Source organism: Nothoprocta perdicaria, unplaced genomic scaffold (genome assembly GCF_003342845.1).
Source record: "Nothoprocta perdicaria isolate Ctin4 unplaced genomic scaffold, notPer1 scaffold_28, whole genome shotgun sequence".
NCBI lineage: Eukaryota > Metazoa > Chordata > Aves > Tinamiformes > Tinamidae > Nothoprocta > Nothoprocta perdicaria.
In genome coordinates, this window is record NW_020455510.1 from 4359447 (window position 1) to 4431535 (window position 72089).

Below are 72089 nucleotides of genomic sequence, written 5' to 3' on the forward strand. Positions count from 1 at the left end.
CTCAGCAAACTATGCAGGCTTCAATGTGCAGCAGGATTAAATGGATGTGCTAGAAAAAGCTGTAAGTGTTTCTACAGCATGCGTTGGTTTTTAGTGAAGGAGAAAGAAAGCCTTAGACTAGATGAGTAGAAGGCCTGGCAGGTCTTGTGCAAACTTGTTCTGAAGGAAACCTTATAGGTGTATTTTTTTTTTTTTTATGGTCATTTTAAAAGCTGGGGAAATAGTCTTGAAGCCCTTTAAAGCTTTAAATTTTAAATAGTTCATTAAACTGGAGAAATAATCTTTCTGTAGAACTACTGCTCAACTTTTTTAGCCTATTCTGACTTCTATAAAGAATTAAGGCAGCTTTTAAGGCCAGCTGACCTGCTTTAACTAATGGCATAAACACTGTTGCAGTTCATAAAGCTAAGGGAGGGACTCTGGACAGGTCCAGCATAAGCTCAAGAAGCTGAAAATCTTAAGACAGCTAACTGGTAGGTTATGTTTTATGTATCAGGTCCTCTCTCTTTATTTTTTCCTTCCCCAGGAAAAGTTCAGCTGCATGGTTGAGAAATTCTTGGAAGCGAAGTGGGGGAGACCAGGACTACCATTATGTCTGCTGCTAAAGAAGAGGATGTCTGCAGTCATGTGAAGGTGGTGGTCCGTGTCCGTCCAGAGTCCCAGAAGGAAAGAGATGGCAATTTTACCAAAGTGGTTCATGTTGTAGACCAGAATCTTTTGGTCTTTGATCCAAAAGAGGAAGAAGTCAGCTTCTTTCATGGGAAAAGACTAGCCCATAGGGATATCAATAAACGTAAACAGAAAGATCTTAAGTTTGTGTTTGATGCAGTTTTTGCTGAAAGTTCATCCCAGTTAGAAGTTTTTGAACATACTACAAAAAGTGTCCTGGATGGTTTCTTAAATGGATATAACTGCACAGGTAACTCTATTTTTTTTTTTCTATTTTTCTCTTTTACTTTTAAAAGGCTGGTACTTATATAGAATATTTTAATGTATCTAAAAGGGAGATCAACTTTTTTTTTATCATATCTCATAGAAAATTGAATAGCTGTATTTTATTTTAAAAATGAGTTCATGGTTAAAATACATGGTTTAGCTTTATCAAAAATATAATGTATAATTAATACAAAGGAATTATTCAACTAGAAGTAGTTTTTGCACTGAGTGTGGTAACCTCTTATGAGCTTCGCTCTTTAAGAGCTTATTTAATTTGCATGTAGAAGCTTGTGAGGAAATGCATTACTTTCCTGCGAAAAAAAAGATGGCTTAGAGCTGTGAGAAAGAAGGAACTTTTTTTCCTTTTGTGTAAGTTGAATGAGTTTTAAGCTAGAAATTTGAGTATAAATATGGTTCAGAAATAGCTTTCTGATTATGTTATTAAAAGAAAAAACCTTAAGAAACTTGATCATCTTATGAAGCAGCTATGCAATATGCTAGAGGTAGATGAATGTACATTTAAATTTTGTATTCCTGATTGGCTTGCTGGAATAATAACATATGTGTTCATTTTTTAATGAAAAAACAGTGCTTGCATATGGTGCAACAGGAGCTGGGAAGACTCATACAATGCTAGGCTCCCCTCAAGATCCTGGAGTGATGTACTTAACCATGATGGCACTTTATAACTGCATGGATCAAATAAAAGAGGATAAAATCTGTAACATTGCTGTTTCTTATTTAGAGGTAAGACTCTGCATTTAGTGAGGTTTTTGTTGTTTGTTTTTCATTAAAATACACTATAAACACAAGCAAGCTTTTTTCTCTTTCCTCTAGTCACCCATTCTGGACATTACAAAACAGGTTCTTGAAAGGAATGGAACAGAACTGTGCTCTGCAGGTTTAATTTATAGATACTTGTTACTGACATACAGTCAGGTGCTTCAAAACAATAATTTTTTATAACAGTTTTTATTAAGTACTCATGTTTTGTTTATCAGTTATATCCTACTGAATGTCTGTGAGTGCATACAAGGAAATATCCTGTTTCGGGACTTAGCAACAAAAGCTTGTAAATATTCCGCAATCTCTGAAATGCGTATCTGCTTCCTTTTAAATTAAACTTATTTTTCAAATATTCATGTTAGTATAACTGCTTTTTAGATTTGAAAAGCAAAGCAGTAGAACTGTTATGCCAAGTTAGTTGTCTACAAATATTCCTTCATTCTTTGTCTGCATTTCTTCTTTTTCCTTTATGTTTTTGTATCAAAGTTCTGGTTTTGCACGCAAACGTGTTGCGCTCATGCAAAAGTAGCAAAAATAAATTATAGTTAACATTCATCTCCCACTAAGTTGTACGGGAGGAGTAGCAGTTATTTGGCAGTGATGGGAAAGTGATGAAGAAAAGGTATGTTTTGCCCTAAGCTGTTTTAAGTGTATTTTGAGTCCATAAATAAAATATGATAGTTAAGAATATAAGCAGAAGTGTATCTGGTTTAAAAAATTTTACTGTAGTATCTATAATGAAGTTTAGTAAAAGATAATATTCACTCTTGCTTCAGAAATTAACTGCTTCTGTTTATTAGAAAGAATGCTTCTAGTTTCAATGCCTAAAATGTATATGTACAGTGAACAAAATAAATATTTTCTCAAAATCAGTGAAGGAAGCCCATCTGGCAAAAATTATACACAATTAGTTTGTTATCTTAAATAAGTCTAAAATGCGTAATGATTTGTGTTTAGTTAAGTTTATCCTGTCAAGTGCAGTAAAATGTTTGTTACAGTTATGTCTTCCTTTCCGAAGGTCTATAACGAACAGATTCGTGATCTGCTGGTAAACTCGGGACCTCTGGCTGTTCGTGAAGATGCTCAGAAAGGGGTAGTAGTTCAAGGGCTAACGCTGCACCAGGTATGTAAGCAGACTTTGGAGCTTTGTAAGCTGCATACCAAATAGTTTCCTAAGTGTTTTTTTTGTGGCAATCATCACCAATATCTAAGTAACTTAGAAGCTTAATGCATTCATTATTCAGAAGCAGATTGTAGAAGAGCTTTGCTATTCAAATGTGTATATTTCTAAAAACATCTAGCCTTTTATCCAAAGGGTACTGTTGATTTGATKCTTGTCTTTGGGATTGGGAAGATAAGTTTTTAACTAACACATTGTAGCAGTTAATCTTCTGCCTGTGCTTCCAGTGAGCTTTCAATAGCCTTGCAGATATCTTACATGCATCTCAGTTATTTGTTTGTAACTTTTCTAAGTAGTTATACCCAGAAATCTGCCTTTAAAGTGAATTTGCTAGACTAGCATAGCAATTCTATTGCAAAATTGGCAGAGTTAAGTCAGATTTCAAATCCAGAGACTATGGTCTTCAAGATTCTGACTTTCTTGCAACCTCCTAGTGCATGTTACATGCTACATTGCTTTCAGCTTCTGTGAGCAAGGCATAATGGTTCTACAATCAGCAGTTCGGTTCAGTCTTTGAACATAACGCTTTCCAAAGCCTGGGTCTTTTGAGGTGAAAGAATAGGATATTGTTTAATGCATGCTGTGCTTGTAATTGCGTCCAATACAAATAATGTTTCATACAGAAAAAAGGACGTTCTTCAGGCTTCCTTGAACTGGGGAGAGCCCTTGTGGAAGATAAGCTATTACTAAAAATCTTTTAAGTTTATGCCTTTGAGAGTTTTCTCTTTGAACCGTATTATTTTTCACTAAGTTTGTTTGAAGTGCCTCAGTTTCGAAATAGAAAACTTTTCCTTATGTATTTTGGAATCAGTATGAAATCTGCTCTATTTGATGAAAACTTAAGATAAATGTTTTTTTCTTTTTCTTATTTCCTCCTTCAACTATAAAGCCTAAATCTGCAGAGGAAATCCTTCAAATGCTGGATTATGGGAATAAAAACCGAACTCAACATCCCACAGATATAAATGCCTCCTCTTCCAGGTCCCATGCTGTCTTTCAGGTAAAACGACATAGCAGATGGTCACTTACATGAATTTTGTTGTGTAATCTTGTATACTATCAAAAGATGGGTGGTGGCTTTTTTTTGTTTGTTTTGGTCTCTAATTTTTATTTGAATGAGAGGAGATTGTTCTTTGCTGTTGTTCGTGTTTGTGTAAATGTTCACGGTGGTTATACCTGACAAAGTGAAATCAATGACAAATTTTTCAGCTTTCTGAGCTTATGTTTGTTCCAATTTTGAGACAATATTCCTCAGATGAAATATCTTGTTCCGTGAAATTATTGTTTTCAATTTAGAAGGCACTTGTATAAACCGAAAGGCTTCTTGTACATTCCTTTTGTTTTAAAGATCATACAGCAGTTTTCTAGGAAAGGTGTTTTACAGGGCATAATTGCACCTAAATTGCACATTTAGGTGTAAACTGAGTACCTCAAGTGGTACTTTGCCACTGTGCTTATTCAGATTTGTTAGTGTTTGGGCATGATCTGTGTTGACATGCAATGTAAAAATCTCCTGAAATTTGACACTTAAGAGATTATTGTTGTTTGCAATCACTATATCTTTCTGATTCTCATTAAGTACAGCCTGTGGTATTAAAAAAAGGAAAAAAAGGATTCTGTTACCTAAAACTTGATTATCCATTTGCTAGTACAATACTGCAAAGCACACTATTTGTCATTTATAAGTTGCTATTCTGAATTGCAAAGTATTAAAAATAATAAAAAAATACAGCTCAATTACTTCTGTTGGATAGTTATCAACTCTATTCACAGACATAGGCAATGCTTAGTAACCCTATCCAAAGCTAATATTTTGACCTAGGTGACATGAATGCGACTGTAAATTAAGTACTTCATAGCTTTACAGATGATAGTAAGAAAAAAAATGAATAGTAYGCAGTACATTTTCTACGTACTCAAATGTATATGGGAACAAAATCATTCCATGTTGCCTCTCTCACAGCAGACTTCTATTTGGAACTTTTATTTCATTTCCTCCATGATCTTGTCCTCATCTGTATCAGCTGTTACAGATCATCCTTGTTGGATGTTTAAGGCCAAGACTGGCACAAGGTTTTTTGGTTTGAGAACCTCATTGTTGTGTGACATCGTTAAGATGAAAGGAATGGTGCCGTGGTATAGAATGAGACCAGCACAAGAAAGGGAGGAAAAAGAAATCAACTCTGTTCACTTGCTGAACTATCTTACTCATCCTCCTCATCTTGGCAGCAGAAAGCTTTGGGTTGTTTTGCCTGACAGGTTTGACGCTCTTGATTTTGTTCATGAAAGTGTCAAGAAATTAAATGGGATGGACATTGTTGTTTAATATCCTTAAAAAGAAAAATATGTGAACAGAGATGCTGAGGAGTTGTACATATTTAATTTGCAAATTGATCTTTGTGTAAATATATTTACTTACTAGGAAATTTAATCACAAATAGATGAGAAAATATTTTATGGCAATCTTGGTTGAATGTGTCGTTAAATTTATCATTAGCATATTTTTAAATCTGAAATGACCAGTGAGGTCATATTTACACTATTCTAAATATCCCCAGCATACAGAGTGTAAACCCCACTGTATTATATTTGAATGCTTACAGGTGAAAGCATTGTTTTCTTTCTAGCAATTGTTAGTAAAAACAGAAAACTGAGGATTCTGTGGTATTAAAATATCATATGAATAGCAAATATGTTGTGTTTATACATAATGTGTATTCAGGAAGCAGCTTATTTGCAATGCATTGAAGTAAACAAAACCAGTAGGTTTTGGTTTTGTACATGTCATTCATATTATAACCTGAAAGGAACAGGTTTTATTTTTATATGAATGCATACTTTAAGTAGGTTTGATTCTTTCAATGGCTAATAAGTTAGAAGGTAGGAATAACAATCCTTTGAATGTTTGCAAAATACGGTTAAAGTAAGTGTCTACCTTGAAAAAGCAGAAAAGTTTCTTACACAACTTGGTGATATATTAAACTTCTGATGATTCCTTTCTGCTCCATAGATACAAGTTTGCCCAATTAAGTGACACCATTAATGTTAAATACACAGTTCTAAAATTAAGTGGTTTTTCTCTCTGAGCTTGAGATAAATGACCATGTAAACAGTTTCATCCGGAGATTTCTGGACTAATCTATGGGACTCCTGGTTTCTCTGTGCCACTGTAGTACCCAGCAGAGAAGTGCTGATCGCATGAACTGCCCATCCCTTAACCACCCTTCACATGCAGCTGTGGTCAGTTAAATGGCAAGCCTAGCTGAACTTAATTATCAGGGACAAATGCTTTGGTAATAGAACTTCCTTAGGAAGGAAAAGACTTTTCAGCATAAAGATTAGGTTTTGGCCTGTTCTGCTTTGTACCCAGTATTCTGTCCTAAAACACAGTTAATTCATACTGTCAGACCAATTCCTGTTGAAGATGATGTCAGCAGATTATTGTAGCTAGCAGAAATTTTCTTTGGCATTCTCTGCAGTATTTCCAATCCCTTGAGTCCTTGCAAGGAGGTAATGCTGACTAGATTTTTATTTAGTCTTTGAGATAGTCTGTTAATTAAAGTATTTAATTGATTCATCTTAAATGCATTTTTCTGTTAAATGCATAAATTATTGCTAAAAGCTATAAGACCTCTTGTCAGAAAAATAGAATGCTTTTCTTGACTGTGTCCTATATAAATCCTTATTAATATGATGTGTTGTCAAAAGATTCAGTGAAGCCTTTGAATACGACTACTTTAAGTGAGGAATGTTTTTGCTGTTTTCGCTCTTATTTTGGGGAGAGAAAGAGTCCTTATAAGATAGTGTATGTAAGTAATTGCTTGCTGTTAGATATATCTGAAGTACCATGTATAAATTTAATAATTGATTTGCAATTTATTGGGCTAGTCCAAGTTCATATTCCTGGAGAGTTAAGAATTTATTAAGTATTAGTAGGTGGCTTACTACTACTATTACTATTGTAGTAATATTGAGACAAGTTGACTTCTTATAAGACATGACTTAATAGCAGCATGTATAAGTAATGTGAATTGCTTTGCGATCTGAGCTAAATGTATGTGCCTTTGATGCCCTTGTCTCCAGGGTCAGGTTTGTTTGGCTCTTGCTTTTTGGCTTATACTTTTTTGCCTCTGCTTGTGATATTTTTGTATTTGTTTTCTATTGTTAGATAACACTGTCAATATACCCACTAGTATTTATAGAATATCATTCATAGAACTGCACAGTCTGCTGATATTTTAACAATTAAAACAGCTTAAACTATGGGAATATTTAACCATGCAGTTTGGAGAAGTAGAGGCACAGGTGTTTTTTACTATTTGGGGCAAGCCTATTGGCATCAGTAAGAAGTAACTGAGAATCCCTTATTGCCTGTTTGGTTCCACAGATGCAAATGCATGGAGATCCTTTACTGCCGGGTTGGTTCTTTGCTTTTCTTGGGTGGAGGGAGGGATCAACTGTCTATTTTTGGAGAGGGGTTATGTCTCTTTCCATTTTCCGTTACTCTAAAGGTGAACTCAAGCAGCCAAGTCTTACCCAGCTTCAGTCCAGATATTTTGAGTAATTTTATAGATGCAAATTTTGCCTTATTGTACTGTCTCTTAGATTTGAAGTCTCTATGTAGGTCAGGCAATTACTGCATCTGAAAGTAAAATTCTGAATTGCCTCTCTGTTCAGTTAAGTGTTCTGCTGATGGACAAAGAAATAGAAAAATTTCCCTTTGGGGCACTCCCTGTATCTTTTGAACTTATTATAGAAGCTTGAATCATATGATACAAGTCTGGCTGTCATATCAACTTTCCTTATTGTAGTACTGGTAGTTACTGCATTGTGGTAGAGTACTGCCAGCTTGAGATATCTGCTATACTACAGTAAGTGCAGGGAATATGTGTGGACTTTTGTTTGTTTTGTTTTTTACACTTGGCATAAGAACTTCACTACAAATACTTTAACAGGACATTTTTGGCTCATTTGATATGGAAATATATTTTGGTGTGTCATAAGACTATTAAGCTTTGAAGACTCTTCTTATAGACTATCTTACTAGCACAAAAACTTCTTCCTAATTCTGCCATAAACACATAGCCTTGCAAGTGGCAAGGTGCTGAACAGAAAGAAGAGAGGGATGAAAAGATAGCAATGAAAAAGTAAATGCTAAGTAAAAGCAAAGATAACTAATTCTTATTGACTTTATGATTAAGTGTTGCCTACTTTCCCAGAAAGCTGGCTTAAGGATACCTTTACTGGCAGAAGGAAGCAGAAAAGGGTGGCTTTTCCTGCTCCCCTCTCCCCTAGATCTCCTGTGTCCTGAAACTTCAGGAAAGAAAGAACAAACAAAAACAAATGGTGACAGGCGTCTTTGCCTCCTAGGAGACTATGGAGAGTATGTGTTTTCACAGGAGTAAACAAGTATTGTGCTGCACTAATACGAGTTGCAGATAATTAATTGCTAAAAGTCCAGCCTTTTCCAATGACTATCTTAAATTCTTGTATTTTATATATATATTTGGCATACTATTAAGGATAACTTAAAAAATTAACTTTTGCACTCAAAATTATAGTAGCACAATATACTTTTCTGTACATCCCAAATATTTCTGGAAGCAAATGGATACAGACGGTAAGTGTTAGAAATGCTCTTGTACATCTCCTTTGACCATCTTCTGTCATCAGATATGCACTGAAATGCATATGGCAAGATTGACTTCTAATGGCCAGATTAACTTCTTAGGATAAGAAGAATTAGGATAAGAAGAAAGGATAAGAAGAAATTAGTGGTTATTTCTAATTTTTTCTCTCTTTTTGTACTTGCAGATTTATTTAAGGCAGCAAGATAAAACAGCTAGCATAAGTCAAAATGTTCGCATTGCCAAAATGTCCCTTATTGATCTGGCAGGATCTGAACGTGCCAGTGCTACAAATGCCAAAGGGGCTCGTTTCAGAGAAGGAACAAATATTAACCGCTCCTTGCTAGCTCTTGGAAATGTCATTAATGCCTTGGCAGATCCAAAGGTATGTGGTGTTTTCCCATGAAGTCTCTACCGTGCAATCATTTAAAAATATATTTAAACAATAAATATCAAATGTGGTGCTCTCAGCATCATTTTTGACTGTTCTAAACCAAAGTTTACCTAGCTACTTATGCTAGTAGTTCTTCTGTGTAAATACTTCTGTGACAAGTATTCTGGGGCTTCTTGGGTGAATAGTCCAGGATAGTCTAGACCAAAACTCTATGAATGCGGCAGAAATTCATTTCTAGATCAAAGTTTGCTGTTGTGTTTCTTTCATACAATATCTTGATTAACAGTTGGTAATGAAAATAGAGCTCTTCRTCCTTAGCTCTACTGTACAAATTTTATCTGGTAATATTGAATGTCTGTTATATAAATCAGGTGTTTTCCAAGCATCTTTTTTAATTTGTTGGAAGGGAGCTTTATTTTGTGTATGGGTGATTGCTTTCAATTGAGATAGTCAAAAAGCACTGTAGAGATCAAAAGCAGAAAAGCCAGATCAGCGTCCTGAAAGCAATTTGGAGAGGGCTTTTCTGTTCTTTTCTCACTATGAACTTCATCTCCCTCATGCATTGCATGATCCATAGTGAGAGAGAAAAGAATGAGTATAGCTGCTTTTCTATTTCTCCTGCAGTTATTCATTTTTGTCTTTTTAAATACTTAATTACTGCAAGCTGCTGCTCATCCTTGTATTTGAATACTACTGATTATGTTCTTGTGTGTCACTAATGTGTATTCTTCTAGTTCTTCTAGTGTTGTCATTTCATCCTTGTGTTACGCCAAACTTGTCCCATCATTGAATCTCTCTTATGACTTACAGTATATACTTTTTACCTTTGTCAGTCAGAAGAGCCATGAATTTCTTTCTTTGGTTACCCAGGGAATGCCAATGCACTTCTCAAGTTCTTGTCTTTGATAGACACACAGTTCATTCTGGCTATAAGCTAAACTTCCTATAAGCTAGGTAGAACCTTCTGTTCCAAATATCAACTATGTCATTCAAGAAATTTCTTGGTCATTGTCTGTCTTAATGTTTTGTTAGACGGGTCTGGGACATAGCAAGTATTTATTTTGAGATCTACTGGAGAATAAGCAATATGCAAAGGAAAWAAGTAAAGGAGGTTAGCTGTTTAATGTGTATTAGCAGTGCTGAGTACCAAAAATAAAGGAATCCAGTCATCAAGGTGTCCTCAAAGAGCTCAACTGAATTAAAATGAAAGTATTTAAGGTGGATGTTAAAATACTGTCTTACGGGCCAAGAAAGCACACATTGGAGCATCTTGCTTTTTTTGTCTTTATTTTTTTGTATGGTTTTTTGTTTGTTTTTTGGGTAGGAGGGAAGCTTTAGTAATACCTGGATGTATTATTGCTAGAGAGGTGGGGAGGAAGGCGTGGAAAGGATGAAGCATATGGATACTACAAAAATTTTGCCAAAAAAGAATCCTGCTACCCTGCCTCTGTTCCCTCTTACCCCACCCCTTTCCACCACCCCCCACATACACCTTGCCCCCAGCTAATATTTTCCTTTCTTGAAAGATTTGCTTAAGTGAATAAACAAGAAAGCTTTTTTTCCCGTTAATCGGAAATAGCTCCCAAAAATATGACTTGGCTTTGTGTACAAAAGGACTTGTAAGTTTATGGAGATGTTTTGTGGGAACATTCCTGCTGAGTTTATTGCTGGCTGGATCTTGTAAATGTGAAGACTGATAGGAGGGGAATCAAGTGTCTTTTTTGGCAGCACTGTATTGTGAAATCACCTTACTTGCAATACTGCCGCCTCCTTTGTTGGAGATTGTGCTTGAATCCAGTCTAAGTGGTGATCCTGCCTTCTTCATGCCTTCAGCTACTTAATTCTGCCCTTGTACTCACGTTAGTTAATATTTCTATAGCTATGTAAAGAGCCAAATCAGGCAAATAGTTTGTGTGACAGTTAACTTCAGGGGGAGAGAGTACTGAAAACCTGGACAGGGTTCTAGGTAGCTTGCTCTGGCTGACAGACCCTGATTTGAGTGTGTGTGGGGAGGAAATCTATTAGCCCATCTCCAGAGTTCCTTCCAACCACAATTCTTTTATTTCTTTATAAATTGAAAATAACTTAGTCTGTTCTGTTGGTTCTTCACATAATAAAAWAAATTAATATCCAGACCCTGAAAAATAACTTTACTAACCTGTGTACTATAAATATATAAAAAGGTTCTGAGAAATTTTATAAAGGAGAGAGTTGGTGATTTATGTTTAATTATGGGGAATATTACTTAGATGAGAAATTCTGAGACTGTTCTGTTTAGCATTTCAACAATATCRTAAAACACGTAATTTAAATAGATCAATATTTAAACTATGTTTATGTAATAAAAAAAATGCAATACTTCTCTTCAGAGCAAGAAACAGCATATTCCTTATCGGAACAGCAAGCTTACTCGTTTACTGAAAGATTCGCTGGGAGGAAATTGCCGAACAATAATGATAGCTGCAGTTAGTCCATCCTCGCTGTTCTACGATGATACATATAATACTCTTAGGTATGCAAACCGAGCAAAGGATATTAAGTCTTCTGTGAGTATTTTGATATTTATTAATATATACTGTTATAGTACTAATAATGAGCTATTTCTCTTTTAATTATTTTTCATGTGTAATATTAGCAATATTTTTTTAAAGGAAGAGCATTAGCGGGACTATGCCTTGAAAGGCGATTGCGCAGGTTAAGAGAGCTTGTGTCTGTGAGCCTCGAATTTTGTACTAATAATCCCTTAGCTCTTATAACTCAACCTCAAGAACTTAATGCTATGTTGCCAAAAGGAGATTTGGAAAGTATGTTACCAATGTCAACAGCTGTGCTAGGTTTGTTAAAGGTAGTTCTTGTTTAGAGTGGGTTAGCTCAACTGCTTTGTACTGACAAATGCAACACTGTTGGGCTAGTTTCATGCTATTTCTTTTGCATAACATAGGGTTGGCTGTAGCTTCTTCGCATGTTTTTAATTAAAAATGCCTTTTCATAATGAGATCTGCAAAGCTTGCTTTAAATGATAAAACTAGTTAAAATGTACRATTTCCTTGTGTGTATGTGTGAGTTATTAAATTACATCTGCAGTAGAGTAATACAAAAGCTAAGAAAATTATAGGCTGTACAAGCTGCTCTTTTTCATCTCTTATGGCATATAGGTAATTAATTGGTACTTAATGTAGTGTAAATGTTATGCAAGAAAAAAGTGAAGGAGGCTTTATAAATTACAACTCCTTTATGTTCTTCAACAGTTGAAAAGCAATGTTGTGAGTTTGGACAGCCACATAAGCCAGTACGTTAAAATTTGCAATGATCAAAAGAAAGAGGTATGTCAATATKTTTTTGCTCTAAGTTTGAAAAGTCATGTAATTGAACCCTTAAGTCAAGTACTCTCCTAATTTTCTTGTATAGCTTTGAAAAAGCAAATATGCTTTCTAATTGTCAGCACAGAATTATACTTTAAAAACATTTTGGGCAAAAGCCAAATTTATGCTGCAACTGACAGCTACTTTTTTTTGTTCAAGATCATAATGTTGAAAGAAAAACTGAGAGAATATGAAGAAAAGCAAGCAGCCGTTCCTGAAAATCACAGTACAGCAGTAAAGGAGCAGGAGGAAATAAAAAGGTGAACTGATCACATTCTTGTCTTTAAAAATGGAGTTTGCATAATTTAAAAAAAAAAAAAAGGTTTTTTTCCTTATTGGCTTTGTCATTAATGTTGTCTTATTTGGAATAGATGTGACTTAGCATAATTACTGATTATTTTCAAGGCAACTTGATGGTGGCTTTCAACTGAAATATTGTGTATGTGTGGAAGAATCTTAGTATCAACCTTCTAGGCAAATTATACAGTAAAACTGYCAGAGTAATCATGTGCTCTGGCCAGCAGCTGATGTGATTTACTCTGACACCACAGTTGAGATCGGAAAGATGTTACCAAATTAAATTGATTCTTGATTGTGTCATGTAAAAATCTCAATGCTGTTTCTGCTAATAGTTTGACTTGTTTGTACTGCCACCTTTTTGAGGAAAATGACAAGAATACTAGCTTTTGGCAAAGCCACTTAAAAGGTCATTTTTGTGAGTAGATAGAATTCAGTTTTCATAACTGCCAGTGACTGCTGCAACTGCTGGCAGGTATTTCTTCAACAGTATCCTTTGAGAGGTCTGAGAAAGGCATGAAAGAATATCACAAAGGATTTAAATTACATCTGTATTCTCCTCAGTTTTTATCTTGTTTTATATTTCTCATTCTTTTTTTACTTAGTGGTGTTCCTGTCTGTTTTTCATGTGATGGGCCTTGAACAAACTGTGACACTTTATGTATAAATCCAATGCTAATGGCACTCTTCCATAAGAAGATTGTTTTGGTCTGAAAGTTGTCTTTTGAATCTCTCCTTGAATATTTCATGGCATATATATTTCTGGGAATTATTCAACTACGTTGATTCACTTAACTTTTGGCCCTTTCTATGCATTTTTTTCATCTGAAGTACTTCCTAGAGAGGAAGTAATACTCCATTATTCTGAAGTAATGGATTGCCTAACAAAACAAAAATATTAATTCAATAGTGCACAACATGATTCCCTCCAAAATAAGCGTATCTATCATATATCTGACAATATTATCTGTCATTGCAAACAAATTTGTTTGCTTATCAATAGATTAGAGCCTTTAGTAATTTTTGAGGGAGAATAATCTCTGTTCAACTGCTTTAGCTAAATCGGTCTGCTGCGATGTGTCACTTAAACTTTTGGAGAAAAGAAATTATGTATTTTTTAGAAATAAATTATTTGTAATGTTCATTTGCATTATTGCAATGTCTGGATGAAATCCAAAAAAAATCAAACCTCTGTAAAAGTATGTGCATCTATACGGATACTTTAAGGGATACTTAATTCATCTTAAAGATATGTGTTATTGGGAAGAGGGAGCAAGCTGTCTTCCTTAAAAGGAAAAAGTCAAGTCTGGGGCAAAACTGTTCTTTTTGGGAGGAAGAGAAGGGCAGCTTAGAAATCAACACTTTTTTCTTCCAAAAATGATATTTTATTTATCAGTCATGCTTATTTTTAACAGTTTTCCTCCATTTTTGGGGAGAGGGGAGATGGAGATGTATTAAAGCTTATTTGAATTTGTCTTAACTTGCCTGTCACTTCATTAAGTGTATATCTGAAGAATCAGTCAAGGGCAAGGTCAGTTCAAAATACTGAACATACTCTATGCTAATACTCATTGGTCAGAGAATRTTGCTAATCATTCTGGAGTATCATCCGTAGAAACTTGGATATGTCTAGATCATGTYATGTTCATGTTAATAGTGTGGGTGATGAGCTGATTCCCCGATGTTCATTGGCACATTTTGAGTATACTTTAGCAACTCTTTCCTCCTGTTTGTAACAGGGCAAATCAACTTTATTCTAATGTTTTGTCTCTATTAGATATCAAGAAATTCTTAAAAATGTGTTTGCAAACCGTGAAGAAATCAGAAAAGAATATCTCAAGTTGGAAATGCACCTGAAAGAAAATACACTAAAGACTCATTACCAGAAACAATGTCATGAACAAATTCAGCTGATGTGCTCTGAAGAAAAAATAGAAAAGGTGAGTTGTCAGTAATAGGATATTCCATTTGGCTKTATTTTGCTGTAGAAATTTACAGACTTAGGCTTAAATAGATACGCAATTAGTACTAAATATTTAGATAAAATGGGACACAGTGATTATCACTCAAATATTTTCTATATACACAGGAAATATGGTTTGTCAGGTATGTTAATTATTGCACAGCATGGGCAAGTGTTGATTTTTATATTGCTGCTAATCAGGAAATCTTTACAAATTGTCTTAATTGTCCTAATTACTTTTAATATCGACTAGAAACTTGTGATGCTTTTTTCCAAAGCATATTAATGTACGTATGATGTAGATATTGGAGCCATTGTCAAACTTGAGAAATCTGTGTCCTGAGTAGTACTACATAAGGAAAAATTGGACATTGTGTTAAACAAGAAAGATTGCTGGTGTTTTTGATAGCCTCCCACAGGAGTTGGGCTTGCTTAAGTATAGTCATATGAAATAAAATAAATTTAGTTGTCCTTTATTTTAAGAGAGAACTTTAGGGCCTAGTAAAAATAATTACTCTTGCCCAGCATTGAAGGATCACATTTTTCTGGAAGAGCAGCGTATAGACGAGTAGGCATTTATCTTTATTGACTTTTTTGAGGCAACTTGGTTTAAAATTAATGTGTTTTACGTAGGTATGAAGGTAGCTTTGCTTAGTCACAGTAACAATCTGTATTTGGTCGAAATGATACAGCTAATGATATGTATGTATGGTAGCGGTCTTGTTTTCCCCGCCTTCCTTCCCTAGTGATTCATGTTAAACTTGGTCCTTAGTTAAATGTCAACATGAAAATATGTCATCTCTTTAGGCATATCTTTTTTCTTGTCACTAATGAAGATGTTTCAAATGACTTGCATATTCTAGAATTCTTTTAATGTCATAGAAACTATGAAATGCCATCTCTTATCCTGTGCCACTTAAAAAAAAAGCTGCTTGCATAGCTCTATTTTTAATGTAGAAATATATATTTATAGATTATATCTCATATGAACACTTGTTATGGGCTCATTTAACAGTTATATCAAATGTTGCCACTACTACATCGAGTTGTTATTTTTAGTTAACTTACATGATTTAGTAAAGATCAAGTGTCACTGTCCCRTAAGTACAATGACTTAGTTATTAAAAAGAGTAAGTCTCTGTAATGGTACAGTTAAATGTTCTTTTGAGACTGATTGTGCTGGAACAAATTGGATTTTAATTTGGAATTCAGTCATTTGATTATCAGAGTGACTGCTCACGTTTCCCTTGTGCACTGTAATACTTCTTTCATGTATTTTTTCGACATTTGCTCTTTTCCTAAATGCCTCCGGGTTTTCTCTCTGTAAAATACATTGTGAGATCACAGGGATTTTTCTGAAACTCTGATTTTTAGAGGAAGTTATTTACTTATAAAAGATTTCTTACCTGGCTCTCMTTTTCTCATGCTTGGTAACTGGCTATAATAATCGCCATAGCTATAATTAATGTGAAGCAAAGGTCTTAACTGCACTTGCTCAAGCCCTGTTTGTGAGTTTGAATTCAAAAAAAAAAGGAGGGGAGGGAGATTAATGTATGAACTTGGAGTAGCTACATTTCTTTTCATGATTTCCTCCTTGTTGCAGAAGTTGTATGTCATGTTGTRAAATTTAACCCATTCTGGACCACTGTTAGATCATTTCCTTTTTAAGAGCATGGTTGCTGCCCCAAGTGTTGATGTACGTTGTCTTAAAAGTCTCCTCTTCTAATGTATCAATACTTGCTACTTGTCAATCTTGTTCATTTATTTAGGTTTTTGGGCATGTTGTGCACTGTTGGGGCTGGTTAGTTACGATCCAAGTGAGAAAGGTGTTTAAGTTCTATGATGAGTGCTTAAAATGCAATTTACTAGAGCTAAAGCTATAAGGAGAAAAAGGGTTAGTGTAAATAAGGCTGCACCTTCAAACAGTGGGTGCCCTAAGCTGGGCAGCATTGAGCAGGCTCCAGCTGGGGCACAGAGTTCTTGACAGCTCTTACCGGTGTMTTAAAGAACAGAATAAGAACCCTGTGTAATGCCTGGGAGTGCCTGTCTTGCAGATGTCACCCTGATTCACTGCTATAGCTATCGTGCCTACCTTAGCCTGTCCCTGCGGCACATGACCAGGATATGTCCCTGCTTCCTGGGAAACTCACCAGCTTCCCAGTGGGAGGCTTCCGCAAATAGCAGAACGTGGTCATTGCCTCCCACAGTCCTACTAGGTACCTCTCTGGTGCTGCGTACATGCAAAAACTAAGCCTGCAAAACTGTTTGGGTGTTTCAGTGGTCCTGGAAACTTGACCCTGGTGTCCCCAATTACAGGGGAGCACAAGTTTAGGGGAGTTGTAGTCATACAGCTCCCTGGGAACTTCCAAACAGATTCCTTCATTCTAGGGAAGTGTCAGAGCACCTGCAGATTGTGAGTTTCCCTGCTATACTTGTTTGGTGTTGGGCACGTTGTGTATTGAAGCAAAGACTTTGAAAAATGATCTTAGGAAACACACTGTGCGTCTTCTCTCGTACGGCTCAGGGTTTTGTTCTCTGTTAGCCTTGGAAGAACAGCTGCTAGAGTAATCTGGGCTTCAGCTCAACACAGGAGAGCTATGTGCTGACTTTCCTCCCAATTTGCTTATCGTAGAAGCAGTTGCACTTGCCATTTTAAGTATGTGAATTTATTGCAGTTGCTATTCTTGAAAGTTACTAGAAAATGGCCTATTTAGGTTACATTTTTATATAAAAATATATTGGGTTTTCTACATTCATTTTTGTGTGTAATAAATAGGCTTCAGACATCTATTTGTGCTTTAACTACCTAAGCTTCACACATAATTGAACTGAATGCTCTGTAAATTTAGTGCTTTCTTTGGGCAGTTGAAATCAAGTGACCAGATGTTGAAAGTATATTGTAAATGATAGTTGCTCTCTGAAATGAGAATAAAAGTTTCCTTTGCCTTGTGGAGACACTGCTTCATACCTAGCTGGCTTTTGCTGGGTTTCTGCTTGCTTTTGTTGTCAAGCTTTGGAGAGGTTTTAGGAGAACTTTGATACCTGGCAGTAGAGGTTTTTCCTTTTGCAGAAGGTGTAATTCTTCAGTAGACTTTTCCAAGGTCATATTGCATCAGAAAAACAAAGCAGATTAAAAATTTCTTCAAAGTTATGCTTGAGCTGAAAGAAAATCTTAAGTTTTATGTTGTATCTAAAGGCAAGTGGGGTTGCGTGCATGTGTATGGGTGTTTTTTCCCAGTCTTCCCTSTTCCAGGTAATTTTGATCCAAAACAGAAATTGATCAAAAATGTTGACTTGTCCCTTAAGAATTAAATGACTGTATTTTCTATTGAAAGGACTTCCATGGAAAGAGCATGAAAATACTTAAAGATAATTCAGTAATACCCAAAGGGCATATTTGTATTAAAATGCTTGTTAAGTCCCATTAGATATAAAAGTTTGGGAAAACACTTGTCATAAGGATATTTGTGAAAGCCATTTGAAAGTCTTCTGTTCACTCTTGCCCTTCTAGGCCACTGGTAAGCGGGATCAAAGACTTGCAATGCTAAAAACACACCGTATGCACATGCAGAAAAAGATAGAAGAGGAGGTGAACCACTTGGAGGAAAACACAAACTGGCTGCATCGCGTTGAAAATGAAATGCGCCTGCTGGGCCAAGATGGGTGTATTCCAAAGGTAAAGGGCCTTTCACTTCAGGGGCAGATTTCATGGACTGTATGCAATGTTTGACCTCAGTTAAGAATAGATTTCCTTTATCTCTCCCTTTTTTTAGGTCCCTAAAGAGTAGTTGGTAAAATTCTCTGCTAARTTTTAATAAGTAGCATTATCTCCATTGAGCCACAGACAAACAGTAGAGCTGACTGACAGAAAGAGATCAGTGTGTGCAGGAAGAGAACAGAGGAATAGGGTTAGAAGTTGTTCCTCCTGACTTTGAGATTAAGCTGGAAATGAGCTCCAGATCGTATGGTGTAATGTGTTTCCCTACATGTCTTACACAGCAGAATGTATATTTTAAGGGGGTGGCTAAATTTTTTGATACCTTAGTAGCAAACTTCCGTATGTTTCAAACAAGAAATAGGCATCTCAAGAAAATGAATGTAATGAAGACTTGTCCCTGAAAATGTCACTGAAATGCAGGTAGGGAGCAAGCACGTAGGAAAAGGTAGGCATGTTTTGGGACGTATATGCATAAACACATACTTGTAGCTATTGGGCTCTCAGTGCTAATTGCAGCACAATTCTCTTTCTGCAAAGAAATCTACAAATCAATATTCAAGTATATAAATAATAATCAAGCAATTTTCTGATACCGTAAAACCATATTGTAATAGGTATGAATTCTATCATAGCTTTTCCATCCAGGTTCCAATAACGTGCTTATTTATAGTTTGAATTTCTCACCTTCAGTCTGATGTTCAGCACTTTCTGTTACTAATTTCTCAAGGAACTCTCTAAAGATCTCCAGTGTTGTCATTTAAACCTAGAAGTTAAAGACCTCAAAACCCAGATGAAGCACATGGTGTCTCTGGTGTCCCTTCAAGAGCAGCATCATAGGCAGACAGAAAAGTAAGTACATTCTCATAACAGAGCTAAGATGGTTTTGATATTTGTAACTTGTATCTGCAAATTTTAGGTTTAGTGGAAAGAGAAGCAAGATTTTTCTCAAACTTCTCCCTAGGTTAGGCTTATTATTTTCTTTGCCAAAAAGATGGGGAAAATAATTATCAGTTTGTAACTATTGACCTCCACTCATCATTGTTTATTGGAACCTAAGAACATATTGTAGAGCTTCTCACTTCTACATGACTGTGTTGTAGTTTTTATGGGTTGCTCAAGGTGATTTGCTTTTCAGTTTTGGACAATGGACTATATTTCTGTGTGGGATGTGAAGGACTGAGCAACTTAGTCATTGTAAGAAAAAAACCATAATTGACAGTCATTAATATTTTGTCATGTTAGAGTATTTTTCCAAACRTTAACTCAGCAGCAGAACTACTGAAATTAAACAAAAAGTCCTATTCTTAATAGTTGTTGTTCTAACAAGCTTCRGATTAGTTATGACATAGTAGTGTTCATCTTCCCTTTTGTTTTATAGAGTACTAAATACTTTGCTTCCAGTTCTTCGCAAACAATACCTGATCTTGAAAGAAGCTGGGTTGACAAGTAACTTAATTGAGACTGAATTTGCAGAGGTTGAGCAGCTGATTCAAAGACAAAAATCAGTAGTTTGGGCTGACCAAACAGGAGATGAGGAACAAGATCAAAACCATCCAGAGGCATCAGTTATCTTTGCATTTCCACAGTTGGTGAACAATTCAAACACGCCATGCTGTAAGTACAGCACTGATTTGTTTTCCTTTGAAAATATTTTTAAATGTCTCCCAAATGATCTACTGGATACACACTTCTGCAAATATTAAAGCTAAAAGCAAAATGGAGTAAACCTTCTGCAGGTTATATGCTGTTTTGCATGTGATGTAGAAAATAGCTTCATTTTTTTCCAGTGGTTATACATGGTCTACACACAGATAATGTCCTTCTGTTATCTGCCCCATTAAATGCCCCATACTTGACATTATATGCCCCATATATCTAAGCTGCTAATTTCTATAGCTGTTATTAGGAACAGTAGATCCATTTGAATTTTTCATGAGAGACAGAAAGCATCATAGTGTCAGTAAGTACTATAATACTATTGTAGTGATGTTGAAAAATTAAGCAGTTTTTTTCTCATCACTTGTAGTAACAGCTTTGAGAGGAATGAGCTTTGCTCTTTGTTATAGGTGGACATGGGATGAATGTAATAAAATATTTTAGAAGTTTACTTTTCTAAGGTATCAAAGGATTCAACATTTTTATCATGGAACTGATTATGCTGTTGCGTCCTGGGTGCAAGTGAGTGAAGAATGCTCAGAGCAAGCTTTCTCTGAGGGATGAGAAGCCAAATATGAAGGTGCAGATGCTTTGGGCCAATGCATCTGCTGCATAGTCACAGTGAAGATGCACAACACCAGGGAGTTTCTCAATACCGGCTAATAATCCATAGCAATGGCAGCTAGCTGTGGAAAGGCACACTAATTSTTCAGTTAGTCAGAAGCTCATAAACATGAAAAATTAGTGACCCCTGGAGCAGTGTGCACTTAGCCACCTTCCTCCTTTAGTTAGTATTCTACATGACTATTGCTGGGGTTGGGAGTTACCCTGTAAAAACCTGTTCTTTCTGTGCTCCTGTCAAATGCACATGTGTGCATTGCTGTTGATCAGATAGCAGAGATGATGCCTGCTGTCTGCGCTATAAAGGTTAGATTGTGTTGGGGGTGACTTAGGCTGGAATTTTTACTACTTGGATACAGAGGAAGGAAAGGAAGGTGTTTGTACAACCTGTGCTGCCCATTGCAGTCAGTGGAGGGAGAGATTCAAYCAAGCTGGAAGCTGTTGCTACATTGCCCTGTGTTCTTACCTAGAATATGGGAAATTGTAGAATTCAATTCTTTCTGCTCACTAATAAGCTTCCAGTTCTCTTCCATAATTTATCTATTTCTGTCCTATCTTCCTTAATCCTCTCTTATAAGAGGTCAGGTCTTTGAAAATGAATGCTAAAATTACTGTTGTTAAAATTGTACAGGAACTTTTTAAGGCATAAATATTCCATTTCCTGCAAACTGTTAGATTTAATTTGCAGGGTTGCATTTGAAGTTTTGTGTAGAAGTTTCCCAGTTATTTTGTTTTCAATGTTTTTGAACTACATGTTCACCTAGGTAAACAGATGCCTTTTCAGTTAAAAGGCAATTGATTTTTTTAGGGTTTTTTTTTGGCTTTTGGAGATGGAAGTACAAGACACGAGTTTGACTTGTCTCCTGATAGATATATCAGAAAACATGACAAAAAACTGTCCTCTTAATAGTCTCTATTCAGTGAAGAGGATTTCTTAAACAGTGTTTTCGTAGTATSATTTGAATCTTAAGATGTCCTTACATACCCACTACGGGTGTTGAGACAGTCATTTCCATACATATTAGAAAGTGCATGTAGAAAAAAAGTAATCCATTTACCAGCTTAATAGGTAACGTAAAAATTGTTCTGTAGAACACAAACACAAAATAATAGCTCTTCAGCTGTTTGCTAGAAATCAGTTCTAAAAGATTGAAATATTAAGTACTTCTATAGAAATACATTTCTCTTGCCTTGGATATAAATGCYAAAACTTTGTAGAGATAAATATAAAGTAGGAAAGTTATATTAGCGTGGGAAAATGTGAAGTGGTACAAGAACAACATTCTAATCAGAAATAGCAAAGATGTAGTAATTTCTCTTTTCCTTTAAAGAGGCAATAAATTATTCAAGAATGCAATTCCTTCTCCCTAAAGTCATCTCAAAAGTATGCTTGGCAAATGTTAGCAGAAGCTGACCTAAAAACTTAGTGAACAAATAAAAAGGAAGATTTATACAGATCTGCTCACACCTTTGGTTCATTGGTGTTTTGCTCTTTATAATTTCTTCAAGATGTTTGGAAGGAAACAGTGCTTTGCATCCACAAAAAAAAACCCCACCTGTTACAAAATGACCACTTTGTGAAAAACAGATTTAAGTAAGGAATAAAACCTAGTTACACATTTCAACTTTTCAACAGGAAAGAGCAATACAGTTCATTTCTTGGCTTTTGATTATTTTCCATCTYAAGTTGAGAGCAGTTTTGTTTTAATTTACCGTTTCATATAAACATGTTTAATTCCGGCAATATCTTAGGAGCTTGCTTTTGAAACAATTTGGGGAGAGATAGAAAAGTTAATTCACGGTAGTAGTTTCATTCATGTAATAAAGAATTACAGACATATTTTCTCATGTATTATGAGTTTATCTATGGTCCATGCTGGATCAGCTGTTAACAAAATGTAATGTCTTGCACACGTATACAGGCATTCTTGAAAAAAGTACTTGGAGAAAAACTGAGCAAAATGAAATATGTTGGTCATTTAGAAAGTAATAGGGGGTCTATAATAAATTTTATGAGGAAAATATTCCAATGAAGGCATACAAAGTCAATGATTGCCTTTCTTTTTAACTTAAAAATATTAAACAACATATCTAACAGCCACRTGTTGTCTGTATGTGGAAACTTCAAATTAGTTACTCTAATAATTTACAACTTATTAYTTAGTTACTATGTGTTTAAGATGGTAGCAATACAGAAAAACCTCTGTACTTAAAGAAAACTGCTAAATTCCCCACCTCATAAAGCATAAGGCACTAATCATTGCAGAAAATGTTTTTATTGTATGGTAARCTGCTGGCAGGCCTGTTATAGGGAAATGGTGAAGTTTGACTTAGTTGAAATGTAAATTTACTGAGTTGTTTAAGTTAAAGAAAATTGGAATGCTCTAAGTCACATGAGCAGCTTGCCTTTGTATGCGACTACTCTGAGTATAGGCACTGTCCCCAGAAATCTGATGCAGCTGAATGATTTCTGTGAATCAGAAAAAGTTAACAGCTTTACCTTTTCATTGCTKTCTTAGGGAATTAACTACATTCTGCTAGCTGGTCTTAAGAGGCTGAATTAGTTGATCAAAAAAAAAGTCAGTGATGGTATGGGTGATGTTTATTCCTTGTTTTACTGAAAGCGAATAGCTTATGAAATGAAATTTTGAATGATATTCCAAGTGCATAATACCCTATTGGATGAAGGTTAATAAGTTTGTGTTCTTGATATTAGCTTTTTATAAGATATTAATTTCTACCAGGAATTTCAAAACGCTAAGGACTTCAGTTGATTTTTTGGCGTCCTAAGAAGATATTTTTTCTSTGGAAAAGCTTTCCAATATGTAAGGTGGTACAACATCTAACTGGAAGAGGAAAGGATCAAGATCCTGTCTGGCCATTCATCCGACGTGTTTTGTTCCTATGTTCAGATTATCAAGGCAGTCAATTCGTGTGCTAAAGACTCCCTGTTTCTTGGAGAAAGCCAATTAAAGCGTATTGACTTTGACAAAGCATGTGTATCTTTGCGGTACTGATTTTAACATGTATTGTTAAAGCATGCAAAGTCATGCACAACACAGCCATTTATGTCGAATAAGAAGGAACTATGAAAACAGGGTAGGTTTATTTTTAAAAAAAGTTTCAGACACCCCTTTTAGTGTGTTTGCTTAATGGAGAGCTGTACAGTGCTCACAGAGGACTACGGGGTAGGTAGAGAGCTATGACTGGTATTTGCAAGTATTTCTGTGAATGGGGAAGTTCTTGGCACTGTTTCAAGCATCCCATTTCCGKCAGCCTTACTGTACATTAGTAATGAGAGAGCAGAATTGATTTACAGGAAAAAAATGGCATCCATTACCTCTCCTAGTGGCAAACATCCAAAACTCACGTCMATTGATTATTTTGCACGGCAGAAACCAGTGAGATGTAGTTGCATGTAGTAAAAGAAGTGATTAAAAACAAGAAGTGTGTGTTTCTCACCTATAGCAAAGACTTGTCATATGTTGAAGATCTTTTTTGCAGTGTGTGTCCTTTACAACTTYATTCTCATGCTGTGTAAAATAGTTGTTATGGCCATTGGGACCCACAAGAAAGCAGCCTGGCTTTTAGTCTTCCTCATTGCAGCTGTTGTTTGTAAGTCTGTCATTAAATTGGCCATCACAGGGATGCCTTTGGGTCACATGAATATTAAATAACTGAAATTCATTCACCAAATCTCATTTGCAATTTGGAATTCCATGACTCAGTTGTTAGAAGAATCAAAATGTATGATTAGTATAGTAATTGAATCAATYGTTGGTAACCCAGAAATGTTTTTGAAATGAATATATTAATATTTGATTTCACTTTAGCAGAACAACCTGGCAGACTTAATTTAGCACAGTTTCCAGAAATAACCCCCTTCTGCATGTATTAACATGAGTTCTAGAAGAAAACGTCTTGGCCATTATTTTGTCCCAAACATCAATTAGAGCTCACCCAATTCATCACAGCTCACTTGTCAGGAGCCCTGCTCACTTGTGCTGTGACTCATATTTTCTAAATAGTATGTCCTGCTTTTCATTTCAACTTGCAGTCCCAGAGCCAATAGTGGTGTGTTTCTCTCCTGATAAATCAGTTCTTCCAAGGAGTCTTTTGCAAGAGATAGTAAGATAAACCAGTGGCCAGAACCTCCTCATACTATTTGGCAAGGGGTAGTTAGCAGATGGGAGGACGGTATTTATTTTTGACTTTAAGTGATACTTTGTGTGTGTTCCTCAAGAGAAATCTGGAGAGAAAAATAGTATCTTATCAACCTGAAATTAAACATTAGTAAATATACAAGTGATCTGATCTCTAAAACCTGTTAAGAATAACACTTATTGTTTTAAAGGGTAAGAATTTTAAACAAGAAAGCTAGGTAAAGAGAGATTTTACCTCATGATTCACTTCTGTATTTGAAATAAAAATAAACTTAATATTCCTGAAGCATTATCATCATCTGATGGAGAATATTGAGCTGGCCACAAAATATGAAGCAAATAAAACCTTTAGCTGGTTTTTTTTTTTTTGTGACTTGTTATAAGAGGATTAGAGATTTTTTTAGAGATGGTCTTCATCTTTAAGCTGTGTTACTACTTAATGGCTAGCACTGGAGATCTGTCTAGAAACCGAGCAGATGAGTTCTGAAGAAAATCTGAATAGCCGTACTTGGTCCATCACTATGTCTTCAATATCTTTAGAAGTTACCAGTAGCAAACACCTAAGAAAGACTGTGATAATAGGGCTCTTYTAGCCTCAGCTGACCAGCAATTTCCAGTTCAGGAAGTCTCATTGGGACAATCACATGGAATAACTGCAAGTAAACTTCTTATGAATCTCTTCTAAAATATATATGTTAACAAGTTTTTTATAGGTTATTAAAAAATATGTATTTGTGTGTAGATATATATCTACAAAATTCCCTGGGGTGCTGCAGTGAGTTCAACTCTTAAAAGGTCCTATGCAAAACAATTCTTTATGTATTTAAAATCACTTTTGAAATGGGGGAGCTGTTTGTTATAGCAAGATACAGAATAATTTATCACCTTTGTATATTATATGTTCTATCTGGCATTTAACTTCTTGTTCTCCACAGTTATACAATATAGCCTGATGTTCCAGTATCAATGTTTAATCACTGATTTGAGGGTAAAAAGATTTCCTATAAGCATGTCCAAAAATCTACTTATATGCTACCTACAGGTACTCAACAGTATGGTTAAAATAACAACTCAATGAAACAGTAATATTGAGTATACTGGTAGAAATCTTTGCCTGAAGTTGTCATATAAATCATTTGACAGAGGAAAAACAAAATTTCAGGTTGTCTCCATCCCAACTTTGACATTGTTTTGGCTCTTCCTAATGAGATTTTAATGGAAAAGTTTAAAAATACATGTGTGCATATCCTTTTGGATGCTTGTTCAGGGTTCTGCTAATCAGATTTTAGAGATCATATAGCTTTTAGGAATATGCATCCCACAGGAAAGAGTGCAGTTCAGTATCATTTTGGGGGGAAATATTAATATAAATGTTCCCAAGGGCAGAGCCAAGGAGTCAGGCTCGCTATTTGGTTACTTGAATCCATCAGTGTTTTTTCTGGCACTTGTGAATAGTAACTGGACAAATTTCTGCATATGGGCTTCCTCCAGGCTATTGAACTCAGCTACACTTAAATGTTCCAATTTTCCATCTTTCTCAATACACTAAAACATGGCACTCKTTTAGCAATAGCGTTAACCACACAGTTTTTGTGTAAATTTTATGTTTTTGATTTTCTAGCTTAATTTCTTAAAGACCTTCCATGTTGAATGAAATGCAGAAGCTTTCTTGATTTTAGATGTCCAGATAACTGGTGTAGAATATCTAGGTTGTTATTATAAATATATAAATTTGAACAACTGTACACACTTTCTTTGCTTTTTCCTAGTGAGTCTGTAGCAAACTTGGGCTTAAATGAATAGTTCTGCTTAGTTCTGTGGAGCTGTTCTACTTATTCTGTACTTAAATTTTGCCTCTATCTAGACTGCACCTCTATTTTTGGTAGATGTGACCTCCTATGAAATCACATTTCTCAGATTCTCTTTTCTGTGCTGGTTTAACAGTGAGCTTGTATTTGCCACTGACAACGTTTAAGTCCTTTACACTGTAACTTTTTTCCTATTTCCTCCCCAAGTAGGATTTAAAGAACCACTTTGTTCAAGTTTTAGCTGTTATGTTGCAGTAAAAGCCAGGTGGTGACAGGTACAACCCAGTTTCCAAAATTTACAAAAATATTTAATTCTTGCTTAGACAAAGCTTTGCTATGCTTAGGAAATAAAAGGTGCAGTGGTTGTGTAGATGTTTCGGTTCTAGATGCTATTGCTGARGCAAATATCACACTTAATATTATGAGCATGCAAACTCCTCTGAAATCCACATAAGATTGGTTTTTGTAGCACCTGACCTTATTTTTTTCAGCTTTTCAGCTGCAGATTTTAAAAGCACCCTCCACCTAAAATTGCCTTAATGTCATAGCTGGGCTTCGGTGTTTTATTAAGATGGAAATATTATAGGAATGTATTGTTTTGTGGATTTTAATACGCTTTTCTTGCAATATTCAATAAGACTATTTGATGTATTTATCAGCGTTGCAGACTTTCCAATTCTCTTCTCGATAGATTAGCAACATCTTTRGACAACGCCAAGAAACCTGGCAGTGTGTCTCAGACCAGGAACACAGTGAAAATGGGGAAAAGTGCAGAATGTGCTTTACACCAAGACTACTGGACACAACTTGTTGAGACTATGGCAACCTTAGGAAGTAGAGTGGATCAGTAGAGAGACACAGTTGGTACCTGACATSAGCAATATATACACTGAGGGTTCTTTTGTTGATTTATTACAAACTTGCTTTAATGTGATCTCATAAGTGAAATATCCCTTTGAGGCTAGCCAGAGTTAGGAAGATACCTAGTTTAATTCAAAATAAATCCAGTTCATGTAAGATGAGGCCATGCCCTTCTCTGGACAAAGTGGGATATGCTGATGTCAGGGGCAGAGGGATGTCAACAGCTTTAACAGTATTTTGAATCTAGAGGAAGTGGGATAAGTTTGCCTTTAAGATATAAAGACTGTTGCAGTAATTGACATGTTCAAGCAGGTGAATTTGAGACCTGTGGGAATGATGAAGAAAATTATATTGTGGGGTGTGAGAGATGCAGGGAGAAGCCATCCTGCAAGTCAGGTACGTCAAGTACGTGTCTATAGGGAAGAGGGAAGTTGATGACACACTGATGGGTTCAAGTGAAAACGGTCAGATACACGGTGCTAATTTTGCTTAGTATGTTGGGAGCAACTTAATGATTCCAYAAAAAGCTTTGGAAAAGGATACTCTGTGAATATTTTGTTTTCCACTCTTTGACTGGCAAGAGAAGCTAGCTTTGTATTAACTTGTTCTTGCTATGACTTTTGTTCCAATGATAAATAGACTTTAAAAAATAGGTCTGGGGTTTTACTAATGGCTTATTTGCCCTATATAGAATCATTGCAATCGTCTTTTAATATATTTATATTACAGTATGAAATACTGCTTATTACAAGGAAATTCAACAAATTATTAATGCTGGCCATACTTTTGCRTTCTCTACCTATCTAATTCATGGTTTAAATGCTTGCATTTACGGTTAATTTAAAAATGCTTCCAGTACTTGATCCTGGAGAAGCTTCTAAAACTTGGCACTTGCACCAAAATGTTTCTCCATCGCAGACTTCCTTCCTAGTAACTTTAGGACATTAGCAAAACCTCCGTGCTTTACAGTAAGCAAACTTTCTGAAACTGGAGCCTCCCTGCTGCAATGAAGCTACAGACAGATATAATTATAAGTGTAATTTTTCCCGAAACACATGCTTTCAGTTGCATGTAAACAGGAGGAAAACCTAATGAATTAATATTTTAAACTGAGCTCTAAAATCTTTAATGGATATTTAATTCAAAGGCTAGACTGAACTCATTTGATAAAGCTTTAGGTGTTTAAGGAATATAAACTGTCCAAAAAGCTTTACGTGAAAATGTTAGTCTTTATTCTCATTACTAGAAAATAATAATTTTTGAGGGAAAGCAGGATTAGGCTTTTACATTAAAAATGATGTATTTAACTAAAACCAAAATTTAAAGACTGAGCACATTAACATACCAAGGTCATTGGTAATGAAAAACACTGAAAATAAATGATACACACATTTCTTTATTGTTACCACCAGATCCTGTTGAGTCTTGGAGGAAAAAATAAGCTTTTGTTAAAGGTGGTTTACAGACTCTGCAGACTTTGGCTGTGATGACAACATTCCACAGCCTTGGAATGAAATATGTTGTTGTTCTGCTTTAACATATCTCCATTGCTCTTTCCATTTTACTGAATGTGAAGAATATTGTGACTTAGCTAAAACTTGGAGTTAATGTTACAGCAATTTGCTGCTCTTCAGCTGGTAAATATTGAACATGAATTAGATTAAGATGAGATGGGTAAGCATATATACATATGCTTCTACGTGTGCACACATGCATGAGTTACTGTGATCAAACAGATGTCTTGCCGAAGGTTTCTTTATTTTTCTTCAAAACTGAAAACAAAAGAGTAGAAATGCAATTGTCCACATGGATATCTTTTTGCATTATAGGTAGCTTAACCTACTTAAAGTGTGTGCACARTTGCATCCTTGCTCTTGTTGAGTAAGGCAGTACTCTGCTTCTTGAGCTACTTCATAGTAGCTCAAGTTCTTTTGTGAAAMTCACCTCTTGAATTTGTAAATTATTGTTTTAATAGCTTCATTATTTAAGTTGTAGCAATGCAAAGCAGACTTGAGACCTGTATATTAGCACCTAATTTACTTACTGTATCCTCTTTGCTCCTGCTGTTATTTTCCAGACAGGTCCAAGTCTCACGGTAGTCTTTTAATCCTTTCTTCTTCCTTCCCAGCACTGCAACTAATTTATCTCTTTGAACTGGGCATCGTGCTCTAGCTGAGCATAAGAGGATCTCATCAGCACACCATTGTTCCCAAGCATCAGGTGATTGTCTAATGGCAGGAAAAAAAAAAAAAAAAAAAAAAAAAAAAAAGCCGTGTAATGAGATTCTGAGATCTTGCTTTGAAGGCTTTACCTTGTCTGGGCCTCTTCCCTAACACCTCTGTTTTCTCATACTGTTTGGAAATGAGCCTAAACTCATATACATATGTAACATGCAAACTTTGCTTTCCTAAGAAATTGAACTTTAAATGAGAGGTCAAAGATACTATAATAATTTTAATCCTTTTTTACCTTCTTTAACAAATATTCATGGAAGTGCGAAAGTGCTAGGGGTGTTAAATGTATGATAGAAAGCTAAAGATAAACATTTAAGTTTGAGTTAGAGCTGACTTTCTCATGGTAGCTAATGTAAAATGGAATTTTACATTAAAGAAAAATTGTACATTAAATAAAAATTATGAATACATAAAGCTGTTCTTTCTTTAGTACCTTTCTGAAATTTCTTTAGTACCTTTCTTACAGGTGATTTGCTAATAGGAMTAGAATAGGCAAAACACATGGGATATATGATGCATCTTCAATTGCAAGCTAAAGTGGGAGTAATCGAATGTAATTTTAAGGATACTAGCCTTTTATTTGATCTTTGAAATTTGTAGTGAAGTTAAACTTGGAAGCCATTCTCTTTTTGTGTAGTCTTGGATTGTAAAGTAAGAGTTGGGTAATTGTCCTTTAGAAAAAATCTAGTCATTGACCTGAGTCAACAGTAGCCCAGCTATGTGAATAGTGGTTTGTATAGTGGAATGATGCTCCCTCATTAGCTCTGAAGAAAATAAAAAGCCTTGTTTTTCTCTTTGGGCAGTTGCTTTTATTACTGCATACTTCAAAATAAAAATACTGGGACGCTTCAAGAAAAACAGTATCAGTGGGAGTAAATGGGAAGGAACACCTGCTGGTGCTTTGCTTTATCCTTTTGAATTCTTTAAATTAATATGTTGATAATTAAATAGAAAATAATGGTCAAGACCCAGATACTTCCTCTTTACTTTTTTCCAAATGTTACTTTCTCATTTGCTATGTCAGAGTTGTCCTCTTTGTGATACTTTGTTCTTCCTTTTATAACCCTCTCTGTTCTACTGCAGGGTGTGTAGGAGAAGATGGCCATGATTAGAAGACACTTGTAGGTGAAAATACTGTCTTAAATTAAGGGTTATTATAAATGATACTGTTACCTTTCTCACTGTTCCATTTCTTGTCACTGTGCCGTGTATCCTGCCTGTACTCCCTTGTAATGTTCTCTCTCTAGTATTAACCACATCAGTTTATGCATATTTACAAGCCTTCCAGTACCATGAAACAAATGCTGACTTCGGGACAGTGCTGCAATAAAAATAACTTAAATCATGTGCACAAAGCAATGTRCAAATGAAATCAGTGATATTTTTAGTACCTTTTGCTAATACCTTGTGACCAAAAAAAAAAAAGTATTTTGGTAGGGAAGAAGAGAGGAGAAAGCAATATCTCAAGTCAGTGGAGGTTAAAGTACTAACTATGTCTAACTGTGCACAGGTACACCTTTGGGTACATCATCAGAAGAAACTAAACCAAGTACAAAGCTCGTAGTAGAATATGCAGTGCAACCACAGAAGAGAACTAGGCGAAAGCTCATGGATTCTCCAGCGCCAAGTCCTGCTGCTTCCAAGCACTCGAGCTTCCGTCATCTGGAGGATTCCATCAGCAAGGAGGTTCGCCCTATTGTGTATACACCAGAATGTTGCAGAAAGCCCCTACAAAGCTGCACTACCCAGGCTGTGGTAAAACAAGATTTCCCAACTACAAGCCTTGACTCTAATGTAGATAAGCCACTGAAAAAGGACAGTCTTATGGACTCTACATATAACGTTATCCCAGGGTGTGGTGAAGCTGACATGGACTCTACAGTAATTCTCTATCAAGACCCAAGTAGAACAAATGAAGATTTTAACAACTCATCTGCAAAGGAGTTGCAGCCGCGTAGCAATAGCATTCTGCAGAGGTATGCTTTTCCATATTTMCACGGGCAAGGAACGCTGCTTGTTTTTTGCTGCTATTGTTCTCCAAGYGTTTCATAGTGTTTAATTTCTAATAAGCAGTTTTGGTGCCCATTGTCCGCTTTCATTTGTAAGCCTAAACTTTGGAAAATCAAATTCTCAATTTTCATCAACTTCATATTCAATTCTAGTGCTATTACATTAGAAGTCAGTGAAACTTGAATGGTAACAGGGTAAGTCAAGGCTTTTCRTGTTCTAGTTACGTATAGAAAMAGAATATTGTGTTACRTATAGAAAAAGAATATTGTGTATAAACCTGTGTTTCTGGAGCCKCTGWCTAGTTGCTGCTTTTCCTCTAAAYGCTAGCATTCCTGTCTGCAAAAGGGCTACCTTAATCATCTTGAGAAAATAATTGGGAAATACTATTGTGAAAACAGTCATCTACGTTTGAATTCCTGATATTCATTGTATAAACTGTTTACCTTTACAAAAAAAAGTGTGTAAATATATTAAAAAAGAGGTATGAAATATTAACAATTATTTCTAGTATTGCTCTTCTGGTATAGGGAAAAGCAGTTCTATRACTGCTTTTGACTGAAAGTTTGACTTCTATTCAAGGTAGTTTTTAAATAACGTACTACTATAATTTCAGACTAGGTCTCTCTACCTTGAAAAATAAAAATTCTGCATTGACGCACGAAAAGCCCTCATACATGGCAATGACTTCTGCGGCTGAGAGAAAAAGAAAGATTTTAAGGTAAGGTGAAAATAACTGTTCTAATTCTATGAAAAGCCATTTGCATTCTTATGTTTTCATTTCAGTTCCTGTAATTCTACTATTTTATCCTAAATGTGAACAGCTTCTAAAACAAGTCTTCTGGACCTATGAGCATAAGATTTCCATGGTGTTTAACAATTCTTTTCTTGCTTTTTTAGGGGGTTGGGGGTGCAAGTTGAATACAAACACTTGTGCTGTGTTTTGTTCAAAAGCTTTTGTTTTAGAATAAATGCAAAGTAATTTCACRTCTTGCCTAAATGCTATGTACTTAGAATAGAAAGATGACACGCAGTTCTGAAGAGAGAAATTCCATCATCAATTAAAAAATCTAATTTGTTTGAAAATGTTATGCCTTTGCTGGAAAACACTAGAGACTACCAAAATGGAAAGCAGAGAAAATGTTTGACAACARTTCTTATGTGGGTAGTGCCTTTGTTTTTCTGATAACTCATTTCCAGTCTCATATGTTATGACTTCATTCTTGTGGTCTGCTCCCGAAAGTATTCCCATTTGGTCACTTCTGGTTTTAGGCCCTGAAAGATTTTTGTTGTTAGGAGAGGCAGAGAAGCTGCAAGTGAAGAGATGCTCAAGCAGGGCATTTGTACTYGGTGGGGGATTATTATTGTATTTCAGCGTAAGCTATTAAATGGCTATTGATAAAGCAATCATTTCCTTTTAAATTGAAAGCAAAAATTGATACAATTTCTTAAATGTGTTATTGAGTTACTTGTTACTAAACAATAAATGGAGCTGTCACCTTATAGATTTTGTTCTAAAGAATCTTTTAAGACTGATCAAATTCTACAGATAAGTCAAGACATGGAAGTAGCTTCAAGTACTCCATTAGCCTTTTGAGATAGTCTATGAGCCTGGAGATTTTCTGTCTATCTGATCTAATTTCATGTTTTGGTTATTAATAGTCTAAACTTTTTGCTATAATAGTGATGTTTCTTTGAAAATTTTGGAAAATATATTAGTTAGATCATGAACTTTGAAAACTTCTATACTCAACTTGTAAAACTGAGCTAGCTATCTATAAAAATAACTTTATTTTGCCTGCCCCTTAAATATAGTTGGAAACAGTCCTATTGGTAGGACCACAGATAACAGACAAGTTGGCCTTAAAATGAAAGCTTTTTGTACTAAAATATCATTATATTCTTCCTGATGTAAGTTCTCTTCCAGGAAGCATATATGAATAGATCTTAGCATTGGCAYAAAGCAGGTACTGGTATTCACTGTCTGCTAAATATTTTCAATTAAATATAAGATTATTATTAAGAGAACTAGTTTAAGTTAGAGAGTTATAGAGTATGAATAACAAAAAATATTAGGGAAACAGTGAAAGTGTAGAAACTTGGATGTGAATAGAATTTGCTTGTTTATAAGGCTATCTTGGAGTGGCGCTGTGTGAGGCCGGTATGAAAGTGTGTGATTATAGGTAAGTTGATAATTTTCCACATAGATCTTGAATCCATCATATGAAAGGCTACAAAACATGGAAGGTATTGCCTTMTTGAAACTGAAACTGTCACAGCTCTCTTGCACCTTAGCTGAAAATTACTGCCCTGCTCTGAAGTTAACCTCACCTACTGTGGTTGGAGAGCACAGAAGTATTGTTACCATGAAAAACATAGTTGGATCTATAAATACAATTCAGTTGTTTTGAAGKTTTCATATGCATGTTAAATGTGCGATAATTTCTTAGTATAACTTCTTTGTGATGACCAAGAAGCTGGCTTCCATAGTGTGCCAAAAATTTGTGGCGTATTGGTCCCTACTTAAACATTAAGCAAGAATATTAGTTCTTAATTTCAGTATTAATTTGTTTTTGTAAATGTTCAAAAGGTTACAGAGTAACCAAGTACAGAGAAGGGGAGTAGTGTCGTTATGTATGTCTGTACAGAAAGGAGYTGATGCTCTGCTTTCTGATATGAACTAGAGATGCTGAATAATATTGTTTAATAGATTTCCACGTTACAAGACCRAGCTTCTGTAAAATAGCATAATCACTCTATTAAAAGCAATTTGTTTATTRTTTTTCTCCAGTTCTACATCAAACTCTGAAATAAGTAACCTGCAAGATCCTGTTTCTGCAAAACGTTTTCGACAAGACATCTTGTTAAGCCATAGAACTTTGAGGGTGCCCAAAATAGCAGGTAAGTGTCAAAACTGGTGAATGACACTATTTGTATATGAGGTCTATGGTTAAGACTGATGCTTGCACCATTTTTGTCAGTTTAATGGTATGCGTAGTTGTGGTCAGCACATTGTCATAGGTTTCTATAGTTTATTCATTTAAAAAAAAAAAAGTTCCTGAGTTGTGATTAAATCTGATCCGGATGTTGCAAGCCTGTTAAATCCTTCAGTCTTAGGATAAGGTTTTACTTTTAAAAACTTTGTGCTTTTAGGGGTGTTGGAAATTGATTATAAATTTTATCTTTGCTTTTCAACTTTGTTTAACAAAATCCATTACTATACCCATATTAAGAAACTACCTAATAAAGTGCCAAATTCTGAAACTGAAAAGCAAAAGGTTCAGTTTTCAATATAGAATACTTGCTGTTTACAAAAAAATGCATTACAGGAGGAGAATGAAATCACTAACAGAGATACCTATTTGCAAATTGAAGTAGAAAAACGTCAAGTAACATAGCTTGAGTTTTACTTTATTATATACTAAAAAGAACRTTTAGAGATTTCTGCACTTCGACATAGACTCCTGCTCCTCCTTTCTACCATCTCGCATGTCAGTTGAGAGCAGTCATCAATAGACCTGCCAAGAAACTAACACATGAGATTTCTGAGCTTAGATTTTGGTATGAAAAAGATGATCGTTCTCACTTTCATTAGATGCCAGAGAGAWCTAGAAAAACCCTCAGCTTTTCTTTGAAAAGGAGATCTAGGTATATCAGGTTCTGCTTATTTTCTGAATCACTGTTTCATAATTGTTTTTTTCTTGATTAGGAACTAAAACTGGAAAACAGAAGCAAGAACAGGATGTGCCAGGCAACCTTGTTAGAAGCTTTTCGGAAGGAAACGTAGCATTGCGTGTTAAATCGAGGACTTCCAAAAATCTTTTACTTCATGTTTGTAGGAAGAAAAATAGGATTTAGTTCTTAGTTCATCCATATTTCAAGCAGGACTGATGGACAGTGAGAATGAGATGACTTTGAATTTCCCCACCTCGCCTTGTAAAGTATTTGTTGTTGAAGATGCCTATCAGCTTATGTCTAAGTAATGCACTGTTCCAGAAGAACTGTTTCTTGGAGATATGAGGTTTTCATTAAACTCTAAAACACTTTTTTTTGTCTCCTATTGGAGTTTAAATATAGTCAGTGTACTAACAATTGTGTAAGAAACTTCCTTTGGACTCGGTAATAGAGAAGCACATTTCACCATATTTGTGAACTTTTCCCTGGGTATATAAACAACAGATCAAAACCTTGCGTTTCCTGAAGTGTTATGGGAATGAAAGGTGCTGCAGTTTTTTTAGAAATTCTTCTAATTTGCTTATCTGTGTTTTATCTTAATTTTATAATTTGTGATACAAAAGTTATCAAACTATTTTTACCAGTCAAATAGTTTTCACTGAAATTTCATAAGGTTCAAGTTTTTCACTTGGAAATCAAACATGTTTAATGTATTTAAAGTACACTTATGTTGAATACTAGGATAASAGTTAATTCTTAGATATCAGTGTTATTGTGGACAAGAAGCTTAAATACATGATATATCTAAAATTTTAGTATTTCCATTTTTAGTCTGATAATTTAACTTAGTTGTAAATATTCCTTCTTTGTATTTTGGGGGATTTTTAAGTAATTGCGTTGTAAATAGAATAATCGTAAGTACTTTGAATAAATTTTTAGCAGTTGTAACTAACAATATAGTGTGAATTAAGCTTTTAGAAAAACATACTCCTTTGTTTTCTATTGAGAAATGACACSATGAATTTTGGCAAATATCATTGCCGCACCTCATAGTTCATACTGTATGTCTTTCATAAATGACTGATAGTAAAAATGGCCATTACCATATAGTAAGATTGTATCCCTGACAGCATCTTTACTTTCAGGAACATGATGATAGTCTATTTGGTCTACAAAAATATAACRTCATGTGTGAAAAGTAGAATACATGCATGAAATTCCCTAAACCAAGGAATGCTAGAGAAGAGCATGTGTAATTACTCTAGTGGAGACCACTACCTGTCTGAAGCAAAAAACTTGGCAACATGATGGATGCTGAAGAAGAGTATTCTGGCTTCCAGTGACAGTAATGGGCTCAGGAGAGTCCTGGAGAATTACCTTAGACATTCCTAAAATTTTAGCACATGCTTTCCTGTGACAGCARATGATTGGACATGATGATCTAACAGGTTTTACAAATTTGACCCAAAAATATGTTTTCATATCACATGTTTCACTAGTACCTGATATTTTTCAACTTCGTAAGTATGCCTGATTATTGTTCTTTTTAGACTTTTCTTTGATACTTAGACAAGGAAATGTAAACCTTCTCACCTATTGCATCTCCTAGTTGTCATACATTAACACCCTAATTCTTGATGCACTTTGTGGGGCGTTTTCAGAAGACTTCTCAGGAAGGGAAATAGTTACTAYTCGTATGAATCCCATTTGTTTCCCCCTGCTCCTCCCTCTTAGGACAGTGTCCCATGTAATTGAGGGAGAAGCAGACAGCTTTGCAGAGGTGGCTGTTACAGATGTTGATAGAGGAAGGACTGATGTTTTTATGAGAAATAAGTATTGCTGTTGAAATATGATGATGAGAAAATGGAATCCTCTGTGCTTTCTAAAGGGAGTAGAGCTTGTGAAGCCATTGTAGTGGGCAAGAGGTCAAGCAGAGAGTATGATCTAGATGGAGAATATATCAGCTGTGGAAAAATTATAAATAATGTCCAAAATAACCAAGAAGTTGAGGAAAATGGGATTCTGGACTTGACAACACTGAGGCCAGGTGATATAAGAACTTAAAGTAGAATGCAGGAGGAAAAAAWTATTAGAAGTTTGCTCTGTCACAGAAAGCAATGAGTTTTTTGGTTGAATTAGTTTCTTATGATTTTTATACGAACTATAAGTAAAGCTATAGGGACCAATGTGACTTTGATTTGTGGGGTTTCTTCTGAAATCTTARTGTCCAGTACAAAATGTGCATGGGGGATTTATTTTATTCACACTGCTTCACATCTGCAAGGGTACTTGCTGGTCTTTGCTGATAAATATGGTTAGAATCCTCCTGGGGCATCTAAGGCTCAAAATACACATAAACCTTCCTAGCAATTTTGAAAGCTTTTTTGACMTTTATGCATGTAGTGTTTTGATCCTGAATCCAAACAGAACTGTAAATTTTTTTTTCTTAATGTTTTTTGCTTACCTCTTCAGGGAGCTCACTTGATTCACCTTTTTTAGTGTCTGGAAATGTCATATTTTAAGGAAATAAGCATAGGGATATGACCTCAGTCCCTAATATCTCTTATGCACCTATGTTAGCTGCTAGTTGTTGATTATAAGGTAAATATTTTATTGAGGATTATAAAGAGCATAAACAATTACTTACATTATATCAGATTAAATTTGAGGTGGAGGTTGGTTATTATTCTGCTTTTTTAAAGCTTGCATTTGTAACATTGTGCACTGTGAAGGTATCTTTCAGACACTGTAAGCAGAAGGTGCTTCAGAGCCTATTCTACACGTTACTGGTACAGAATTTTTCAGTGTTTAACAAGTTCTTTTTGGTATAGTGCCAATTTATTTTTAGGCAGAAAGGAAACATTCTTTGGGAAGTGGAGGAGGTATGATAGAACTAAGGTCATTTCTTGCACATCTGCATTGCCTGTTACCTCTTTTGGCCTAACTTTGCAAACTAAATTAAGTAATAGTATTTTTAGATGACATTCATGTGGAATATACTTTTAATTGCTTTCCCTGTGCTGTAGCAGGCAGTGTTAAATCATGCCAGATGGGATGAAACGTAATATTGCACAACATAACATGACTCAGGCTGAATCAAGAATTTAAATGATTTGAGTCAATTTAATCGTGTGTGTGTGTGTGTGTGTTAACTTAAAAATGAAACCACTTGAAGAAAACGTTGTGTTCCRTTAGGTGTTTTACTCTGTCTTGGACAACTAATGCTTCATAGGTAACAAGTGATTTATCTTGCTTGCTGTGAGATAGAKGATGACTTTTATGTCTGCCTCTAGACATATTGCCCCATGGCAATAGAAATACTAGTCTTGGCTCATCTCGTTTTCACATTTAATACAGGTACCTAGTTTATTTAAAACTGAAACCTTGGTCTGAGTCAAATATAGATTAATATTAATACCTCCGCCTATTTAGTAAAATGTTCAAAATCTACTTATCATGTACAAATCTATTGTTTTTAAAAATTCATTTTAGATTAAGTAGTATAAATCTACCTGAAAATTTATGGATAGAAAAGTTTCACTAATGTGTTAYGTATTGTGTTTTAGAGAAGAATATGAAAAAAAAATTCACCAACCTAATTCTTCAGACTATTTGATCGTACTTTACAAAAGAGAGTGTGATATTAAAAGAGTAAGTATGAATAACCCTGCCATCGTACTCCCGTGTGTAGTTTAAATGTGAACAATCTTGTCTCTAAAATGCTCATCTTGAGGACAGACCTAAACACAAACTTAAACACAGCTCAAGAGGAATAATAACAATCTGCGTTATATACTCTGTACTAAAATTTTTATTGGTCTTTCCACAATGCRTATACTGCATTTTCAAGGCTGAGGTGGTACTTGAGTTTTTCACCTAAGCCAGCAGGATGAGGTTTACCTTAAGTTTTTTTTCCCCTATAACAGTTAATCTGTGGTTAGTTACATAGTAATAATCTTAGGCTTTTTCTTAACTAGCTGTTACTATTACGATTCCTTTTTTTAATGAAAGGGAGAGGAAACATGCATGTCCTTGGACTATCTTGGGTTAAGAAGCAGTTGCAGCTTTTGCACAACTGACAAACTTATGTCAAGCCTTAGGATGATGAGTTTTTTGGTATGGACCAAAAACTATTTTGTCTCCTTGTGTATTAGGGCACTACTAGTACAGTGTCCTATACATKTGTCTTATAGGACATTATATATACATATGGAAAGTAACACCCACCTTGGAAAACTTGTCTAACTGTTTTTGTGTGAATATATTCAAAACAGAGTTCTGCAGCAGCTAGAACGTGCTTAAAATGCATATTTTATTGTGGGACGCATCTGCCTAAATCTATGTAAGCACTAAAGTAGTCATGCAATCCCCTAAACTATTTCTATATGCTGAGGTATGTTATCCAGGCTCATATTAAACATGCGTTATGTTTCGGTGTGTCCTTGTTTCTCCTAAAATAATGGTAAGAGGAACCCTAATGATTTACCTCTAGCCACTGTATTTGTTTCTGCTATTGCTAAAACAAGCTGAAGGTCCTAATATTTTCTCTTCTGAGTTCTGATCAGACTTTAAGCACTATTTTGTATCAACTTTTGCAAAGAACTTATAATCAGATTCTCTTAGGAGGTCAGCAGCGGGATGAAATTTTGTGAAACACAATGTCTTGCGAAGATGAAAAGGATGATCAMGGTCTGGTCCCCCTGAGAAAATCTGAGGAGGGAAAATGCAAACACTGCAAGGTAGTTTACACTAGGACTTACTTATGGTCATCACAGGAAAGTGAATTTATCAGGGATATCTGAAGCTTAGTGCTGTTGTTAACTAGATTGGGAAGTCTATGACCATTCCTTAYCGAGAAAGGAGTTGGATACAAGGGAAAGAAACACAGGCAGGGGTGAAAATGGTGTTATCAGTGAGGCAGCAGAGACTGCTGAGCCTTTTGTAAAGGACTAGTTGGAACTTGGTGCCCATTCTGCATAAGGCTTCTTGTTCTTTTAGGCAGCCTCTAACAGTGCCAAGGAGCCTGTGTTGCTCTGCTTCAGGGTGTTTGCTGAAAGCCAATCATATCCACAGATCTTGCAGAATGTTATTGAGCTTTAGGGTAAACCGAGACTCGAAAACTTATCTGGAGACACCTCTTGATGTTTACAGGTTATATCAAATACTAAGATTCTTCACAAAAAGAAAAGGGTACTCTCCTGCCTGACTAGCCAAGAACAAGAAATGTAGGGATTTGTTGGGAAGTCACCTCRACAGGTTCAGAAGCTTCTTTAACCGTCTGAAGACAAGGAAGTTTGTGCTCATTGGAACAGTGTTTTGAGGAGGATTTCTAAAGTGCGAGATGGGCAGTCCTTTGCTGAGACTGCTGACTCTCACASTTAAAAGTTCCAGTACTCTGACTTCAATAGATAGATAATATTTGTCTAACTTAAGACTTTGTTGTCGTGATTCCAAGCTGCTTATCGTGAAAATCATTTGGATTTCTAAGTTTTTTGAAAATGCTTTTCTGTAAATAGATATGAGAATATTGGTTTTTAAGATGAGAGTAAGTAAATGTTCCTAGAATATCTATTTGCCAGAAATGCAAAATAAACRTGCTCTTCTCTGTAGGAAATCATAAGACTCTCCTTTCTTAATGGAGTGTAGATGTGTTATGGTAAATGGCCTGTTTTATTTCTCTGCTATGTAATGCTCTTGAGGAAAACAGTCTTAATTTCTGCATTGCTTTCAATTACGTTCAGCTATAGATATTGGGACGGAAGGTCTTATGACATGACTGTTGTATATCTCAGCTCTACTGAATAGTGACTAGCTTTGCTTAACATTTATTTGTAGGTAAAGTAGAATAAATCGACTTTAAAATTTTTTACAATTTTCCAATTTGAATTTTAAAGTACAAGAAYTACTGATATAATTTTTATATTGTGTGTATATAGAATTGTTTTACAAAGTGCTGAAGGAAATAAGACTGCAAAACCTATTTTTGCATCTTGGTACCAAAAGCACTTATGATGTTTCCTTGAAATAATTGGTTTCACTTACAGAAATATTAAATATAAACTACTGTCATGCATTACAGTGGTTCCATATGCCAAGGGAAATCGGCAAGTAGGGAATGAGCTAATAGTCTCACACTGAATACATTCCTAAGGTAAGTGCATCGTTAAATTCCTATTGTTTCTCAAACTGCACCTTGTCAGTGACATGCYAAGAGAAAATAGTCTGTAGAGAACAGAAAGGACATTAATAAATAGCAATTTCTATTAACCATGTGTAGATCAAGTAGTTTCAGGAGGGACTGGGATGCCATGTTCAATGTTAAGACCCTTTCCCCACTTCTCTCTCCCCCGTTTTCTTTAGTACTGAAAGGAGGCAAATGTGGCTTTATTTTAGATGTTCTAGGGCTCTGTATAAATTTTAACAAATGTAATAAGCAATCTGCTAGGAAATAGRTGCAAGATGTGAAATAACAAGGTCTGTAGAGAGAAAATGGTGACACCTTCCTGTAGAGGGAAATCCTGTCTCACAAATCTATTGAACTCTTTAAAGACCAGGGATACCATTAAAGTGGATCTGCTTGACATGGCCCACTTAAGCTTTCAACAGGTTGTCAGAAGCTACTTCATTGAAGGTTATTGAAGAAACAATGTTGCTTTTGGATAAAAAGAAAGGTCTTTATATGAGTTAATAGGTGGTTAATGGGCAGAAAACAAAAAGCAGGAATTAAGGGTCAATTTTCAAATTCAAAATTTCAGTTGGCTTTCTCAARAGAGAAGTTTACTGGTAGGCTACTGTAGGCAAGATCTTTATTTTCAATATATTCACAAATTATATGAAACAGATTTTATTGTAAAATGACAAGATTATGGTTATTAAATTATCCAGGTAGTTAAAAGCTGTGTGTGGAGTTGCAGAATTATCTTAGTGAGTGGACAATAAAATAATGGATTAAACTGAGTATCAGTGGGTGAGAAATAATGTACAGAAAGGAAAACAGCTCAAACAGTATATGCATGATGTTGGATTCTCAAATAGTCAGTGTGACTCAATAAAGAGACCTTGGAGTTATTGTAAAGAATACCATGAAAACAACAGCTCTGTGGTCTAAATAGCAAGAAAAGGAACAGAAAAACAAGTCGTTGTATAAATCCTTGGCATGCTTGCATCTTATGAACAGTACTGTCCTACACGTTTCAAATATAATAGAACTACTGAAGGAATAAGGAAGGATGAGAAGATTGATTAAAATATTGAACAACCTGAATACGGGGAGTGATTAATATGATTAGGTCACTTTGGTCTGGAAAACAGGTGAATGGAGAATTGTAATAAAGGCATATAAAATAATGAGTCATGGGAAGAAAGACTAGCYAAGTTATCCACTGTTGCTTACTATTTGAGACCTAAAGGGCAGGCTCAAAACTCTTGGAAGTTCTTGGCTGCACAGCTYATCCTGCCTGTGAGCTCTGCCATTCAATATATGGTGAGTGCCAGAAGCTTTCAGTTCAGAAGTGACCATGCAAGTCTATGGAAGGAAAGATGTTCAGCAGCTATTGAAGACAAAGACAGGCAGGCTCAGCAGACTGCTAAAATGGGTTATATGCATTTTAGATGGGAGGGCACATTGAATTGAAATAGGAAGCAACATTTCATTTTAAATCATCATTGAACTGCTACTATTTTTTAAAAATGAATAGAAGATTTTGTCAAAAATGGAAAGTTTGACAAGTTTGTCAGAATAGCATGATACTGTAATTGGTTAGAAGGATTGTATCCGCCTCCTGCTTCACTGAAGGTAGTAAGTTCACATAGTTTAAACACAAAACAGCCTTTTGTTGTTCTGACTCCTTCCCAATCTTATGGTAACCTAATTATGTATATAAAAACTTTTCCCTGTGGATATTCTGGCACCGCACTTTTCGGTAATGCTCCTGGAAGAGGATAAATTGTGGGGCTTATTTTTTTTTCTCTCCAGAGTAAGGTAACTTTAAGGGGGGCACAAGTGTTCCTGTGAAAACAAAACCAGAAGTATTTAAATGTTGCAATCTTGCATGTTACTTAGCATACTAGATATAATGACTGTAGGACTCTTCACAAAGGCCAAAAATAATCTTTGCCTGATGGGAGATAAACTGTTGGACAAAAGAAATGCTCCTTTTSAAAAGTGCCTTCCAGCTCAGTAGCTGAATAGCCCTGGGACTCCAATTCCCTAGTCTCCCATCTTATGTTCTGGTAGCACAAACAGGTCTGGCTTAAATTTCTTTGGAGTTTGTAAAGAATTATGTCAAGATAGGAAATAGCTGAGAAGCAAAGGAACCAGTCAGACTGCTGTTATTGTACACGGCACAACTCACGTGTGCTTGTTAACACTTGGTGTACGCTCCTGTCCTGTTGCAGAGAGATGGATCCTATGGGCCTCTTTGTGCTCAGTCCTGATTAAACTATGAAGAAAACTGACAAGCTCTCTGCTTTGCAGTCTAATAGTGTTTGCTTTTCATCCCCAGCCAAGCCCTTAGCTTTTTGTTCTCCCAGCGGATGGTGGATGCTATAGTTGTCAAAAGTTCTTGACAAGTTCTTTAGTTTGAAAAATACGCTTTGATTTGATCAAGACTAATGGGGGGCTTGGATTTCATGTTGCTAGTAGTTATAGCTGGAGAACTGAGAGTAAAAATGACCTATCTAAACAAGATAGGTAATGCAGGCTTTTGGTAAGAGGGAGTGAGTCCAAGTGTGATGTATTTCCTTGTGGGTCTAAGTAAATCTTTTATAAATTCCCAAATGATCATTTTTCACATTAATGGGGGAGTGAAGAAACACAGAACCATTTCTCATAGSCTGAGAAAAGCAGTTGTTCTTTAACTTTTTGGTCTAGCCAATGAATAAGTTTGCCTGTTTCTTGAATCCTGCATGTTTTTAGCTTCATATACTGATGTGAACCTTTCAATATTTTTTTAAGGATGATTTCCAGTATCCTATTGTTTACAGGTAGGAAAGCATTAAGGAGGGGTGGCAATCTGTTTTGAATAGACTATTTTTCCATTACTGCCAGAAGGTAGAAGAAACTAGTGGTGTGGAGCACAAGCTCGAGGCTACTGGGGAACAGTATCACTGCAAGCACCRGCTTCAATATTGCATAAAATTTGAGAATGGAAAAAATTTGGGCAAGTAGATTAAGTTTTACTAGCTCTATGAGAATAAAATCCAGTGAAAAAGGGTCTGAAAAGAGTTAGAAACAAAAAATAGACTGTTGATTTATGACCACGAGCCAGGAGATAATGAAGGAGGATTAAAATTACGGAATGTCTTTTTACTAATTAGCTACCAAGAATTCTTCCAAAAGCTGAGAATATCTGARATACATTTCTTATACTATGAAAAGTGACTACAAATGTATATTCCTAAAGCATTTTAGCAGGTAAGTGGCTAACATGCCCATAGTAGCTACGGGAGATGTGATTAGTTAGGGAAAGATTAACAGGGTTATAGCTAGCAGAAGTAGAGTACTTAAGCATGTGGAGAAAGCATATGACTTCGTTATTTCTGAAACCTTAAAACAAAATATAAGTTACTGTCTTATACATATTTTTAAGTATTAAAATCTAATCCATCAGCTCCACTCCAAGAAGTCATGGAAGGTAGATGATCTTTGTATAAGGCCTTTCTGGTAAGGTTCAAATTCTGTCCCCTGAAACGAGATGTAAACCTCTTGAAAACTTCTTCAAAAGCTATGGAGGTCGGTAAAGGGTAAACAATGGAAGGAACATTATGCTTGTTCAGAGTAAACTTGGACGATTTAGGAACCCAAGCATATTAAAACACGTAACAAGCTTCAAGCTTTATGTTTAAGAGAAAAGATCACCGTTCTCACAGGACAAGGCAAGCACTAGCTCTGGATAAGCTATCAAGCTCAGAGCAATCAAGCTGATGGACATTCCCCATGCAATGCTGTGGTTAAGTAAAGCTGTACTAACCTTATTATGGATATATTTATCCAAGTAGTATAATTTTATCTCTTCTCCTGCCCTTGGTGAGCACACTGTCCATTTGCAATACCAAAGGATTTAAATGTTAATAAATAAAAAATATCTTGAAAGCAAAGAGCATGATTTGAGGACAGGAAGACGTGCCTTGCAGTAAGCAGCATAAAAACTTTTCTGCATTAAGTACCAAAAAAAGAAACTTAGAGCCAACTCCTGATTTCTGGGTGTAGGTAGAGTCATGACAGATTTGAGTGCTTATGTCAGTCTAGTATAGGAATATATAGCAGTAACTAACTAAACAAGCCAAAAACAGATATTTTTAAATCACAAATGAAATTACGCTTGGCAGACATGGCAAATAACAAGTATTCAAGGACATGATGGATTTTCCCTCTTGCTGTTCTCAAATAAAATAGAGTTTTTTTCTAAGATACAATTTATTTAAATGTATGTTGTTGGTGCCATTGAGGGAATAAGAAGATAAAAKTTGAATAACCTGTGTTCCACAGGAAGCTACATGGAGCAATCTGTAGATCTTCTCTAGTTTAAAATTGTGATTGATTCATCATGTTTTTGTGATACCAGCATAAAAGTTCCATTGACATAATTTTACAGCAGAATAAGGTCRAGTTTTAAAATGTCTTTTCCTTAGTTGTTGCTGTCAGCGTAATATAGATTTAAGCTTAAATACAGCTCCACACTGAAGCCAATAGAAAAACTCTCATGTTTCATAGAAGCCTAATTTAGCAGCCTTTTTCCTTTGGCAAGGTTGATTTATTTCCAGGACTTAATGTCTCTATTGTGTGTTACTGATTGCTATGCTTAGGTATGGGGAGCTATGCCAAAAAAATGGGTGCTGGTGGAGTTTTGAGGTGCAGGAAGGAAATGTGATGTTGTCTGTACCTGGCAGATATTTTTGTTGTGTGTGTACATGAGTTCAAAGCTTGTAGCATAATTTTTTTATTTTCTCTTCCATTTGCCTGTAATAGCTGAGATCTCTAAGCGCATTGCTGACAAAACACTGAAATGACAACAGAAACCAGACCTAAGGAGTTCACTTGCAGAAAGGTAAATGAACTTCTCTTTAGCCATTTTTAAATACCAGCTGTTTAGCAATTGCACTGCAATACACTGAAAATAAAGAGGACCTCTAAAAATCAGACTGTAATTTCCCCCTTTATATCTGAGCAAATATCACTTTTTCATATGTTCTATATGAATATAACATATTTCTATATGTGAAAAGATAATAACCAAAAAGTTAGTGTATATRATAATTTTAACATGTGTGTGAGGTATGGTATATAGTGTACTTGTGTAACTGATAACGTTCCTAAAAAGTTATTTGGGGCTTTTTAGGTAGAGACACTTAAAAGTCTGAGTTCCTTAGTGAAATTTTGCATGGCTAAGACCCTACCAGATGCATGTCATGGAGAATTTAATCGTTTCTAAGCTTGAAATCGAGTTTCAAAGAAGTCTCTTGAAGTGGAATAGCGTTCCAAACAGGGCGATATTGAAAGAAAAATATCTCAGCTTGCAATTAAACTTCAATTATGTCTCATGGCTTCTTCCTGATGTTAACCTGTTTACCTTTTTTGGGTATCGTCCTGATTGACGATTTCAGACTCATGATCAAAATTTTTGTATTTGCTAACCTATGAGTCATTATAAGCCTTCCCTTTTATGTACAGGCATCTTGTGTAGTCTTCAGTTAAAATAAATGATGTGTGGGAGTGTGTATATTGCTTTTTTCAATGTCCAGTTCTTATGGGGCACAGGATGGGTTTGCTTTAGTCCTGGCTTGGAGTCCTTCAGTGAAGAAGATAGGATTCTACAGGAAATATCMTTTGTTGTGGAAGTTGAAAGGTGTTTTTTGAATGACATGTGGAAGTTTTTTAATTTTTGGCAAGGGAAAAAGTAATAAGTGCTTGATCAAAACCACATGATTCTTTCAAAGTAGGAGGTGATTCCAAACAAGCTKTTCAAAGTCTTTACTTCTGAGTGCTCTGTTTGCAACAACTAAGGCTTGATCTGAAGAAATGTTGAACATAGACAAYACTTTGCATTCATATCAGCAACTGATACAATCAAGAACTTTGCTCTGAACTTACAAAAAGCTTTAAAAACCTTAGCTGTTGGAAAACTCAGGTCCTAGGCTTTCAAAATGGKCAAATAAAATTAGCTGACACTTCTGAACATGTTGGCTTTTATCTCAATTATTCTAAWCCCCTTGTGTAAAAGAGTGCTAAAAATATTCTCTTACTTCAAAAGGGTGTTGAGAGAATCAGTTCATTAATGTTTTCAAAGAGCTCTGATACTGTAGTGAAAGTACCATACAAAATCCCATAAGGAAATTAATAATTCTGTGTTCATTGTAGGCTCGGGGTGATGGTAAGTCAATAAGACGTAAGATTGTATGCAGCATGAGAAGGATATAGAAAGCCTTTTGGAAGCCTTTCACTCAGTCCTTGCTGTCCAGGCAAGACCCTTTGTGTGAAGAACTATGGGGAAAAAGAATCCTTATGGTAGGGCAAGGACACTCAGGGACAGGCTTAGATTTCACTTGAATTGCATAAATGCTGTTGCTAATTAAAAAAAAAAAAAAAAAAARTATGCATTAAGTCACAAAGACTTTCAAGATGAAAAACAGATTATTGTTATATTCTAAAGGCTAAAAATGTTTGAGGGCAAAGACTTGAAAACCTATGCAGGAGAAAACCTGTGTAGGAGTAGTGAACATCAAATGGAAACTAGGTCAACTGTTAGGTGTCAAGTCTCTTACATGTATTCCAGATTCTCCCCCAAATGATAGTGGTCAAGCAAATCCTCACTGCAAGCACTTGTACTTTATCGAAGTGCAAGGAATTTAAATAAGGAGGTCAGAAAGCAATATGACAAATATTTTGTAATTGCTGTCATGAACCTGTGTTTCCCTCTGAATTCTCCTAGGAACATTTACTCCAATTAATAAMATGGCTGTACTGTAATCAGGAAGTTTTAGGATGAAAGATAAAAGCAAAAGATGAAGAGAAATCTGGAGACAGATACAGCAAAGCTACACATTTTCTATGACCTCTAAAGAAGTTTTTGATATCTCCTCTAAAGAAATTTAAAGTGATGGGAAAACAGATTAGACAGAATTAGTGCAAAAGGGACAAGTGCTACGGATTTGTGTGGCTGAAACAGTCACTGGTTTAAGGAACAGAATGGCAGAAGCTGCTGATGTGGGAGTCTGATCAGGCCCGAACGTAGGAAGGATGAGTATGTGGTTGTAGGCCAATTGCTGTGAGGATCATTGCATGTTCAAGTCCATGGTGCCAGCTATGTGGGGAGCTCAGAAATGTCAGGCAAGTCACTTTACTGGTGGAAAAGCAGGTGATGAAATCTATGCTACGATAGCTGGCACTTACAGGGACTTTCTAGAGCACAGTTAAGTAAACACGGAGTGAAATAGGACAAGATTTAGAAGAATTCTTATTTGGAAAGAAAAACTTTTTTTTATGGAATCAATCAAGCATTTCCTTAGACTAAGTATCTTTTTGTTAATTTGTACACTAAACAAGAATAATAGATTCATATTGCATTCTTGTACCACTGAGTATAATAGAACTAGTAAAATTGGGTTTCAGAGTGGAATTTCATTGAAATACCTTCTTGGACACTTAAATTTTTTTTAATTTGATTTCTATTGAACTGTCATACCAAAATCTTAGCCAAAAAAAGCTGTTGATTTTTGTAGGTCTTAACAAAAGCCCAGAACAGAAGAGAAGGTTCTTTCTACTTGCTGAACACTTTTAGAAGGAAAGTTAAATAATGTAGCACTTGGCCCCTATGGACTTAAACATATGAGGAAGAGTCTCTGCTTTCAAAATGACTACTAAGTGTTTTAGCGTTACTCCTGCCACACTTTATGATTTCTTAGTTAAACAAGGACTTAATGTTCTTAAGATAGTCTTTGCACAAGGTAATTCACACAAAATTGCTGAGATAACAAACAGGCACTTAATATAACACCTAATAAGTTCAATAAAAAGTAATTGAATAAATAGTAAAAGGTAATGATCAGTGAGTAAGATTTTATTGTCTAAAACTATTTGCTGTAATAGTGACTTTTTATAGCTAAACACGTTTGGAAATGTTTAGATGCAACTTTAAGAATTAACTTGTAACGAGGACAATCTGCTTCTGAAACTTTCACAAAGAAAAGTAAACCAAACTTGCACAAAGAAAAGTAAACCATTTCTTGATTAAAATATCTTCAAAAATAATGAAGCAAGAGATGAAGGGGAAAAAGAAAAAAAAAGACTGCCGGACTATTACTATACATTTTTCAATGTATAGTGTTAAAATAATGTGTATTATGTTAAAAAAAAAAAAAAAAAAGTGGGTGTTAAAAACAAAGAAGTAACGTAAACAGTCGGATGAGGCTTCTGGAAAGAATTTAGGTGACAAAATGCACAACTGTTCCTACAGCCACACAATGTGCACTGGAAGTAAAAATGTCGCTCCTGCTGACAGACACCACTCAAACAAGGTGTTAATGCTCTCAGACATATGCTAAGCTATGAACCCATGCTGCTTTTTCTTTAGAATTTCGCAGAAAACCATCAGACTTGGCAGCAGAATCTGCTTTCTTCCTTAATAAAAACGTTTATTTGTTTATTTGGAAACAAATGAATTGTTACTGGGCAAAAACACTTTCTTTTTTCTTGCTAGCAAGTCAAGCAGCTATTGTTAAAAGTTAGCTGCAACTTCTAGGAAGTTTTTGCTTGTGTGACCATTAAAGAATCCTCAACTGATTTGCTGTTTAGTTATGTGGCGTTTTTTCCTTCTCTGTAAATATAAGTTAACAAAGGTTAATTAAGGCTATTGTGTGTGGATTTTTCTTCCCTGTTTGCTGTCATGGTGTGTGTTGGACCATGAGCGATGCTGTATTCTGATCTCTCCCATGTCTAGACGGATATTCATAATGAAATAAATGTCTGGATAATGAAGTCGACTTGCCCAGTCCTAGGGGATTTGAGCCTACAATGGCTGCAGAAAGGAGCAACTTGCTTTGTACCCTCCAGGGCCACAGACTTTTGCAGGTAACACGAGCCCAAGCCGTCCAACTGGTTTTGCCTTTAACCTCCCGTCCTCCCTGCGCACTCGGCCCTGTTAGACCTGACAAGTGCTCTCAAGACTCGGCTTGGCGGAGGGCTGCACGAGCATGTTCCCTGAGACAATGGGGAGCAGCTTAYACACTGCTTAATCTGGCACAAAATTCTCGTAAGCACTGGGATTTTTTGGAATTAAGTTTCTGTCTCTAAATAATGTGCACAGCTCTGATCTTCTAATGACTAGTGGGATATGGTATTACTAGGATGCTTTTGTGCTTTCTGGCATGTGGAAATCGTTCCCAACCAAAGTGCGAGTAGCTGTACCTCCAAAAGCTTAATCTTTGTTTCGAGAATTTCTTGAAATAGTAGATGAACTTGAAAGATGTGGGTGCCAGTGCCAGCAGAGGTAAAAAGAGCAGGGAGACCGTGGGCACGGGCAATGGCTTTTCATTCTGAAACAAGGCAAACATCCCTGACCTTCTCATAGCTAGATCACAACTAAATTCTAGCAGAAAAGAATCTCAGTGAGACAGTAGAATTTTATTACGGTTTATATATTAAAAGCATACATTTCCTTGCATTTTAAGAGAAGCTAAAGGATTTGGAGTTGCTAAGGACTATAAAGAATTTCCTGGAAGTGGGTATTTCAGCAGTGTTTCTTCTGGTCCGGACGAACCAGCAGGGTATCTGGGTTCTGTTCCTATGAGATCCTCTTGAGCTCAGCCTGGCCACGTGCAATRTGTACCACTGTTTTTCCTGGCTGTGACCTCCATGCCAATGGACCTCCAAGCAGCCCACAAAGTTAAATAATGTTTGGAGGGCTCTTGTGTTCAAAGTTTCGCTGTTCAGCGTTGCCCAAGGAGCTGCTCTGTGTGAGCAGGCAAAATTGCCAACACATGCAACAACCATGCATTATGCATTTTCACTTGTAACTGATGACCTTTCATAACTTACCTGTGTGGTGGGCATTCATCAGTTGTAATGTGATCTATAACTCATGTAAATGTATCTCTACAAAGCCCATTAAATAATATATGGACCTATTCAAGGAAGTATAACAAAAGGAGGGGTACTGATTAGTGGCTTTTTCTTTTATTTATTTTGAGTAACGGTAATATTCATTTCTACAATTATTTTGAAAGTATTTTAATGTGCTTTTTGGATATATCAAATTTCATCTATTTCATAATACCTACAAATATAAAGTCAGTGTAACCTCACACTATTGACAGAAAAAAATATAGATTTTTCAGATGCTTCGAATGGATTTTTTGTCAAATTTCTTTGATCAACTCCTAGTACATGTGCATAAGAGACAATAAGTATCATATATTGCCCATAGTACTTATTTAAAGTGTATATGTGGAAAAAAAAMCACCATGAAGTCTTCAGCTATACTGATAGCATTTGGGTCAGTGGAATCATTTGTACAGACTGAAATAGGCCCTGTGATTAATAGGGCTCTCAGTGATATGAATTTTTTTATGAAATATACCAGTCAAAATCGTGAAAAATCTTCAGGGGAAAAAAAAAACACTTAGAATTTGGGCTATTTCTAGAGGCAAAAAAATATTTTGCCTTGCATAGGTTGGTATGAAGAGCATGCATTGAGCTTTAGGAAAGAATGTAGAAGTGAAAGGTAGGTATTTGTACTTGGCAGTGCTTTAATCCTTCACCTYGAATTGTCTTGCTCTTCGGTATGCATAAACAGTGGCTGTCACAGGCTTTTAATGTCTTTTTTTTCTGGACTGTACATATGTATATTGAAAGTATATTTAATAAATTGGATTGCATGTATTCAGATTTTAGCAAAATTAAATCAAAGCTATTGTACTTCTGTAAAATTATTTACTGATAATGTTCTTTGAAGAATGATAATTGATTCCTATTTAGTAAAACCAGGAATGCCYGACATGGATTTTGCAGATTTATTTGACACAACATAAAAAAATAGTGAATAAAAGGACCTCTAAGGAGCCTTTGGTTTAAACTTGTATCTATTTCAATATTCAGAATCCCTGTTTTGTCATGTGCATTGGAAGGATTAAGATAAGCAGAAGGCATAACCTATGGAATAAGAATAGAGGTTAATAGTGTTTCTTGGCTCTGTGTGTAGATGAGAAAGTGATCTGGCAGAGCACCAGCTCCAATGGGACTGGTGCTACCAGCTGCCCTAACGGTAAGCATGGTTGTGTCTCAACTTTTTATTTATTTTTCTTACACCCACAGTGATGTGCACCGGCTGAAATTGCTGACCATTAAGTGTGTTTTATAACATTACTTCAACCGTGACTCACAGGTTTATCTCGTGGCAAAAAAAGCTTCTCAGTTTCYGAGCCCATATTTGTCTTATTTGGAGGAAAAAATATCCAAACACCACTAGGACAGTTATTTTATTTGGATGGAATATCTTCAGCTGGTGGAGCTGAAGGGAACATGGAAAAGCTTTCAGAAATACAACCTGTAAATGGTCCTGTGTTAGTTTCACCTGCCTCTTGAAGTTCACCTTATGAATGTATTTTTCATCATCATTAAGCAAAACCATTGTAAAACCAAGAATAAGAACGGATACTTCTTTCAATATCTTCTTATTACATGTATTTTTTGTTAGCACTACAGTCTTTTCAGAAGAAAGTGGTAATTTCACCACAATTCAATATATCTTAAATAACAATTGACTTTTTATTAATTCATACTGAAGTTAAGCTCTAACAATAAGGAATGTTTAACTCATGCTTCAGGTTATAAAATATACTAGGAGGTATTTCGAAATTTTTTTGAATTGTGTTCTGAATTTTTTCTTTCGGTCCATATATGAACATATTTGGGGGGAATTTTGACACSATAGTGCACTGAAGATTTCTCTGATAATCAGTATAAATACTTGATATCGTGCCAATAAAATGTGTGTATTTCTATTTACACTATTGGTTCTAAATCTTGTGGATAAAAAATACTCTGGGCTCTCTGAAGTTTACAGGTTGGTATGCTTCTAGCATAATAWTATAGAATAAATTTTGTGAGGATTGGTATATCAAAGAAACAGTAATGTGCAAACAGCAGCAGTCAGGCAAATGCTGCTATGCTATTAAAAGGTGTCTCTGTTTTGTATCCTACCCTGAAACAAACTTTAAAGTTTCAAGAAATGATTGAAAGATCTTTGTGATCTGCAGATGGTGCAGCAGTTGAAGTGGACTGGTGGGCAATTCTCCTTATTCCTTTGGACTGCGTGATCTTGGGGTAATGCTTTTATTTGTATTTTATTTGTATGTATTTGACAGACTTTGAGAAGAGTGTGCATTTATTTGCAGAGGCAAATAAATCAGTTTTGAATAACCTATGTTTGGCATCATAGCAGCTTAGTGCTCTTTGCTATTTAATTTACTCTGCTTAGTAGTTGYGAAGCTTGGCTTCTATTTTTATGGGGGGTGAGGGGCAGGGTGGACGGGGAAACTTTGCTAAAATTCTTCTTATTTTGGTCAGTCTCCTGCATAAATAGCAACTGACTGTGTTGCTTTTGAGAACCAAAGTAACAGCTAGTGTATGTTTCAATTGACATTGAGTAAAAAAGAATTTGAAATATTAGAGCTGGAGAAAGCTTTATTTTTATTTGTTTTCTCCTCATAGGAGGAGAAAAAAGCTCTCGAAAGCTTGAAAAAGCTTCCTCAGCTCTTAAAAGCTGAGGAAGACTTCACTTTAGTCTTGGACATGAGATACAAACTCAGCCTTTCTAACCCATATAAAACAGGTAAGGCAAGCCTACCTCCCCTGAAAATATCCATTTGTTCTTAGAAGTGTAAAACTCAGCTTTTTGTCCCAAGCAGTATGTGCAGAAGCATGACACAGGTGAACCCCTAACTTTTGGTTACTCCAATTAGTAATTAAATATCTCCCTGAACTACTAATCCAGTGTAATATGTTTGCTATTAAATTAAACGGGTAAAGAGACTCTGGCAAGAGAGCTAAGTTTCCAAAATGCTGTAATATTCATCTTACCTTCTCTCTAAAAGGAGGACATTGGCTACATTAAAAGTTGTTTAGGTCTACTCTTCTAACCTGCAGAAATGAATTAAGAAAGAAACATTTTAAAGGAACTTTCTTAGGTTTCAGGTGCCTTTTTTCTTTTGAGAAATACTAATAAATATAACTTTAGGAGAGAGGCTAATAATTGTAATTTTAAATCAACCCAAAAAATGATGGTCAGTTTACTGTGTAACTTTGAGGTAGCAAACAGAACTATGTGCAATGAAGATCTATCAAATACAGAAGAACAAAGCTCTAATTAATAAAATAAATCCTTTGTGTTTTTTCAATTGTTATATGTATGCCTGCAGAAAACAGGCATACATATTGTAAACAATTGTTTAAGTTGACATTGCTATCAGTAAGTGTCATCTTTTGATTAGCCATTTATTTCTTGTTTTTAAGATTACTCTGTAGTAGACTGTAACTACAGATTATCTGAATTTTGTAGTAGAAACTTTTACCTTTTCAATGCACTCATACAAAATKAACTGCTTTTTTTGGGGAGATTTAATTTTTTATAAGGCTGGATAAGATATGTCAGGTTGCTATTTACACCTGAAAATCTGGCCGTAATGATTTGAGTAGGCATTAATCATTCCAGTGGCTTTTCAGTATAATTATACTTTAAGACAGAAACCTGAGTGCTCTACTCCTCAATAGCTGGTCACCAGTATATATTTATTACTTTAAAAAATTTACTTATTTGCTCTCCAGGGATGAAGGAAGACAGAACTGGGCTTGTGAACTAGTTTGTCTGAGCTTTTCTGGCTCAAAGTGGCAAAGAGGAGAGGGGCRGTTGTGGGGAAACTGCGTAATAAAGAGCTGAAAAAACAGATGCTTTGGGTGAGTTATGGAAGTGAACGTGCTGGCAAAAAAAATGCAGCCAGAATATTCCTCACGGAAATTGCAAAACCATATTTCTAACCCTGTTTGATCTTTCTCATAGTTTTTTGATGTTCTAGCAAGGGGTCCCTTGAAGATGAGGGTGAGTTGCAAGGGTTTGCCACAGTTAACGGCCTAGATATAGTGATGGGAGAAATTTCTCTCCGAAATGTTCCTAAGCTTTTGCCTTATTCTGCAAATATATCTATATAGAAGAGAACATTGCTGAAAACATTAGTTGATCTCTAGCTGCTCCTCAGGCCTTAAGAGTCAGCTTTTTGTTGATCCATATTGAAAAATAATTGATCAGATTCAGGTTAGTGGATTTCGTTTCACTCTCATCAGATGACAGGTATTGGTTGCCAGCTACAGCACCTTAGCATCTGATACTCTCAAGGTGGCTAAATAAGCACTATCTCGTTTCTTCTAGAGCTAGTCTTCCAGAGCAAATCTATTTGCTGTTTGAATGTAGCCAACATGAAGGTGTGCTAACTTTCTAGCAACGTTTAATAACAGAATGCAGCCAGGATTGAATCTTTAAAAGGTGATGCACAAAATAGCCCTTGGATAATGTTGGTGTGAAACTTATATGTCTGGAAGCTCTTGGATAAACTTGGTGTTTGCCTTTCCCCAGTTTTTCTACCAGTTTTGTGGTGGCAACTGCCTGGCTCCCTGCTGGAGCTGCTTCCAGTGTTGAGTCCTGCCTCTTCCCTGCTGTCGGGAAGAGGTCTCTATTCCCGCTTCGCTAGTCTAGGAAGCACGACCAAGGTCTTCTCTCCGAGTTGTCCTCATTTCTCATGATAGAAGTGAAGGCAACTTGTGTTGGCTGGGAGCCTTGAAGCGGCTCTGAGCAGGCGACAGGCTCCTGCTCGGAGGCAGCRCCCTTGGAGAACACCTCATATGGACACGAGATGCCTCAGGGGATTGTGGCTATGGATGCTAAATACCTCCCGCATCAGGCCCTGCTTTAAAAATGTGTTTGTGTTCTCTTGATGGCTTTGCTGACCTCAGAGGCAAGGACTTTGCCTTAAGCCTTGATCTGTAGAAGCAGAGCAGCGCTGTGTAGGTGTCTGTGGTGTTAAAGCGATTCTTTAAAAATGCAAGGCATAAAAGTACTTCTGAGTGTTAGACTCTTGTTTATGAGACACTCGATTCCTGAAATACTTTCAGGTGACCTATAACCTGTCCCTTTGCTTCACACTCTGAAAATCCGCTTCACTCCTCGTCCTCCCTCCCCCTTTTGGAGCTCAGATGTGTGTGAAACGGGAGAAGTCCCAGGCACACGTGTTTCCAGGCTATCTGCCTTGACCTCGGCAGGGGCTGGAACCGGCCCGCTGGGTTGTGCACTACCTTTGCTTACCAGCCTCGAGCGGCAGCGGGAAGGTGAGACCAGGTCCCCATTATTGGGGAGCAGCGACTCTGGTGATCTGCACGGTGCAGGAGTGGCAGACAGGCCTTCTCCCCAGGGTTTGGTTTCAGAACAGCAAGCACGTTCTTGCCTGCGCTCGGGCTCGTGGCTGCGAGTGGTGTAAACGCTCCTCACGCTCTTGCTGCCTCGCACTGGATTCCCAGATGATAAATCTCTTGGACAGGAGGAATGTGTTCGTACCACACCTGCTGCAGCCTTGCTGGGCTGACAGCGCGACAGCGCACCACTGTATGTATTACTGCAGTTATGCCCTTTGCTGCACTACCCAGGGAAATCCTCCCCGCAGYGCAACAGGCTGCAGTTCTCTTGCACTGCTGCTTGCTGTGCTTTACTTGGAGAACATCACACAAGCAGTGCAAAACCTGGCATTTTCTGCTAGCTCCTTCCAATCAGTCTCCCATAGTAATTCTGTGATGAGCGAGACTGAAGGGGACACTGCAGTGAGGTGGGTCTCAGATTAGACACTCCTAACTTCCTTACCCAGATCCGTCCTTGAATTCCTCAAACGCATTCTGTGTTGTTTCTTYGCAGGCTGAACTTTAGTGAGTAGTGAAAGTGAGATGGACATGATCTGGTAAGCTAATAATTTATTAAGTTAATGAATTTAACATGAAAGAAGCAATAAGAGACAAAGATTTTTCTACTCCCTATTTATTAGGTGGTGGTCTTGGGCAAATGTAAGAGGACTCTGGCTGTGCATGTGAAAACACTTTTCAAAGTAGATTTACCYTGTCAAATGCACTTTAATAGGCTGTTTGGATGTTTTGGGCCTGGTTTGACGTGCTCTCAGTGCCCTGAGGCACTGAATAAATTGTATGCAGAGAATTCACCTTCTCAGTGATCCCTGAACCCACGATATAGGTGGAAGAAATGAAAAGAGGGAATGCAACAACATTACCAGGTACTAGGGATGGGAATAGATGACTTGGGCAAGTCTCTTTTGCAGAGGGCAAGGTCTGTGTAACACAACTAAGACTACTGGGAGGAGAGAATATATAGCTGACAAATGAGAAAAGAAAAAGTTATGGTTAAATCCCTCAACAGTGCCAACGGATCCTCTCTAGGAATTCAAGTAATGAAAAACACTTGCTTTGATAAAATATCTTCTTGTCCATTTAGCCGTGCAGTTCTATAGGCGAGATGGGAACTAGAATTTAACTCCATGTGGATGGAGGGGCTGAGCATCTGTATATGTGAACATATGAGTGCACATATGTCTGCACTTAAGCAGAGTGGCATGTAAATTAAAGACATAAGGAGCTAAAATGCTTGCTGCAGCTCTGATCTGTATTTGCATTCCTGCTCAGTTATTTAATGCAGAGTTTTTATACAGAGTTTTCAATTAAAACCTCCCTTGCAATTAATGACAAATATAGAGGGCTTGTGGATTTCAGACACGATGCTGAGGACCAGTTATGACACGTATAGTTTTTTCCATAACTTCTCAGTTAGTGGGAAACCCCTGTAATTCCTTCCAGGCATGGGATTCATTTTTACAGCGAGGCTCCGCGTTGGCTCCGCTGCCTGCAACACGTTGGATTCTTTCTCCAGCCCCGTGCCCTGCATGCTGGGCAGGAGCTGGAGCGTTGGGAGCTGCTCTGCAGGGCTCTCCCCTCCTGTGTCCATATCCTCCCTCTGCCCTCAGCTCAGCCCACCAGGATCTGCACCAGCCTCTGGGCCTCAGGTTCCTGCAGCTCTGAGCTCCTCTGGTTGGCATCCATAAAGAGATGCCCGAAACAGACTCTGACGTGGGCGCCCTGAGAGGAACTGATTTAATGCAGAAGGACATGTGCAGCCACAACTTGGCTATGAGGTTTGAGAAATTGAACTCTATTGCTGTGTTCTTTCATGCTCAGTGCTGTTTTGCCGAAGCATGTGGAGGAGTTAATGGTTCATCCATGAAGGCGAATCACAGATGAACGCGCACCACACGTTGAACAGGTGCTTCGTTTAGCTGCCCAGTGCCCTGAGCAATTACTTGGCTCAGGACCCTACAGCTCTCTCCTTTCAAGCTTTTCTTTCCCTACCTGGATTTAAGTAAAACATCTTCTCCATATCATCATCAGAGCATGACTTGAGTTAGGATTTGGCAAGATCCAAGAAGGTAGCTCAATGTAAAGTCCCATTCTAGGAGAAATTATCTTCTGATGTAAACAGATTGCAAACAAAAAGGGTTCTTTGCCCAAGAGCCTGCAGAATCTTGGCTCACAGTGTAATTGCCAAGTTCAAATATCTTTTAAGCCACAACGTTATGAAAAATTCTGAAATGGAACGGATAACAGACACAACAGACATACTTGAAGCAAGGGTAAGCACAAGATACACATTTAGAAAAATAATTAACGTTAAATCTTCATTACAGATTTGTAGCAGCCATCATGATTTTTAAGTAGTATGCTTGTTCATTTTGGCAGATTAATATATGGTAGACAGGGATTACACTTGTGCAGAATTTGAGTGCGTTTTCAGACACATGCGTGTTYTGAGAAGAAAGTCCCATGTATTCTCATCTGTCATGCTTAAATGGGATATAAAACTAATAATTTCCAACTTGTATTTTTCTGTAACAAGCACCAAACATCTTGTGCTCTTACCCAGCCCTCTCCAGAAGGATTTTAAAAGATTTACAAGCATTAGTGCATAAAGCTACTTATACTCTCTCTGCATTAGGCTGCTAGTATCAGAGTGGCATTCTGTGTTAGTCTCCTCCAGTAAACTATAGAGCATTACCTATTATCACATTACTGCATCAGTTTGTATTCTGAAAGTGTCCAGTTACTTAACAGTAGACTCCTCTAAATTATTTATTATTATTACATATATTTTCTATGACCATAGTGGCTAGGAGCTTTAAACATGGAATGAGACCCAAAACCAGTATAAATATACAACAGAAAGAAGAAAGATAGAGATACAAGGAAACAAGACACTATTGGCTAGAGTAGCAGGCAGTGGTTAAGCACATCTGCTCTTTTTGTAGGCATCATGAAAAAGAATATAGCTAGTGGTAGATGGCAGCAGATGTATCTTAAGTGAATGAAAGCTGATAGGGAAATAGAGGGTCCTTAGAACTGAAAGTGAGTAGTTTAGGTTTAATGCAATAGCTGGAGGTAAGAGGAGTAGCCGCCACAACCAATGCGAAGGTAAAGTGACATGGGCAGTCAGGTCAGGAAAATTATCTTGGTAGGGCATTCAGGGTAGAGCTCAGTGGGGCAAGGTTGCATTTGTCAGCACAGGAGAAGAAGATGTTGCAGTATTCAAGATGGTCAGAGTCTGAGTGAAAGCTCTGACTGTGAATAACAAGTAAAGCCTTCATTTCAGAGAGAGTGTAGAAAGAGGAAGGAGTGGTATTGGGATATAATACGGATATGAAAAGTTAGGAGGCTGCCCATCCTTTGCAGGCGGAATCATTAACCTTATTGTTTTCCCATGTGAGTTCCATTTTCCAGTCCTGTTTGGAAAAGTGTGCCTCCCCAGGGTTAAGCAATGTCAGGTGGATTCATAAGAGCTAATTTCATGGCAAATCTCAGAAAGCTTTTGTCAAAAGCATGAGATGTCAAAGCAAAAAATCAACCTAATAATGACTGCAATAAATAAAAATAGCACTAAGGGTTTTAGTGAGAGTTAAAAATCCTACTAGAATGTACAAGAAGTGAAATGGAAGGAACTAAACACTTTGTAAAAAATTTCCTTAAGTTTTTAGAAGTTTTTCTGTCACTTTGAGGGTAGTCTAACCAGAGATTTTCAGCACTTGAGCCAGGCGTTGCTCGTGCTGCCTGTGCTTGTTCCTATAGTCCTGGCATTGCTGCACTGCTGTTGGGAACATACCCTGTCACCACACAGATGCAGTGCAGAGTTTTGCACAGCTTGCCAGTACAAGMTCTGTGTATTTACCATCAGCGTGTATTGCTCCTTGTAGCTACAAATTCCCCAACGTATGTTTTGCATCTTCATAGCAATGCCAAACTGATGGCAAATATTAGTGGGAACATGTACTTCTGTCCCTCTACTTCTGAAGTGCAGGCTTGTTCAGAATAAGGAGCTGTTTTCCTGCTTTGCCTGAAGAACTGGCTTCTCCAGAAGACAGGATACCTTAATCTCTAATGAAAACTCAAACTTTAAGTGACTTAATGATCTCACATTGAGTTGACAACAGAASGGCAGCAACACCCAGGTTTTTCCAGATCTAGCTTCCTTTAAAAGCCGRTGTGTGGTCTGGGTACTTGTACCTGATTAATACTGTCTGATTCAATCTCCAAAAAGCTTGAAAATGATGACAGCAGGCCCCCATGCAGACCSCTGCAGGAGCTATTGCCTTACTGCTGGGTGAAGCATTGCCTTCGCTTTGAGGAAATGCAATTTATAACTCCAGGTACTATGGTGCTTGCCATAAAGCATGTTGTAATTTTGCCAGTCAACCCCAAACCGCACTACGTGGGCAACTTCGCTTCAGCCTGATGATTCACAGGGAAACTACAGCCTCCCTTGTCTTCACCAGGTATTGACTCAACTAATTCCAGYTGTGAGTTTACGTTTACTGTAGGTATAGACAGGGTTGGAGCTCTGTGAACCAACCTCTTGACCTCCAGGGCTCCTTGCTGTGATTGCCTCATGCCCTTGAACGTTGCAGGTTTGCTTTATTAAACATTAACTGCTTTTATACACCTCACAGATACGAGACTAACCTCTTCCTAAGCAAATTTAATACGGTCTGACTGCAGTATCATTTTCCTGTCTGTGTTTGATGATACGGTGCTTCTTTCTGATGTTGGCTTCAACGTGTGCTCCCTAACATCTTGTCACGTGTTTCCAAGCATGGGCCAAAGCTGCCAGTTCTTGATATAACTTGGAGGGACCTGTGTGTTGTCAACGCTGGCGACATTTCTGTTATGCCTTCTGTTATGCAGAAGGACAGTGCCCATGTGGATCCTCCTGCTGGGTTGCTGTGTGACCTGTGCCAGATGTCCAGAGCCACGCAGGTGTCACTTCTGCTTCACAACAAATTTCTTCCACAGAAAGGCCTTGTGGAGACCACTTGGCTTGGGTATGTTAGTAAATGTAGGGTCAGGGTTTGGTCCAGTATTTTTCTCATTTTCTACGAGAAGTGCAGGGAAGTAATGATGTAAGGAATCATGTAGAATTCGTGGTTTTTTTTTCCATTGGGCTTGCTTAGTTTTTCATTATCCAAGATTATATTTGGTTAGTCTTGAGCTATAGAAGCAAAAATAAGTAGGAAAAATTGACTATTTATAGGATAAAAACTTCAGCAGAGAGTTGAGTTTAGTTGTCCAAATAGAATTTCTCATGTRTGAATAGTGATGATTTCTCTCTTGAACTTATGGAAATTAATTTAACTTTTAACCTTAATACCAACTGAAAATTCCTGTGTGCTGAGCTTTGTTCAGCACACCAGCAGAAAAGCTATTGAATTTGGCACTACTCAGAGGGCAATAGCTCTCATTAAAATGACTGTTAATCAGGTTATTTATACAGCAAACATAMATGTGATCCTCTCACCCTGCTTCAGGTGGCCTACGGCGAGCTCTTTATGGGGTGGCACACCGATATGTAGCGGTCTGGACTCTGATGCTGGAGGACTAAAGGTGAAATCGGGTGCTCTGCAGCTGGCAGCGGGGGGAATCCTGCTTGGGAACAAAATCGTGTGTCTGGTGGCACCAAGAGCAGCAATTCTCACTACGCTTCTAGAAGGTGCTTCAGCACATACGTTGYCTAGTCTGACTAGTCCATCAGTGCTTATCAACAATGAGGCTGATATTTCTCTGTATAATGAAGCCTTCTATGTAGGATTTTGAGGATGGGGTCCAGCAACCCGTGCTGCTCAGCCTGAGAAGGTTTCCTAGGAAGGCTCTGCCATTTGTTGAAACTGTGAGAGCGAGGGGGTTTGTCATCCAACTTTACTCTCTCCTCAGCTTCGACTTGCTAAATGAATAACTTATTTGGAAGATGGAGTTGCATTGTATTACATAAACCAAATACAGACTATGTACAGAAAGATATTTAACCTTTAAGACATATGCTACCTCCTGATGTTAATCATCCATTCTTTTTTTTTTTTGACAAGGAAGATCTGACCTTCTATTAAATTGAGGGCTATTCCTAAGAGTTTTTAAAAGATGCTTTGTTATTAGGAGAAGTTTCAGTCTTTCTCTGTGATTCAGTCATGCAGTGGGAGGGAATACAAGGCAAACAATGTGGGGGAAAAAAAATAAGGGTCTGCAAGGTGAAGGAAGCCAGTTGTGTAATCTGTTATCCTGATAGTTTAAATTGTTGCTTTTGTATTTCCTTAGTCTTCATACAAGGAGTCTTTTTTGTAATTAGTTTTGGCTGTAAATCCTATGTTTTTTCCCTAATTTCATGGTACTTAGTCTCTTGGTTTCCTGYGAGTCCCCATCAGTTTCTAGTATCGTACTGGGGTACTGCTAGAATCCATTAGAAAGGAGAGGATAGGGAAATAACCAAGTGACGTTCTGGGATTTTTACTAGTCTGAATTGTCAAAGATGAATAACTAATGGTGTTTTCTTTTGTATCTGAAAAACTATGCAAGTTCTCTGCTAATTGCTTTAGAGTAATTCATTAATTAACCATTTTACCCTTCATCTTTAAAGGTCAGTTTTGTGTTTCTCCCTGGTTTTCATCAGGCTTGAGGAGCACTGCACTGTGTATGGATCCTCATGCCAGAAGTCTCTTTCCCAGGGTATTTCTGAGTTTTCTTCCATTTAAAATAGCCCACCCAAGTAAGATAAATGCTTCTCTTTCCCTTCAGAGATGAGTCTACAGCCGAGGACGCTTCACTGCCAGGAAGTTTCTTGCTGTGAAACTAGCTAAGGCAGTAGCTTTTTTTGTCCCAGTTTGTTATTGCTAGTGCTACATCTCTGTAAGTGTCTTAAGGAGTTCTTTGCAGTACATGCCATCTTTCAAACACTTAAAAATTAAGACACCTATGGTATTGTAAAATTTCTATTTRGGTTGCTCTTTAGATTCCGGAGTAGTATTAGATTCATTTTATAATTGAGAAAACTAAAGTACATTAAAACTTTGTCTTATGTAACAAAGAAGATATCCAATGTGTCTCATAGGGCTGGAAAGTCTGGAACAGTTGGGCTTTTTGTTCCTTCTCTGAGACTTGCATCTAGAGCCATATAGATATAAGCAGCCACATGGAAGTGCTTGGGGGCAGCTCTCTATGACATGGAAGTTGTTCTTTTATTTCTCAGGGACTTCTTCAGTCCTACATCAGCTTTCTTTGCTGCCGTGGGAGGTGCAAAGCTATTCCTAAGTTTCCTTCCTCTGTAGGGCTGCCTTGCAATCAGATTGATYGGTTAGCGTATGCTGATGTTCAGTGAATGTACGAGACAAAACTGAAAATATGAAGCTATCAAAACCTCCCTTCCAGACTCCTGGCACCTTCCTTGCTCTACTGTCTTTGACCTCACCTCAAAGTCAGTTCAATGCTTCGTAGGAACTGGAGAGACTGGAGTGTAATCACAAGTCAACTTTGTCGTCACCAGTTAGGTAGATGGAAAACCTTTCTTAAAAAATGAAAAAAGGGTTTCCAGGGAGACCTTCTCAGGAGGTGACGTACCCATGAACTGAAGATCAGGCCTTTTCATGGTCCAATTTGCTGGTTTGTTCAAATGTTCTCACACAGTGTGCCCTCGGATGATGTTCTTCCGACACAGTGGTGTCAAGCTGACCATCAACGCGCTCAGCTGGAGTCGTCCTTCTTCCTTGGTTTCCCATCCTTTGGTTCAGAACATCATCTGTAAAGTATGTGGCTCACTCCAAACTGGGGAGAGAAATCATTATCGGGGGATAATACTTTCTGACTGTGGCTGATGGGGAAAGTAAAAAGTTAAATAAATAAAAGAACACTAAATGAAGATGATCCTGTTGACTGTGAGAACCAGCATTGAAGATTTCTAAACAATCAGGAACTTGAGTTTGTTTTCAGCTCATTCTCCCAAGGGAAGGTCATCTGATTCATATCTGTCAAATGTTGAAGGGATGAGTCACAGTCAAATCACACTTTTCCAACTTGTCTTTATACATACAGGAAGAATTAATCTCTCTTCATTTAAAAAGGACTTTTTTTTGGTAGACAACACTCAATAACTTAGTCCCATGTTATCTGTTTTCCTTGAATTATGAATATTTATTCCTTTCCATATCCATAAATAATAGATAGGTTTTAGTTGCCTCATATTTCTCTTATGACCTTTATATCCTGTACTTCAAATCAAAGTCTCATAGTTACAGAAGGTCCTAATTTCCAGCTGGAACTTAATTGAATACTGCCAAAAAGGATTGGGGGGGGGGGGAAGTCTTCAAATAAGAGCAAATATCAGATGTTATGTTCTTTACTGCTAGTTAGATGGCATTGGGCATGAACAGATAAATGTTACTCCAAAAGTCATCAGTTTATGCCATGGAGATGAAGATGTGATAGGGCTGCTCTATGTTCCCATGTTCTGTGCTACTAATCCCACAGCTACAATATTCATACAAAAAGTGCTCCTTGTGTGAAGTAGTTCTGTACGGATGACAGGGTACCGTGCAGATGCAGCACTTGCTTTTTGCACCAGCAAAACTACTGAAGGGCTTGTGTTCTCCTGTTTGCTCCTCAGCTGGTTGTTCCTCCTTGCACACAGCCTGCTCCAAACTGCATCTGTCTTCACGGGTAAAGCTACAACAGCCTTTATGATTATTTTGCTCCATGGTTTGTGGTGGGATCATGTGTTTTGGGGCACAAAGGTGTTCATTCTTGCTCTACCTTGCTGCCAAAACCAGCCAAGATACGGAATGGCTTTAACTCTGTCAAGTTGCTAGCAGAGAGGTAACGCAGCAAAACTCCAGGCTGCTTTTGCTTCCTATTCAGTTAAATCAGTTTTTGCTCTGGTTTATCCTTCCCCTGTGCTGGGTATGGGGTGGCAGGGTGGGGATAAGCAGCTCTCCTGGGTGTGAGTGTGGGAGAGTGGAGGTGAAGGGGTGGCTGTTGAGAAGTGCCTGCTTGAGCTGGGTGGAAAACTGCACAGAAAAGCTCTCAAAGGTGCTTTTTAGACCATTACCTTCAGGTTACCAATCAAAAGTAAATCGGAATCAAGCAACTATCTTACCAATGGTTATATTGCATTTTATTAAAAAATGAGATAATTAAGATTTATTGCTATGCTATGAAAACAGTGCCGTGTGAATGTGTAAAAGTTCTCAGCTACTACACATGAAGAATCTGTTTTGCTGTCCAAAGCCTAAACTCTTCTGAGTTAGATAAATATYCTCTTTTTACAGAGTGGGGAGGAAAAATTCTAACACATATAGAACTTATCCAGGACAATTAATCACAAGGCATATCTGGGGCCAGAGCCAGATCTGCTGACTCACAACACTTCCTCTTAGCTGAGAAAAAAACGTATTTATTTTTCATAATTAGGATTATGTGTATTATTTTTCATAAATAGGATTAGTGGAAAAAAATCAAAAGAACAGTTAAGTTGATCTGAACTTTCTCAGATTAATCACGTTTATTAATTTCTTTATAAGTATCTTATCTTGAAGTATGAATTTCAGTATTGCATATTTATCAAGTAAATATTTGTCTCCTTTAAATCTTTTTGCATTGATATCTACATCAAATATTTCTTATCTTCTGTCCTTGGAACTTATCCAATGGGAAGCACTGATGTTTCATATTTTCTTAAGATTTTTTCAAATCTTTTTTTTCTAGAAGATTGAATCAGTCTGTGAAAGACAAATGCAAGTTTCTGCCTAGCTTCTGATTTCATGTCAATGTGCCAAGACAAAAAGCAGTTGACAAGAGATCTATCTAACATTGCCATATGTCTTAATAACAACTTTGAAAGTCTCAAATTCGTATTTGTTCTTGGGGGCTACTCTGTCAGATRTACAACTGGATTGCAAAAAACTGTTTAAGGAGAGAAAATAAAAAAAACAAAATCTACATGTTGAAGGGAGGAAGTGAGATCTTTCAAGAGTTCAATCCCAGTTGCAGATGTGGAGCTCTTGATAATATATTTACTTAAAATAGCATATCTTAACATCATAAAGTCATATTATTTGGTTGAATGGTACCTTAAAATTGATTTGATTACATTTTAAAAAAGTTTCAGCAAATACTGCTTGTTATTACAGCCCAAAAAAATGATAAAATCTCAAAGTTCTCTGGAAGAAAAAAAAAAAAAAGAAAAAAGAAAAAAAAGAAAAAAAAAAAGTACTAACACATAATAAGGAAAATACAGGGAAGCCTGAAGGTGCTATATCTGCAATCCAAATTTCTGGAGTGGTAGCTATTAGAAGAGAAGTATCTTGTCCTGAGTTTTCTATCTGACTGYGTAAGTCATCTCAATTCAGGAAATCAATATCTCATTATGTGACAAACATCTCTAAGATAAATTTTAAAGGACATAGATAATAGTGTTAAAAATCACATTTCTTCTTTTTTTTTTCCTTTTAGGTTTAATTTAGAGACATATGTTAACAGAAAACAGGGCAATGTAAGGGCCRGACAGAATAGGATCTCACATTGCTTCAAGAGAGTGGAGACGTTGCTTTAATACTAAAATGTTGCTGTATCTGTAATGGACACTTCTGGAGCCCCACTTGAGCACTACCTTAACATCAAGTTAATTCATGTCGATGGCTACTGCCTATTAGTCATCACTTCCAAAAGCAATGGCAGCGACTGGATATTTGAAGAGAAATACTGCAGCTGAAGAGATGAATTATGAAAAATGCAGATGTGAAAACTCTTCTGTGTCCTTGAGATTCTCTCAGCTAAAAAAAAAAAAAAAAAAGAAAGAAAAAGGGAAAAAAAATGTGTGTGGAGCTCAGTGTTGTGGGCATTTGCCCATGTGAAGGGAGGTCTGCAGTTTTGATGCCCCTAATGCCCTCCAACGTGATGGAATTATGAGGCCATATAGGCTTTTGCTCCATGCTGCTCCTGTTTCCTCCATTTCCCAGGTCATCTTCGATTTTATTTAAGAGAAGGAGGTGTCTTCAGGGAATGCCTCTGTCCTGGGCTTGGAGGGAGCCTCTAAGCCTGTATGGTGGTGGCTGTGGGAGGTGCAAGCCTGGGCTCGGTGCTTAGAGGATGGGACTCTATCTCTGGAGGGTGGAAAGGCCTCCCACCCTCTCTCACCTTCTGGTGATGGCTCTGGGCATCAGGATGTGTAGGAAAGCAGCACAGAGCCCCTGGATCCTTTCTTGCTTGGCTAATGCTCCAGACGGAAGAGCAGGATTTCTGGGGAAACGCAGAAGCAGAACTGTACGTGAAAAACAGCTTAATGGGCAAACGTTGACATGCACGGAATGAAATGAGAGCTCTGAGAATCTCCTCCTTGGGTTTAGGAACTGAAATTGTCCTCAAGTTGGATGGAATACCTGCCTAGATCTTTTTATTGTTGCTGTTATTAATGTTAATTACCACCCACAGGCGTTATTGCAGAATTTATTCCTTGTATATGGGTCAGATGGCACTGCAGTATCCTAGGCAATAGTTTTATTGAAAGTTTTTCCACTCCTTTTTAGGTGCAGGCTATTCAATTAACCCGTTCTCCAGTTAAGAATTTCCTATTTCCATATAATGGTTATCAGATTTTGAAGAAGAAAGAGTCATAAAGGTTATTTCCTGATACTGGCATTACTAAAAAGAGGTGATGCTCAGCTAGAGAGGAGAGAGGTAATGGAAAATTTAAGAGTTGATTTAGGAAGGAACTGGTGGGCCAGGCACTGATGGAAAAMAAGTCCTAGGCAGGGAACTTAAGTGCCTAAAACTTAGAAAGGTACCTTTTTTATAGACCAAAAAATGGCTAAATTGGAAAAAGAATTTAAACTCTCATATTCTGGCTGTGATTTCATTAAAACCTGGGAAGATCAATAAGGGAGGAAAGTATCTTTCAGGGGATCAGTGCACTTTCAYGGAATTTTGGAAATTAGGAGGTTCTGCAGGTTTCAAAGCTATCCATTAAAATATGTTATAAAAGGAAATGAGTCATCCYCCTGTCTCGGGGGAACAGTGGGTTAGACTGGCAACGTGGGAGGGTGAAGGGAAAGAAGAGCTTTTGCAGAGATTTGTAATAACCCTGGAAAATAGTAAACAGAAGTCTATTCCTGTTTCCCACCCTCCTTCCCTCCTACCCGCTCCCCCTTTAGCACAGGTGACAGATGTAAAAACGCCAATTAAAATGCAGAATTGACTCAAATTTAACACATGAATATGTGTTTTATTTAAGCTAATTCTGGTATTAGTGCTTAGGTATGTAGTTTGTGGTAYTGAAGCTGGTAAAGAGCATCGAATGAACTTAGGATAGTAGTTGCAGGCAAAGAGCTCCAGCTGCATGTGCAAGACGTCGAGTGCTGCTGAGGAGGCCCAGAGCCAACTCTCCTCCTCCTCCTTTCCTCCCCACAGCTGCCCAATATTTAGCACCAAGCGCAGCGTGGATGCCCATTGATAAGGGAGTTTACCAGCCACCGTAACATAAATGACAAAGGCAGCGTGCTCTAATTAATTCTCCTTTGGCTTTCACGCTGCTAATGAGATGTAGCTGCTTGTTTGCTGCTCTTGTTCTTTGTGTAACGCTTTCTTGCAGCTCCCCTGGAAGAGTTTCCTCCAGGAGAAGAAATAATGTTTTGCCTCTACCCTAGGTGCATGGGTTGTCAAATTCAAGGATGCCTGCCAACGCGGCTCAGCCTTTTGTAGTCAGAAACTCATTTTCAGACAATGCTTTCCTTTCCCCTAGCTATCTGCTGTATGTGATTCAAGCCTCCCAAGTATGTAATTCCACAAGGATCAACGTAGTCAAGCATGCGAAAGCCTTGAGCTGCCGTGTCAAACAAAGTGTTCTCTGAAAGTCAGCGCGGTTTCATAGCGAGTGAATAATTAGTGTTTTGAGCGTTAGTGTCTGAAGCCTAATTTTAAAGACACAAACTAACACTTCCTGATTACGACTACAGAACAGTCATGTTGTGTAAATGAGCTGCAAGTGGAAAAATTTAGCGCCGTTTAAGTGAGCTACATAAATCTCTGGAGTTTCCATGGTTTGGGGATTTGGCACCTTTTCCTTCAGGGTACAGCRTGACTCTCCATCAATTTCGATAACGAGTCAGCTCTTAAGCTTTACAAGGAAGTCTGTGGTTACAGTGCCTCTTGACACATACCTCTTGGCCAAAGCAGGGCCAAGTCACATAACTGTTATGTGATCAGCCACTTTGTTTCCAAGTTAGTAAAATAAAAAGTATTTTTTYCYYYTTTTTTTTAAAGAAAATCTTCTRTGAGAGCCTGCAAAGCTGATGACAGAGTTGGCCAAGAAACTGGTAGTCTTTCTCTTCTGCAGTAGCTGGTGAGTCAAAACAAGAGCAGAGAAATCGGGTCTTTACTCATTGCCTGATCTGGGACCTGAAATTTGCAGCACTTCACTCTGACTTCAGCGAGAACAGGTTCTCACCCCACATTCTGCTGCTTGATGAAAGACCAGTTTTCTATATAAATCTTTCTTTCTCAGGTCAGTCACCTAAGCCTGCCGTTTGGGAGAGCAAACCGAGGCTACCACTGCGCAGAGGACTGGAAGAGGGACAGGGCTCCTTAAATTAGCTGCAGCATCAATATTTCATCCYCTCTGCACTTGAGCCACTGCCCTGCCAGAGCATCATCCCCTCACACAGCCCGGCCGGGCTGGGCAGGGGCTGCGTTGGGCTCCTTTGGGCGAGCAGGGCTCCTCGGGTGATGCAGGGAGGCAGGATTTGCCATGGGATCTGTGCTCATTATAAATGGATTACGCACCTTGGGCTAGCCTGATGAAAATTCATAAAAAGGATTTAGAAGCTGCTATTATACCAGTCGCTGCTTTGCCTTTCCCTTTTTAAACAAATGAATATTTTGTTATTACGGATACTGATAAATGCGCTAGCGTCAAGAGTTTTTTCCACCAGTGATGAGACACGTTGCTAGAGAAAACAAGCTGGAACGGCCTGTGCAGGGAAAGGACTGCTCCCCGGCTGTCTAAAGCAAACTCCCCAGCCCGATCTTTGAAGGTATGACATTTTAATAAAAACYTGTTGTGTCATGACTCATCCAATCGAGTTCCAGCGCCTTTGAAACTTGCGCAGTCCATTGCAGGTGATCACGTCTAGCTTTTCCTTGACGAAACAGAAAGAAAGAAAATAGAAAGCAAACGAAACCKTTGCTTTGGACTCTGCGGGCTTTAGGGCACAGGCTCTCCTAGGTGGAGTCTCCCAAGGTTGGATGCTGTGGTTGCTGTGTGCTGTGAGCCCCAGGCTGAGCCCAGAGGGTCTCCCTGCAAGGCCCGTGGTGGGGCAGGATCTCCATTCCTGTCCAGACACTTCTTAGTGGGGTTAGCACGTGTGGTAGACCCACGTGTTTCCCCGCTCTGCCCTGGTGACCCCGTATTTTGATTATTTGTGTTACTGTAGCACCTAGAGGAATCTGGCATATAGGGGCCCGTCACCTTACCTTGTGCTTTCCATGGCTGAGCTATGATGCAASGCGTGCTCTCGGGCACGAAAGGCATTTTTTTAATTAAGCAGCTAGAATACTGCGTTRTTTGAGGATCATTCAGCTTCTAATCCTTATTTGATTTAGCTTTATTTCGCTAATGTACATCTCGCTGCTTGTTGTTATCTTTCTCTTTGAGTCTGCTTAGAAATCCATTTACTCTGGGTAATTGCTCCTTCATAAGGCACTCTTCAGTAATGTTCATAACAATGATGTCATGTCAAAAAGATGATGTTAAAATAAAGTGACTTTCATGATAAAGTCTTTTTTTTTTTTTTTTTAAGAAAAAAACCCTACTATTTGTTCCTGTTTTGGATTATCTTCCATTAGAGGTAATGAAATAAAGTGAATAAAAGTTAAACGTATCATCCTAAGGAAAGCTCAGACACTCATCAATAATATCAGGAATGACAAATATAATCATATTTAGTTACATGTATTGCTGGAGTCGGAAGTCGGTTGTCTGATTACAAGAAATAAGGGAAGCATCAATATTGTTATTGAGATCTGAAAGTCATTCCCAAATTAACARTGTTGCTAATGTTTCTGTATATGCTGAGTACTTGCTTGCTCTGTGAAAATAATTCCTGTGCTGTAATGGGAAGGAATCTGAAGCTGATTCCTCAGTATGTCAGTTCTGGTTATCAGAATGCCTTTTCCCTAGGAAAATCAGGGAAAACGCAGGAGGAGCCTGGTGGGACCGTCCTTCACAGGAGTGCTCTGAATGTGTCCAAGAAGCTCTTTCTTCATTGCTGCTTTGATAATGTCGTTCTGTCTCTGCGTTGGTGCAAGAAGGGAAAACGAAACCACCATTAATGGTCTCCAGAAATGTGATGTTG

The 72089-nt window shown here is 37.1% G+C and overlaps 1 protein-coding gene across 1 annotated transcript; it reads left to right on the top strand.

The window, feature by feature from the left end:
- The first annotated feature begins 541 nt into the window (after positions 1 to 541).
- Positions 542 to 36227, top strand: KIF18A (kinesin family member 18A). Its single transcript, XM_026041242.1, has 16 exons — positions 542 to 919; positions 1526 to 1683; positions 2741 to 2845; positions 3792 to 3902; positions 8717 to 8914; positions 11293 to 11469; positions 12172 to 12246; positions 12445 to 12545; positions 14360 to 14522; positions 18057 to 18221; positions 18991 to 19112; positions 19642 to 19877; positions 31117 to 31582; positions 32230 to 32334; positions 34405 to 34514; positions 35323 to 36227. The coding sequence occupies exons 1-16, from the start codon at positions 592 to 594 to the stop codon at positions 35469 to 35471; spliced, it is 2769 nt and encodes a 922-aa protein (XP_025897027.1). The 5' UTR covers positions 542 to 591; the 3' UTR covers positions 35472 to 36227.
- The last annotated feature ends 35862 nt before the right edge of the window (positions 36228 to 72089 follow it).

Coding starts and splice junctions, on each gene's coding strand:
- KIF18A (XM_026041242.1), top strand. CDS start 592: ATGTCTGCTGCTAAAGAAGAGGATGTCTGCAGTCATGTGAAGGTGGTG. Junction 3,903..8,716: donor GGTCCCATGCTGTCTTTCAG/GTAAAACGACAT, acceptor TTGTACTTGCAG/ATTTATTTAAGGCAGCAAGA. Junction 19,113..19,641: donor CATCATAGGCAGACAGAAAA/GTAAGTACATTC, acceptor TTTGTTTTATAG/AGTACTAAATACTTTGCTTC.